The sequence below is a fragment of the Dipodomys merriami genome, unplaced genomic scaffold (genome assembly GCF_024711535.1).
Source record: "Dipodomys merriami isolate MVZ:Mamm:240054 unplaced genomic scaffold, mDipMer1.0.p SCAF_6, whole genome shotgun sequence".
Taxonomy (NCBI): domain Eukaryota; kingdom Metazoa; phylum Chordata; class Mammalia; order Rodentia; family Heteromyidae; genus Dipodomys; species Dipodomys merriami.
In genome coordinates, this window is record NW_027206179.1 from 9,946,410 (window position 1) to 10,018,498 (window position 72,089).

A 72,089-nucleotide genomic window follows, 5' to 3' on the forward strand; every position below is an offset into this window, starting at 1 on the left:
CTCAACCAAATTTTGGCCAATCGATTTCAACAATTCATCCAAAAAATCAAACACCACGATCAAACAGGATTCATTTCAGGGATGCAAAGCTGGTTCAATACGCACAAATCAATTAATATAATTCATCACATCAACAGCAGCAAGGATAAGAACCACATGGTTATCTCAATAGATGCAGAAAAAGCATTTGACATGATCCAACACCCCTTTTTGATGAAGGTTCTGGAAAAATTAGGAATGCAGGGAACATTCCTCAATACAATAATGATTGTCTATGACAAGCCTACAGCCAGCACTATACTTAATGGTGAAAAACTAAAGCCATTTCCTCTTAACTCAGGAACAAGACAAGGATGTCCACTCTCTCCACTTCTCTTCATTCTAGTATTAGAATGCCTAACTACAGCAATAAGACAAGATGCAAACATAAAGGAGATTCAAATAGGAAAAGAACAAGTAAAACTCTCCCTCTTTGCAGATGACATGTTCTTGTATTTAAAGAATCCCACAGACTCTATTCCCAAATTACTCAAGCTGATTCAAAACTTTGGCAAAGTAGCAGGGTAGTCTTATTCAACTACTTTGGAAAGCAGTACGGAGGTTCCTCAAAAGACTCCACATAGAGCTCCCTTATGACCCAGCAATCCCACTTTTGGGCATTTACCCAAATGTTCACAAACAAGACCACACTAAAGCTACCAGCAAGACTATGTTTATTGCAGCCTTATTTACCATTGCTAAGATATGGAACCAATCCAGATGCCCCTCAGTAGATGAATGGATCAAGAAAATGTGGTATATATACACAATGGAATTCTATGCCTCCATCAGAAAGAATGACATTGCCCCATTTGTTAGGAAATGGAAAGGCTTGGAAAAAATATATTAAGTGAAGTAAGCCAGGCCCAAAAAACATAGGTCTCACAGTTTCCCTTATTTGCAATAACTAGTAATGTCTGAGTCAAGCAGAAAACAACAGATAAGTTTATGTTAGGGAAATGAACCCTAAGATATGTATTCAAATTTTTTTTCTTTGATGTAATTGTCTCTAACACATTTATAGATTATTTCTTTGTTACTTTGTATGTCCCTCCCCCATGGTATAATCCCTGCTTTCACTGTATTTGATGTTGGTATAATTTGTGGAGGGGAGAGGAAACACAAATCGCTTCAATAGGGATACAGGTGGATCCATTGCAACAATGAGACGTACAAGTTATTATGTCGAAAAGGAACTTTACCACTTTGGTAGTGGGGGAGGAGGGTTTGGTGGAGGGGCGAGGGGAGGTGAAGATGGGATGGGAAATGGAAACAAAGGAGGAGGCTACAATGTTTGATAAGAAATGTACTCATTATCTTGCTCATGTAATTGTAACGCCTCTGTACAGTATTTTCACAATAAAAAAAAGAAAAATTTTAAAAAATGCATTTGCAGTGACACATGTACAGCCCTGAGGATTAATGAATAGAATAAACAACTAGGAAATTAGTACAAAGAACTATGGCCACGTAAACTTTGATGAGGGAGTAAACAGCACAGGATGAAAGAAAACAGCATCTTCAACAAATGATGTTTGCAGAATTGGCTATACATATGCAGAAAACTGGAGTTAGATTTTTATATATCATCTTGCACCAGAATCAATTTCAAATTATGAAAAAGACCTCAATATGACACCAGATACTCTGACAATATTACTGGAAGGCATAGAGGGAACATTAGGAGTCCTTGGCACAGGTCAAAACTTCTTAAATACAGATCCAAAATCACAACAGAACAAATAAAGACTGGATAAACAGAACTGTATTGAACTGAAGAATTTTGCATGGCAAAGTATAGCTAGCAGGATAAATATAGGGCCCACAGAATGGGAAATGGTCTTTAATAGCTACTAATAACAGAATGCCATCATAACCAAAAGTATACTTGAAGCTTAAAAAGTTAAAACTCCAAAAGGCAAATCCTTGGAAAAATACCAACCGATTAAAAAATGGGCTGAAGACTTAAAGACAGACTTCTCTGAAGACAAAATACCAATGGCCAAATACCCTCTAAGTCAAAAGAGACACACTAAAAACATTACAGGAAGAAATAGGAGAAACTCTAGGGCTCCTTCACACTGAAAGAAATTTTCTACATAAAGACCAGAAAGACAACAAATCAAAGAAAGGTTGGACAAATGGGATTGCATGAAACCGCAGAGCTTCTGGATGGCAAAGGACATAGCTAGCAAGATCAATAGAAAGCCCAAGGATTGGGAGAAGATCTTCACTAGCCATACAATGGACAAGGGTCTCATATCTAAAATATATTTGGAGCTCAAAAAAATAAATCACCCAACAACAAATCTTCAAAGAAACAACTGCATGATAAATAAGTGGCTAAGGACTTAAGAAATTTCTCTGAAGAGGAAATAAGAAAGAACAATGGACATATGAACAAATGTTCAAACTCGATAGTCATAAAAGAAAGGCAAATCAAAACAACATTGAGATTCCACTTCATCCCAGTTAGAATGCCTATAATCAAGAACTCTAATAACAACAGATGCTGGAGGGGATATGGCCCGAAGGGAACCCTACTGCATAGTTGGTGGGAGTGTAAACTTGTCTAACTCTCAATATCATGGGCTTAACTCTCCAATTAAGCGACATAGTTGGCATAAAAGGCAAGATCCTTCTATATGCTGCCTTCAAGAGTCACACCTTGGCCATAAAAAGAAACATATTTTGAAAGTGAAAGGCTGGAATAAAATCTACCACGCAAATGGCCCCCATAAACAGACAGGAGTTGCAATCCTAATATCAGATAAAAGAGAGCTCAAATTAAAATTTCTGAGAAGAGATAAAGAAGGTCACTACATACTAATTAAGGTATCTCTCCTTTAGGAGAATATTACAGTTCTAAATATCTATTCACCAAACAATACAACACCCAAATTTATCCAAGAAATACTACTTTCCCTCAAATCTCACAGAGATCCAAAGACATTAATTGTTGGGGACCTTTAACCCACTGCTATCCCCACTAGATAGATCAACCCGACAAAAACTCAACAGAGAAACCGCAGATCTAACCAATTACATAGATCAACTAGATTTAACAGAGGTCTGCGAAATATTTCACCCAGCAGCCTGAGAATATATGTTCTTCTCAGCAGCACACGGAACATTTTCCAAAACAGACTACATTTTAGGTCACATAGTAAATTTGTCCAAATTCAGAAACATTGAAGTTATGCCCTGAATTCTCTCAGACCACAAGGGAATAAAATTAGAACTTAACAGCAAAAGTCATCAGAACAAGTCTTGTAACACATGGAGGCTGAACAACACTCTGTTGAATAACCAGTGGGTCAAGCAATAGATTAGCGGTGGTTCCAGTAGGGATCGAAGGAGGAAGCAGTGAGCATGAGTCCCGGGCGTGAGCCGCTGGTGGCAGTGCCACTGCTGCGGGAGGGTCGGTGGCGGGAAGGCGATGGCGTGTATCAGCAAACTCAACATCGACAGCATCATCCAACTGCTGCTGGAAGTGAGAGGGTCCAAGCCAGGTAAGAATGTCCAGCTGCAGAAGAATGAAAATAGAGGACTGTGATTGAAGTCCCCCGAGATCTTTGTCAGTTAGCCTATCCTACTAGAACTTGAAGCACCACTCAAAATATGTGGTGACATCCACGGGCAATACTATGATGTGTTTTGACTTTTAGAATGTGGGGAATTCCCATCAGAAAGCAACTATCTCTTTCTGGGGGACTACCTGGACAGGAGGAAGCAGTCCCTGGAGACCACCTGCCTCTTACTGGCCTACAAGATCAAGTACCCCGAGAACGTCTTTCTTCTCAGAGGCAACCAAGAGTGCGCCAGTTTCAATAGAATTTATGGGTTTTATGATGAATGTAAAAGAAGATACACATTAAACTATGGAAGACTTTCACAGACTGTTTTAACTGCTTGCCAATAGCAGCTATCCTAGATGAGAAAATATTCTGCTGTCATGGGGGCTTATCACCAGATCTTTGATTTATGAAGCAGATTCGGCGAATTATGCGACCAACTGATGTGCCTGATCAAGGTCTTCTTTGTGATCTTTTGTGGTCTGACCCCGATAAAGATGTCTTAGGCTGAGGTGAAAATGACAGAGGTGTGTCCATCTGGTTTGGTGCAGAAGTGGTTGCCAAATTCCTCCATAAGCATGATTTGGACCTTATTTGTAGAGCCCATCAGGTGGTTGAAGACAGATATGAATTTTTTGCAAAGAGGCAGTTGGTCACTCTGTTCTCTGCACCAATCTACTGTGGAGAGTTTGACAATGTGGGGTCCATGATGAGCGTGGACTAGACGCTGATGTGTTCCTTCCAGATTTTAAAGCCTGCAGAGAAAAAGAAGCCGAATGCCATGAGATCTGTCACGCCACCCTGCGGTATGGTCACAAAGCAAGCAAAGAAATAGCGTTGCCCTGACTCCCAGTCAGGACTTGTGCCATAGAATTATAGATAGCCTTCATTTTTCAGACCGCACATGCGTGCCGGTCAACCTGCTCAGATAGACCTGTGCTGTGGGCCCTCCCCTCTTCAACTTAAGGATGGCATTTGCTAGTTATAACAGTAAATGAAAGAAAAATCATTTTTTTTAAAATACCCTATTCCTTTTGCAAACAACGTTAATGATGGTGTTAAAGCTGTATACCCAGTACAGTTTATCCTGTCGGAGGAGTAAGTGTACAATTGATTTTTTTTAATTCAGTGCAAACCACGAATAGTGTAAATGCTCATTTTCTTTAGGATATAAAGAGCCCTAGGGTGCTCTGAGGCTGTACATGTTACTGTCATGAAATTCATACTGTTGACATAAACCACTGTGAACATATGTTTTATTTTCAGATTTTGTTTCAAAGAGCTTGCTTTCTCTCCTTCTCTTGTCCTGGGCACCAGAGTTCCCTAACTCTGACAGTAGGACTGTCCTGCACCTCCAGCCCCTCTGCTAGGGTGTGCATTACTAAAAAACAGCCCTCCTGTACTCCTTTTGACACTGAAGCCATTCTTTAAATGCCTGGGATTCTGAAAGCCAAATCCTCCACCCCTCAGCATGGGGCATGCAGGAGGAGGGAGCGCCCACAGCCGCCCCCTGCTAGGGCCCAGGGAAGCTTTGGGTTTTGAATAGCAGTTAGTAATAGAGTACTGTTTAAACTATTAATGATTAAAGTTAAAAACATTTTGTACAATTTCCATATAGTGAATTAATTAAGTAATCTTTTTACAGTTGGATAGGGCCTGAACTCGTCCATTCAGAAAGCTTCAAATTATACAAACAATACTGTTCTATAAGAGTGACCCATTATGCTTTCTTTGGCCTCATTCTTTATCCTTCGGTGAAGTTGAGGCTTGTCAGTCAGAAAAAGTAAATAATTTGCTGTCCACCAGTTTATACAGAACTCACAGTGTCTATAACTTTTTAAAACTAAGATCAGTTAAAAAGAAATGTTTCAACAGATGACCATGTACAATACCATGTGATAAAAATTGAGACTTATTCAAGGCAGTCACCCTGAAAACATTACAGGATGGGGTAGAAGGTATCCTAGCACTCTTTGGCACAGGCCGAAATTTTCTTAATAGAGACCCGGAAACACAAAAAATCAAAGAAAGGTTGGACAAATGGGATTGCATGAAACTGCAGAGCTTCTGTAGGGCAAAGGACATAGCTAGCAAGAGTAACAGAAAGCCCACCAATTGGGAGAAGATCTTCACTAGCCATACAACAGACAAGGGTCTCATATCTAAAATATATCTGCAACACAAAAAAATTAAAATCCCCCAATAACAAATCTTCAAAGAAACAACTGCCCAATAAATAACTGGGCTAAAGACTAAAGAGAAACTTCTCTGAAGAGGAAAGAAGGATGGCCAATAGACACAAGAAGAAATGCTCAATGTCTCTAGCCATAAAAGAAATGCAAATCAAAACAACATTGAGATACCACCTCACCCCAGTTAGAATGGCTAAAATCAAGAACTCTAACAACAACAGATGCTACAGGGGATGTGGACAGAAGGGACCCTTACTGCATTGTTGGGGGGACTGTAGTCTTGTTCAACCACTTTGGAAAGCAGTATGGACGTTCCACTAAAGACTCAACATAGAGCTCCCCTATGACCTAGCAATCCCATTTTTGGGTATTTATCCAAATGTTCACAACCAAAACCGCACTAAAGCTATCAGCACGACTATGTTTATTGCAGCCTTATTTGCCATTGCTAAGTTGTGGAATCAACCCAGATGTCCCTCAGATAAATGGATCAAGAAAATGTGGTACATATACACAATGGAATTCTATGACTCCATCAAAAAGAATGACATTGCCCCATTTGTTAGGAAATGGAAAGACTTGGAAAAAATTATATTAAGTGAAGTATGCCAAGCCCAAAGAAACTTAGGTCTCATGGTTTCCCTTATTTGCAATAACTAGTATATGACTGAGTCAAGCAGAAAAGGTCAGATAAGTTGATGTTAGGGAAATAAACCCTAAGATATGTATTCAGATTCTTTTTCATTCGATTATTTCTAACACATTTATAAGATTATTTCTTTGTTGCTTTGTATGTCCCTCCCCCATGATATAACCCCTGCTTTCACTGTATTTGATGTCGGTATAATTTGTGGAGGGGAAGGGGAAAAACAAATCATTTAAATAGGGAAACAGGTGGACCCATTGCAACAATGAGGTGTAGAGGTTGTTATGTGGAAAATGAACTTTACAACTTTGGTGGGGTGGGGAAGGAGGATTGGGTGGGGGCTGGGGGGAGGCTAGAAGGGATTGGAAGGGGAAACAAAGGAGGAGGCTACAATGCTTGATAAGAAATATACTCATTATTTTGCCCATGTAATTGCAACCCCTCTGTACAATATTTTCACACTAAAAAAATAATAATAATAAGAGATGCTGGTGCACCCATTGCAACAATGAGATATACAAGATATTATGTCGAAAAACAAAATTTAATAAAAAAGTTGGCAAAGGGGGGAAAAGAGGGCAGGGATGGTAAAGGGAAACAAAATGACCAGGCAACAATGCTTGATAACAAAGGGACTCATTGATGAAGGTCTTGGAAGAATTAGGAATCCATGGAAAATTTCTCAATACAATAAAGGCTGTATATGACAAACCTACAGCCAGCATTATACTTAATGGTGAAAATTTAAAGCCATTTCCTCTTAACTCAGGAACAAGACAAGGATGTCCACTTCCTCCACTTATCTTCAATCTAGTATTAGAATGCCTAGCTACAGCAATAAGACAAGATGCAAACATAAAGGGGATCCAAATAGGGAAAGAAGAAGTAAAACTCTCCCTCTTTGCAGATGACATGGTCTTGTATTTAAAGAATTGCATAGACTCCACTCCCAAATTACTCAAACTGATTCAAAACTTTGGCAAAGTAACAGGGTATAAAATTAACACCCCAAAATCAATGGCTTTTCTGTATGCCAACAATGAGAAAAGTGGGGCTGAAATTAGGAAAGCATCTCCATTAGTAAGAGCCCCACAAAAACTAAAATACCTAACTTAACCAAAGAAGTGAAGGACCTCTATGAAGAAAACTTTAAAAACTTGAAAAAGGAAATCAAAACAGAACTTAGAAAGTGGCAAAAACTCCCATGCTCTTGCATTGGAAAGATCAACACCGTGAAAATGGCAATACTTCCCAAGGCTATCTATAAATGCAATGCAATACCCATCAAAATTCCAACCTCATTCTTCAAGGAAATAGAAGAGGCAATCCAAAAATTCATAGGGAACAATAAAAGATCCCGAACAGCAAAAACGATCCTCAACGGAAAGAACACTGCTGGAGGAATATCAATACCAAATTTCAAACTCTACTATAAAGCCATAGTAATCAAAACAGCTTGATACTGGCACAAGAACAGACCTCAGGACCAATGGAATAGAATTGAAAACCCAGAAATGAACCTACAGACCTATAGCCATCTAATCTTTGATAAGGGAGCTAAAAAAATAGAATGGAAGAAAGACAGCCTCTTCAGTAAATGGTGCTGGCAAAATTAGTTAACAACTTGTAGAAAACTAAAGCTAGATCCTTATATATCACGCTATACCAGAATCAACTCCAAATGAATCAAAGCCCTCGGAGTCAAAGGAGACACTCTGAAAACAATACAGAATGGAATAAGAGAAACCCTAGATCTCCTTGGCGCAGGCCGAAATTTTCTTAATAGAGACCCGGAAACACAACAAATCAAAGAAAGGTTGGAGAAATGGGATTGCATGAAGTTGCAGAGCTTCTGCATGGCAAAGGACATAGAAAGCCCACAGATTGAGAGAAGATCTTCACTAGCAATACAAGGGACGAGGGTGTCATATCTAAAATATACTTGGAACTCAAAAATTATCAACAAATCCTCAAAGAAACAACTGCCCAACAAATAAGTGGGCTAATGACTTAAAAAGAAAGTTCTCTGAAGAAGAAAGAAGGATGGCCAATAGAGACATGAAGAAATGCTCAACCTCCCTAGCCATAAAAGAAATGCAAATCAAAACAACATTGAGATACCATCTCACCCCAGTTAGAATGGCTATAATCAAGAACTCTAATAACAACAGATGCCGGAGGGGATGTGGACAGAAGGGAACCTTATTGCATTGTTGGGGGGACTGTAGTCTTGTTCAACCACTTTGGAAAGCAGTATGGAGGTTCCTCAAAAGACTCCACATAGAGTTCCCCTATGGCCCAGCAATCCCACTCTTGGGCATTTACCCAAATGTTTACAAACAAGACCACACTAAAGCTACCAGCAGGACTATGTTTATTGCAGCATTGTTTACTATAGCTAAGATACGGAACCAACCCAGATGTCCCTCAGTAGATGAATGGATCAAGAAAGTGTGGTATATATACACAATGGAATTCTATGACTCCATCAAAAAGAATGACATTGCCCCATTTGTTAGGAAATGGAAAGGCTTGGAAAAAATTATATTAAGTGAAGTAAGCCAGGCCCAAAGAAACATAGGTCCCATGGTTTTCCTTATTTGCAATATCTAGTATATGTCTGAGTCAAGCAGAAAAAGTCTGATAAGATGATGTTAGGGAAATGCACCCTAAGACATGTACTCACATGGTTTTTTTTCTTTCATTCGATTGTTTCTAACACATTTATAAGATTATTTCTTTGTTGCTTTGTATGTCCCTCCCCCACAGTATAACCCCTGCTTTCATTGTATTTGATGTCGGTATAATTTGTGAAGGGGAAGGCGAAAAACTAAATAGAGATACAGGTTGGCCCATTGCAGCAATGAGATGTACAAGCAGTTATGTAGAAAAATGAACTTTACAACTTTGGTGGGGGGGAGGGTAGCAGGGAGGATTGGGTGGGTGGGCGGGGGCAGGATGGGAAGGGATGGGAAGGGGAAACTAAGGATTGAAACAAAGGGGAAACAATGCTTGATAAGAAATGTATTCATTATCTTGCCCATGTATTTGTAACCCTCTGTACAGTATTTTCACAATAAAAAAAAAAAGAAAAAGAAAACGAACTTTACACCTTTGTGTTGGGGAGGAACAGGGTGCATTGGGTGGGGGGATTGGGAGGATGGAGAGGGATGGAAGGGGAAACATAGGAGGAGGCTAACAATGCTTGATAAGAAATGTACTCATTTTCTTGCCCATGTAATTGTAACCCCTCTGTACAATATTTTCACAATTAAAAAAAAAAAAAAGAAATGTACTCATTACCTTGTTCATGTAATTGTAACCCCTCTGTACGGTAACAAAAAGAAAAAAAAAATTTTAAGAGTTCTCAAAAAAAAGAACAAAATTGACAAATCTTATCAGAGAAAAAAAGAACACACACAGCTAAACAAACTCAAAGATGAGAATGGAAACATCGCCATAGAAACAACCATGATTCAGAACATTATAAGGGAATACTTCTCTAACCTTTATGCTAAGAAGTTTGAGAATCTGGAAGAAATGTACGTTTCCTAGCAAATATCGACATTCCAAAACTTAACCAAGATGAGTTAAACAAACATAAAGGCCCATATCAAGCATTGAAATAGAAACAGCAATAAGACACCTCCAATCTAAGAAAAGCCCAGGAACAGATGGATTTACAGCAGAATTCTACAAGGACTTCAAAACAGAACTCACACCAATCCTTCTCCGACTCTTCAATGAAATTGAAATAGAAAGTTTACTATAGAACTCTTTCATGAAGCCATCTTAACCCTCATCCCAAAACCAGGCAGGGACTCACCAAAGAAAGTGGAAATATAGCCCCATTTCTTTGATGAACATCCACGAAAAACTTCTCAACAAAATTTTGGCCAATCGACTTCAACACTTCATTCAAAATATCATAAACCACAATCAAACAGGATTCATTTCAGGGATGCAAAGCAAGTTCAATATATGCAAAACAAATAATATAATTCATCACATCAACAAGTTCAAGGATAAGAACTACATGGTTATCTCAATAGATGCAAAAATGTGCTTGACAAGATCCAACACCTCTTTATGATCAAGGCTCTGGAAAAACTAGGAATCAATGGAATATTACTAAATACCATAAAGGCTGTATTTGACAAACTTACAGCCAGCATTATAATGAATGGCGAAGTGAAGCCATTTGCTCTAAACTGAGGAACGAGACAAGGATGTCCACTCTCTCCACTTCTCTTCAATTTAGTATTAGAATGCCTAGCTACAGCAATAAGACAAGATGAAAACATAAAGGGAATGAAAAAATGAAAGATGAAGTAAAACTCTCCCAATTTGCAGATGATATGATCTTGTATTTAAAGAATCCCACGGACTCCACTCCCAAATTACTCGAGCTGATTTGAAAGTTTGGTATAAAGTTAAGTCTCAAAAACCAATGGCTTTTCTGTATGCCAACAATGAGAAGAGTTTGGCTGAAACCAGGAAAGCAATTCCTTTTGTAATAGCTCCACAAAAAAATAAAATCTTTAGGAATTAACTAAAGAAGTGAAGGACCTCTATGATAAAAATTTTAAATACCTGACAAAAATCAAAACAGAACTTAGGAAGTGGAAAAACCTCTTATTCTCCTGGAATGGGAGGATCAACATCGTGAAAATTGCTATCCTTCCCAAGATTATGTACAAATTCAATGCAATATCTGTCAATATTCCAACCTGATTCTTCAAGGAAATAGAAGAGGCAGTTGAAAAACTCATATGGAACAATAAAAGACCCTGAATTTAAAAAATGCTCCTTAACAGAAAGAACAGTACTGGAGAAATACCAATTCCAAATTTCAAACTCTACTAAAAAGCCATAGCAATTATAACAGCTTAGTCCTGGCACAAGAAAGGACCTCAGGACCAATGGAATAGAATTCAAAACCCAGAAATGAACCCACAGACCTATAACCATCTAATCTTCGATAAGGGACCTAAAAAAAATTGAATGCAAGAAAGACAGACTCTTCAATCAATGGTGCAGGCAAAATTGGTTAATCACTTGTAGAAAACCAAATCTAGACACTGACATATCACACTCAGCAGAACCAACTCTAAATGTATCAAAGTCCTCGAACTCAAAGCACACACTCTAAAACATTACAGAAAAGAATAGGAGAAACCCTAGGTCTCCTAGGCACAGGCCAAATATTCATAATAGAAACCCAGAAACACATCAAATCAAAGAAAGGTTGGACAAATTGGATTGCATGAAATTGCAGAGCTTCTGCATGGCAAAGGATATAGCTAGCAAGAGCAATAGAAAGCCCACAGATTGGGAAAAGATCATCACTGGCCATACAACAGACAAGGGTCTCATATCTAAAATATACCTGGAACTCAACAAATTAAATCCCCCAACAACAAATCCTCAAAGAAACAATTGCCCGATAAATAAGTGAGCTAAAGACTTACAGAGAAACTTCTCTGAAGAGGAAAAAAGGATGGAGAATAGAAACATGAAGAAATGCTGAACCTCTCTAGCCATAAAAAGAAATGCAAGTCAAAACACCTCACCCCAGTTAGAATGGCTATAATCAAGAACTCTATTAACAATAGTTGCTGGAGGGGATGTGGCCAGAAGGGAAGCCTACTGCATTACCAATATCATTCTTCAATGAAATATAATAAGCAATCAAAATTTCATATGTAACAATAAAAGACCCGAATAGCAAATACAATTCTTAGCAGAAATAACATTACGGAAGGAATATCAATACCAAACTACAAACTCCACTACAAAGACATAGTAATCCAAACAGCTTGGTATTGGCTCAAGAACAGACCTGAGGACCAATGAAATTGAACTGAAGACCCAGAAATGAACCCGCAGACCTATAGCCACCTAAGCTTCAATACAAGGGCCAAAAAAAAGTAGGATAGACAGAAGACTGCCTCTTCAAAATTGGTTAGACATCTATAGAGAACTATAGTTAGATCCTGATATATCACCCTGCAACAGAATCAACTCCAAATGGATCAAAGACCTTGAAGGCAAAGCAGACACCCTGAAAACATTACAGGAATGAATAAGAGTAACTCTGAGGCTCCTTAGCACAGGCTGAAATTTTTTATTAATAATGACCCAGAAACACAACAATTCCAAGAAAAGTTGGACAAATGGGATTGCATGAAACTGCAGAACTTCTGCATGGCAAAAGACATAGCTAGCAAGATTTAGAGAAAGCACACAGATTGGAGAATAGCTACAAGAGACAAGGGCCTCATACCTAAAATATACTCAGACCTCAAAATATTAAATCCCCCCAAAAATGCACAAAGAAACAACTGCCCAATTAATAAGTGTGCTAAAAATTAAAGAGAGACTTCTCTGCAGAGGAAATAAGATTGGCCAATAGACACATGAAGAAATGGCCAACTTCTCTGGTCATAAAAGAAATACAAATCAAAACAACACTGAGATTCCACCTAACTCCAGTTACAATTGCTATAATCAAGAAAAATAACAACAGATGCTGGGGGAGGGGATATGGCCAAAATTGAAACAAACTGCACTGTTCGTGGGAGGGTAAATGTTCTACCAATCTGGAAAGCAGTATGGAGGTTCCTCAAAAGAATACATAAAGAGCTCTCCTATAACCCCCAAAATCCCACTTCTGGGCATTTACCCAAATGATCACAAACAAGGCCCTATTAAAGCTCACAGCACAACCATGTTTATCTCAGCATTATTTACCATAGTTTACATATGGAACCAACCCAGTTGCCCTCAGTAGATGAGTGGATGAAGAAAATGGAATATATACACACACACACACACACACACACACACACACACACACACACACACACACGTGTGTGGAGACAGAGAGAGGGAGAAATAGATATATAGAGAGAGAGTGGAATTCTATGCCTTTATCAGTATCAGAATAATACTGTCCCATTTGTTAGGAAATGGAAAGACTTGGCAAAAATTCTACTATGTGAAGAAAGCCAGGCCCAAAGAAACATAGGTCCCATAGTTTCCCTTATTTGCAATTCCTAGTATATGACTAGGACGAGCAGAAAAGGTCAAAAGGTATGTACATATAACCATATAAGGTGATGTTAAGCGAAATGACCACAAGATAGAGACACAAGAGTTTTATTCTCTGTTGCTATTGTTTTAATGTATTTATAGTGTACTATGTGATTATTTTGTTTCCCTTGTATATTTTTCCCCCATGATATAACCCCTGTTTTCGTTGTATTTGATTCCAGTTCCCTGCACTTTGTGTGCAAATTTTGATAATTTGGAGAGGAGAAGGGAAATAACAAAATGCTGAAATAAGGATGCAAGTTGACTCATTGTAACAATAAGATTTACAAGACGCTAAGTTGAAAATGACCTTTACAGTGCTGGCTGAAGGAGTAGAGGAAGTGAGGAGGGAAGAGATGGTAGCGGGAAAACAAAGGAGAAGATAACAATGCTCGATAGAACATGTACTCATTACCTTACTCATGCAACTGTAACCCCTCTGTACAGTATTTTTACAATAAAATTATATATTAAAAAAGAAAATGTGCTGTATTCATACAACAGAATTCTATGCTTCCATCCACCTGTGTTTTTAAAGTACATATGTGATATGTATTTTGATACTTAGTGCATGATTGTGAACAATTGGAACAAAATATGCATCCAGCACTACATCCTTGTGTAGAGTATGTCCACTGCCCTGAAGTAGCTCTGTTCTCCAGGGCCTCTGCATGGAATTTGGGGCTAATATATGTTGTCAACTTGAAAACATAGAGTTGCTTTTGATACTGCTTTAGCTTGTTATACAAAAGAAACTCTTCTACTACCAAGTGTTCTCAACCAAGTGCATCATGGAAATGTCTTCATCTATATTTGCATGTATAAATACAATTACCAATTTGACCACAAAATTTCAGAATGCCAAAGTAGAACTCAATTTTGGCATTGGCTGTGAGTGATTGACATATCATTGGTAGGTCATCAACAACACTGCCTCCTCAGGCAAGAGTAAATGGCTTGTATTTCTGGAGGCCTCTTCACATGGAATTCGTATTGAAAGCTGCTGGCATTAACCACTAAGATTCTATGGCTGTTATTTACATTGTGTGTGGGAATAGACCCTCTGGGTGTGATGTTCTTAAAACTTTAGCTGAAATTTCACAGGCACAGACTTTGGGTGGACATTTCACCAGGCACAGCACATGGCATCCTCTGAGGGAATTCAGCTGCACCATCCCAAATGGCTTTCATGCAAAGTTTCTTGACACAGATGTTGGACAAACTACATCCTGGATAACTCTATCTCTGGGGCCTCACTATCTGTGGTCTTGGATGAAATCATAACTCCTGGGTAAAGAACACAAATGGACAAACATGTTTTCCAACTCATGTTTTTCTCCTGGATGAAGGCCACAGTTATAGAGCTCCAGGGAATACTTTTACACATGACTTCTCGGGACTCACAAGAGGCTTTCATGAAAGGGGAGTTATAGTGTAGATCTCTATCGATAAAAGACACATATGCATATATAAAAACATATATGAATATACATAGCAAACAGGTTGGCTTCACATCCAGACAGAATTTCAGCTTGGCAGAGGCTTCAGGCATGTACCTTTTGACTTTCACATTCTTTCTTCTCCAGCTTCCCCTCCTCGTCAGGTCCTTGGCTGGCAATAGCTGCTTCTCTACTATGAAGCGCCGAGCACACATGGATGGAGATGTGACCATCGCTGGGTTTTTCCCTCTGAACACTTTTGGAATAGACCACAGTAACAGCCATGTTTCCAGTCAAGAAGAGCACACACCGTAAGTAATTCATCATTCTATTCCCATTTGCTGTGTCATTCTGAGGAAAATCTAGGTGCACACATCAATGTTCTCTGTCTTTTCTATGCTGAACTCCATCTCTATTATAACAGGAGCAGCTCAATTTCATTATTTTCTCTTACATCTACTGTTAAGTAATTTTCTGCTTGCTAGTAGGACAGGATTTTATTTCCTTCCATACAGTTCTTCTTTCCAAGCTGGTAAATTCTTCACTTTTCTCCAGCATGCCTATATCTCCTCCATTTCTTCTGTCATTGCAGAAGATGAAGTTATGTTACTACAATCACCCTGAGTCACTGGAATGAGATCTGTACTAAAAGTCTGCAACCACATTTCCTTCATGCTTAGGTCAGTACTGTGAGAACTTTGCTTTAGGAACCCCCATATTTTGAGAACATGGATAAAATTTCTTATCATCAGCTGGTGGCTCAGGCTTGTTAATTTTACTCTTGGTGCTGATATTAAGGATCACTACATGAAGCCAGCGCAGGCAGGAACAACTGGCAGACTTTTATCTCCAATTAACCAACCAAAAGCCTGAAGAGAAGCTGTGGCTCAAGTGACAGAGTGTTAGCCTGGAGGAAAAAAGCTCAAGGACAGTGTCTGGGCACTGATTTCATGCCCTAAGACTGTCTAACACGCGCGCGTGCGCGCACACACACACACACACACACACACACACACACACACTGCCTCTCGGGCTCTCTTTCTCTCTCACTCTTTCACTGGAAAGAAGTAGTTACTGTTTCCCGAAGCCTTGTGTCATTACCTTATGTCAGATATGCTACACAACAAATGCCTTATCAGGCAGGTTAGCATTATAAAGATCACTTCCATAAAAATTTCATCTGCCTGAGTTCTCTTTTACTTATTCTCATGTATGTTTCTTATTTTTGGTCTTGAACACTAATAAAAGGCTATACCAAATAAAAAGAAAAATGACTTGCAGAAGATCAAGAAATTCTAGCAAAGTATTTTATTCCCCCTGCAAGAGAAAATGTCGTATCTATCATTTGCACTTGTTTACAAGGGCTAGTGTTACAAGTAGACACTGAGGTAGCTGCCCACAATTGAGAACAGTGATATCAGGATAGCAATTACTCTCTTCTGAGCTATGAAAGGTATATGGCCTTATCTTATATGTCATTGGTATGTTTATCTTTCTTCCTTTGTGCTGGTCCTTGGAACTTAAGGCCTGGGCACTATCGCTGAACACTTTTGCTTAAGGCCAGTACTCTAGCATTTGAGCCACAGATCCACCTATGGCAATTTTTGGTAGTTAAAGGGAGATAAGAATCTCACCAACATCCCTGCCCAAGCTGGCTTCAAAGCATGATCTGCACCCAGAGAAAGTGAAGACCCAAGGCTATGGGTGTCACCGGGAACCTAAACCCTGCAGTCCCAGGGAGAGCAGAGGTAAGGGTGATTCCCCTGATAAGAACAGTGTCTAGGCAACGAAACACAGACCTCAAGACAAGACATCTTTATTTTTAGGATGACTGGCATCCATCCATCAGAATCCTGAGCTCTGATGTCCAAGTCTGTGCCAATATATTAGGTTAAGCAAGCCAATCATATTAGGTTTAGTAAGCCAGTCCCAAAGAAACAAAGACCAGAGTTTCCCTCATTGGAAATAATTAGTTTGTCCCTTAGATAGTCCTAACAGAGAACCATAACAGCTCAATAGCTATGTACATATTACCTAATCAAATGATACTAATTGAAATAAATATCCAAACATGGAACAACAGGTCTTTTTTTTTGGTTGTGGACCTTGTTGTGACCAATATACTGTATCTGTTTCTTTCTTCTTATTTAATTTAATTTTTATTTTTTCTTTGATTTACCCCTGGCAATCACTGTCTTTGATTCCAGTACCCTATGTTTTTGTGTGTACATTTATCTGATTTGGGCAAGGGGAATAACAAAATGCTGAAACAAGGACAAAGGATGAACCATGCAACAACGATACACACAAGACACTAAGTAGGAAATGAACTTTACAATTTTGGGGGAGGCAAGGAGGAGTAGGGGAGGGAAGGGATAGTGGGAGAAAACAAAGGGGTGGGTAACAATGTTTGACAAGGAATATAATCATTAACTTACTCAGGTACAACATCTTTATAGTAAAATAAAATTTAAAAAAAAGAAATTTTCCTTGAAAACACCTCATTGAAGCAACTAGTAATCAGTTAATTAAATTGAATATTTTTAATTATACTAATTTATTCATTTATGGTTGACAAATATTCATAGCGTTTACATATTCTGTGCATGATTTTATTGTTTTTTGTTGATTTCTGGCCTCACTACAGTGTGATGGGCACGTGTGTCAATAAACACACTTTCAATACCTTTAATATCTGAATGGTTTTATTCAACAGCATAAAGAAAGCAATCGATATGGGGGTGATTTCATACGTGTCGATTTTGCCAAAGTTCTATATCAACTCTACTAGCTGGAGAGAGGAGATTTTTGGAGTCCCTTTAGTACAGTATAATATCTGTTTTATTTCTTGCTTCCCTATTTGGTTCCCCTAAATGTCCTTCTCTTGTTTACTTCTCTTGCTGGAAATTCCGATGCTATGTTGAAGAGGAATGGAGAGAATGGATGTCCTTGTCTTGTTCCTGATTATAGGGAAATGGCTTTACTTGTTCAACATTGAGCATAATACTGGCTGTAGATTTGTCATATACAGCATTTATAATATTGAGAAACATTACAAGGATTCCTAGCTTCTCCAGGGTTTTTATCACAAAGGAGTGTTGGATATTTTTCTGCATTGAGCAGGATGATCATGTTTCTGTTGATGTGCTGTAGTATGCTAACTGACTTATATAGTTTAAACCAAATTTGCTTCCCTGGGACAAATCCAGTTTGACCATGCTATAAAAGTTCTTTCATTAGTTTGGAGTTCATGTACCAGTATTTTGTTGAGAACTGTCTCATCAATGTTCATCAAGGAGATAGACCAGAAGTTCCCTTTCCTCAATATGGCCTTATCTAGTTTGTGGATACCTGTAATGCTTGCATCATAGAATAAATAGTGTTCCCTCACGTTCATTTTCATTGAAGGGTTTTATAATTGATAATTCTCCTTTATCGGTATTTTAGAATTTGCTTGTAAAGGCATCAGGTCCTGGGCTTTTGTTGGAAGTGAGATCTGCTATTGCCAGTTCAATCTCATTGTTTCTAATGGGTCAGTTTGTTCATTTTAATTTATATATTTGGTTTTACTTTTCATTGTTACTATAGAGTTGATCTACAGAAGGCTCACAGTGGCATGTGTTAGGTAATCAATATTGAACACAATTATTTTTGAACCATGTCTCCTCTTCCATCTCTTTCTCCCAGTCTTTCCCTCCAGTCCATACACACAAGATGGCCAGTTCATCTTCCACACAGTGTCTATTCGTTAACACTTGTTCCTCCTTGTTCCAACTTTTATGTGCCCCTGCTTACCCTTCCAAATATAAACAAAAGGAGAAGAGACCAAAATAGAGCCTTTATGGGAAACAAAAATGTCTTTTGTTTCCTTTTCTAAGAGTTGATTTGATAGTATATGATTTTATGTGGCCATATATCATATTATATAGCTATTGAGCCATCATCCCCTATTCCTATGCTTGTCCTCTCTTGGCCTACGTATGTTAATGTCTAGGGTCCTATATAAGTGTGTGTGCACATATATTTATTTACATATTTATATATTTACATATTTGTCAGTGTGTTTACTTGTATATTTCTAGATATATTCCACTTACAGAAAACAAGGGAAAACATGCAACCTCTATTTCTTTGGCTCTGGCTTACATTGCTTAATATAATTTTTTCAAAGTCTTTCCATTACCTTACCAGTGGTAAATTATCATTTTTTCTGACACATAAGTAGAATTCCATTTTGTATATATACCAAATTTTCTTCTATTTCTCCACTGAGGCTCATCTGGGTTGATTTCATACAGTGGCATTGCTGGGACAAAAGGCAGCTCTCTGTTGAGTCTTTTAAGGAACCTCCATACTGCTTTCCAGACTGATTGAACAAGTTTACACTCCCACCAACAGTTTCATAGTATTCCTTTTAGGAGACACCCCTGCCAACATTTGGTATTGTTAGTTTTCCTGATAAAGTCCGCTCTAATTGGAGTGAGGTGGAATCTCAATGTTATTTTGATTTGTGGCCAGAGATGTTGAATACTTGTTCATTTGTGTGTCTATTGGCCATTCTTTTTCTTCCTCAGAGAAGTCTCTCTTTAAGTCAGCCTATTTATTGATTGAGTTGTTGAGTTTGGGGAGGTTTTTGTGAGGATTAAGTTTTTTGAGCCCTGTCTATATTTTAGACATGAGGCATTTGTATCATGTGTACTGAAGATTTTCTCTCATGCTGTGTGTTATTTACCTTGTTAGCTATGTCCCATGCTATACAGAAATTCTTCATTTTCATACAATCTCATTTATCCAGTTATTCTTTAATTTGTTTGATTCTGTATCTTTTAGAAACTCTTGCCCCATTCCAAGAAGGCTTAGGATTTCCCTTACCTTTTCCTGTAATATGTGCATATTATATGGTCTTTAGTCCACTTACACTTGACTCTGGTACTAGGTGATATATGGGTATCTAGCTTCAATTTTCTGCATGTAGCTAACCCAATTTTGCCAGCACCATTTTGTAACCCGATATCTTTCTTCCAAACTGTGTTTTGTGATTCCTTATCAAATATTAAGGGGTTCTATATTTGTGGGAATTTTTCTGCATCTTCTGTTCCATTGTATTTGTCCTCAGGCCTAGCCTTGAGACACTAATAAGCTATTTTTCTTACTATGGTTTTGAAATATGTATGATTCCCAACTTCGGTTAATTCCAAAGTATTGTTTGCTTTTCTGATTTCAGTGTTGTTGGCACACAGGAAAACAACTGATTTTTGTGGGTTGATTTTATACCACATTACTTTGCCAAAGGTTTAAATCAACTCAAATAGCTTAGGTGAGGATTATGTAAGATTCTTTAAATACATGATCATATTGTCTGTAAAGAAGGATAGAATTCCTTTTTCTATTTAGATCCCCTTTATGTGTTCCTCTTCCCTTTTTTCTCTTGGTAGGAATTCTAGCACTATGCTGAAGACTAATGGAGACAGTGGGAACCTTTGTCTTGTTCCTGATTTCAGAGAGATTGGTTTCAACTTTTCCCCATTAAGTACAATGCTGGCCCTAAATCTGGCATATATAGCCTTCATTTTATTGAAGAACTTTCCATGGATTCTGAGTTTGTCCAGAGCTTTCAGAATAAAGAGGTGTTGACTCATGTCAAATGATTCTTTGCATCTATTGAGATGAACATGTGGTTCATATGCTTGCTTCTGTTGATGTGTTGAATTACATTAATTGACTTGCTTATACTGAACCACGTTTGCAATCCTGGAATGAATCCCATTTGATCATAATATATAAATTTTTTGATTACTTGATGAACTCGGTTTGCCAGAATTTTGTTGAGAAGTTATCTATCAACATCCATCAAATTGATGTGTCTATAGTTCTCCTTCTTTCATGGGTTCTTATCTGCTTTTGGAATGACTGTTATGTTGGCTTCATAGAATGAGTTTGGTAGTGATCTTTCTCTTTCTATTTCATTGAAGAGTTTGAGGAGTATGAGACTGAGTTGCCCTTTGAAGACCATATAGACTTCTGCTGTGATTCCATCTGGTCCTGGGCTTTTCTTGAAGAGGAGGTTCCTTATTGCCATTTCAATGGCTTTATTTCTTATGGATCCATTTGGTTGAGATAAATCTTCTTGGTTCATTTTGGGGATATCAATGCTCTCCAGAGATGCTTCCATTTCTCCCAGATTCCTGAATTGACAGTCATAAAGGTTTCTGAAGTATTCCCTAATAATATTATGAATCTTGCCTATTTCTGTTCTGCTGTTCCCATTTTCAAGTCTAATTTTTTTAATTTCGGTGTTTTTTCTTTCATCAGATTTTCTAAGGGGCTATCAATTTTGTTACGTTTTTCAAAGGACCAGCCTTCTGTGTTGTTCATCCTCTAATTTTTTTACCTCTAATTCCTTTCTTTCTGATTTATTTTTTATTATCCACTTTTGTATATATTAATTTTGGATTAGTCTTGTTCTTCTTTTTCTCAGACATTGAGTTGCATCACTAAAATGTTTGTGTTTTCTCCAATTTGTTGATCTCAGAACTATAAATTTTCCCATGTTATGTCTTTAGTATGTCCCAGAGGAGCTGAGGTTTCTTTGTAGCCATTGTTCTTACATTGTGTAATGATTTGGATTTCCCTTCTAATCTCCTCTAGTACCCATTGCTCATTCAATAGTATGTTGTTTTTTCGCTATAAGTTAGATTTTTCTGACAGCTTTTGGGGTTGAGCTCTAATTTTCATCCAGTGTGGTCTGATAGGATTAAAGGGAGTAAGGACAATTTTTTTTAAATTTGCACAGGTTTGCTTTGTGACCTAACATGTGGCCTATTTTGAAGGATTGCCATGTGCTGCTGAGAAGAATATATATTCTAATGCTGTTGGGTAAGAGTCTGTAGATGTGTATTCAATCTACTTGGTCGATTTAGTTTATAGTTCGAAGATTGCTTTGATGAGTTTTACCTAGTTAATATACCCAGAGATAAGAGTGATAAGTAAAAGTCTCCCATTATCAATGTGTTTTGACTATGTGTATATTTAAATCAAGTAGTGTGTGTTTGATGAAGTTGGGTGCTCCAGAGTTTGAAGATATTTTGAATTGTCATATCTTTTGTATAGTTTGTTATTTGTTTAGTTAGTGTAGTACAATCAGTACAATATATACTAAATAATTGCCATATATAGTATATAGTATAAAATTGATATATATCAAAATATAGTATAATTGTATAGTTCTCTTTATTAGTATGTAATGATCTTGTTTCTCTTTCTTTACTGATTTTAATTTGAAGTCTATTTTAGCATATTAGGATATTAGGATTGGTACTCTATCCTCTTTATTCCAAACTTTCAATTGGAGAATGCTCTGTCAGCAAGTTTTGTCTCCTGTAAGCAACAGACGGACATCTCTTGCTTTTGGATCCAAGTAGTCAGTCTAGGTCTTTAATTGGAGAGTTAAGTCCATAAATATTGAGGGTTAGGACTGAGGGGTGTCTGGTAATTCCTGCTGTGCTATTTCCAGCTTTAGGGGTTGTAAGCTTTTCCTGTTCTTAAAAATAAGTAAGAATCTCTGTTCAGTGTGCCAGAGATCAGGGCTATTCTGCATTGCAGTTTCTATGGGAATTGCCTTAGTTGGGACTCCTTTAGAAGCAGAGACTTATTTCCAAATTGTAACTTGACCCTTCTTGATACTGGAGCTATATGCTGCTGGTCCCACCAGAGATGCTGTGTGGGAAATGTAATAGAGGAGGTAATACTTTTTAGCCTTCTTTCCTGTGTAGAGGTGAGTTCTGGTGTTCCCAGGTGCCTCCATGGAGGCATGTGTTCCTTATGTGTGTTGCTGTCTGCTGGTGGGAGTTCTCATCAGAGTTTGGGAGTTGTAGTTTGTTGGCACAGGTGCAGATCATGGAGTTGTTTTCCCAGTTGACTCCCTGGCTACATGTAGCATTGCTATCCCCTGGCAGGAATTTGGGAGATATTTTGGAGTTGTAGTTTCCTGGCAGAGAGGCAGAGCTAAGTCTCAGGGGACTCCCCTAGTAGTGAGTGACAAACAATATGGGGAAAGAGTTTGGTTTCTTGCCCTCTTCAAATATGCTCCCTCCTCCTTTGGCAGGAGATTCAATTAGGGCATTTTGGATAACCACAAGGAGCTGGTCGTCCAGGGAGGGTCCCAGATGAGGATTCACCCATTCTGGAGCCTGTTCTGAGCTGGCAAGAGGAGTCTTGGTGAGGGGCCTCTGTGTTTGAATGTGGCAATCTCAATCTCCTCTTCATCCCCCCACCCCACATACACACACACTGGTGCTGTGATTTCTCTCTCCTCCACTGTGTTATGGCAGCTGCAGCAGCCTCTCAGTAGGGGTCCTCAAAGCTGATTTCACATTGACCTGTGTTTCCTCTTTGTGTTCCTAAGGTTATTGCAGTGTGGTGTGATTTCTTCAGCATTACACTGGTCTTCTGTTTAAGGTGTGGCATTTCAGGCATGTCCTTCTGAGTCTCCCAGGGCTGCCTGGGGAGGCAAGGGGCCTAGGCTGCAGATGCTCAGTCTGCATGCTGTCTTGATGTTTTCTGCTTTTGTGTTTCTGCCAGGAGATTTCTTCTTTATTAGAATGAGTCTCTGTAACCAAGGGACCCATCAGCTGCACTGGACATAGACCAAAATGAACTAAGCAACTCAATGGCAGCGATGGGAAGGAGGGAACAAGTGGGAAAGAGGCAACAGCTGATGCTATACAAAATAAAGAAATGTACATATCACCCAATGTGGAAGAAATAACTGTATCACAAAGATCATAGAACTCATAAATGTTATAGACTGTAATGGACAATTTGCACCAGGAAAGTTAGAATGTGTTTGTGACTTTAACTGAGTATCACAATCCCATAATGCTGTGAAATTTGGGGAATTATGTAACCACTAAATCACAATAAAAATTTGAAGAAAAAAAAAAGAATGAGTCTCAGGCTGGGAAGGTGGCTCAGTGGTAGAACGCTTGCCTTGCACGCTAGAGGCCCTGGGTTCGATTCCTCAGCACCACATAAGCAGGGGGAAAAAAAAGATGGAAGTTGCACTTTGGCTCAAGTGGTAGAGTGCTAGCCTTGAGCTGAAGAGCTGAGGGACAGCACCCAGGCCAAGAGTTCAGGCCCCACGACTGGAGCCAGAAAAAAAACAAACAAACAAACATAGAATGAGTCTCTCTGTAAAGTTTGATTGGAGTGCAGCTCTTAAGGTGACATATGTGCTGGTACCCTAAGTGTCTGTTTCAGCAGAAACACATAGGGAGTTGACTTATGATGATGCCACCTTCTTCCTGAAATTGTCAGGTCTGTCTTTGAAGTGCAATCATTAGTGTATTGACTTGAGATTTTCTGTTGTTGATATAAGCACATGCAGACATGAATTGTCCTGAGAACTGCCTTGTTGTGTGCCACATTTGACATTTTATGTATTCTTTTCCATTGAATCCCAAAAACAATTAAATTTCATTGCTTTTACCTGAAAAACCTACTGAAGAGTATGCAATGAATTCTTCAGTTTCCCGGAGCAAGTATTTTCTGTGATTGGTGTTGCCATTGCACTCAACTTTTATCGAATTCACAGAATACAGGATATACAGCCTTGTATATTTTTATTTTTATTTTGGACTGAAAAACTTACGTTAATATTGCTGGTGGGAAAGGTCTAGTGGAGATACAATCGCTTACCTGTGTTTCTCTGGGAATATCTTTATTCTTCCTTCATTTCTAAGGGTATCTTTGCTAGATAAAATAATTTGGGTGGATAATTATTTTTTAATCCTCTGTACTATAATGATCTCTTGCCATGTTCTCCTGACTTATATGGAATCTGCTGAAGAGTAAGCTCTTAGGAAAATGGGGGCACACCTATATGATATGGGTCCCATTTTTATTATGCTTTTGAGAACCTTCCCTGAATATACATTTCAAGTGTGAGTGCTTCATCATAAGACAGCTTGCTATAGATGTCATAGTCAAAAGTCTGATTATCCTTTCATGTTTAGGTCATTGAATTTTTCTCTACATTGAATTCTTCTCTACATTTTTTTTTTCAAAATACTGTTTTCAACTTTTACCAAACCTTTTCCATACATCTTCATTCTTGCTTTGTTTATTCATAAATATATGTGTGTTAATTATGTTTTTCCTCAAGCTCACTATACTTTCCTGTTTAGAATATTTCACAAAAAATTATAGGCTTTCATTGTGATCATTTCACATATACCTACAGTATATGTTGACTAAGATAATCCTTTCATTAATATTTCAAATGTGCCTTCATTGTTTCCTCTTAAACAATGACAGTTAATTTCACTAATGTCTTTAGGATACATACAAGTGAATGGAGGCACTTGAACATATGAACACACACAGACACACACAAAAGACACACAGAAAAAAGGAAAAGTACTTTGAGCCTATTTATTTTGCTCTTTGGCCTCTTTTCAGTTTTTCACTCTAAGTGTACTGGGAAGACAGTAACGATCACTGCATTTTTACCATGGGGGACTTGGAACTGGGATTTGAATGTAAAGATTGTTTACAATTCTCTCTTCAATGCTCATATTGTGGGTTCTTCTCTCCGTAAATAGTTCCTTAGAATTGGATGCATCTCTTTTGTTTTGTTACATAAATAAAAATAAAAATCCCTCACCAGGTATTAGAGCTCTGGTTCTGCTGGTTATTGCAGTAAGAACTGTTCAATATGCTGGGTATATGAGCACAGCTTGCTACAGGATAGTTCACAAATAACACTTTGCTTCTGAAAGTTGCTCTTAAATTGAACATTGATTGATTAGCCCGACCTGCCATATAAACACATAACATCTGGGTGACAGAAATGAACCCAAAGACATATATCCATTTAATCTTCTATAAGGGAGATAAAAAAAATAGAATGGAAGAAAGACAGCCTCTTCAGTACAAGGTGCTGGCAAAATTAGTTAATCACTTGTAGAAAACTAAAGCTAGATCCTTATCTATCACTCTACACCACAATCAACACCAAATGGATCAAAGACCTTGGAGTCAAAGCAGACTACCTGAAAACATTACAGGATGGAATAGGAGAAACCCTAGGTCTCCTTGGCACAGGCCAAAATTTTCTTAATAGAGTCCCAGAAAGACAACAAATCAAAGAAAGGTCAGACAAATGGGTTTGCATGAAGCTGCAAAACTCCTGCATGACAAAGGACATAGCTAGCAAGATCAATAGAAAGCCCACGGATTGGGAGCATATCTTCACTAGTCATAAAATGGACAGAGGTCTCATATCTAAAATATACTTGGAACTCAAAAAAAATAAATCCCCCAACAACAAATCCTCAAAGAAACAACCACCCAATAAACAACTGGGCTAAAGATTTCAGAGAAACTTCTCTGAAGAGGAAATAAAAATGGCCAATACACACAGGAAGAAATGCTCAACCTCTCTAGCCATAAAAGAAATGAAAGTCAAAACAAAGTTCATTTTTCGACATAGTGTCTTGTACATCTCATTGTTGCAATGGGTCCACTTGTATCCCGACTTAAACAATTTGTTTTTTCCCTTCGCATCCACAAATTATAGCAACATCAAATACAGTGAAAACAGGGGTTATACCGAGGGGAAGGGACATACAGAGCAACCAAGAAATCATCTTATAAATATGTTGGAAACAATCGCAAGAAAGAGAAAACATTTGAGTCCTTATCTTCAGGTTCATTTCGACTAACATCAACTTATCTGACCATTTCTGCTTGTCTCAGACATATATTAGTTATTGCAAATAAGGGAAATCATGAGACCTATGTTTCTTTGGGCCTGGCTTACTTCATTTAGTATAATTTTTTCCAACCCTCTCCATTTCCTAAGAAATGGGGCAATGTCATTCTTTCTGATGGAGGCATAGAATTCCGTTGTGTATATATACCACATTTTCTTGATCCATTCATCAACTCGGGGGCATCTGGGTTGTTTCCATATCTTAGCTATGGTAAATAATGCTGCAATAAACATAGATGTGCTGGTAGCTTTAGTATGGTCTGGTTTGTGATCATTTGTATAAATGCCCAAAAGTGGGATTGCTGGGTCATAGGGGAACTCTATGTAGAGTCTTTTGAGGAACCTCCATACTAATTTCAAAGTGGTTGAAGAAGCTTACACTCCCACCAACAATGCAGTAGGGTTCCCTTCTGTCCACATCCCCTCTAGCATTACATACCACCACAACCTAGTTAGAATGGCTGTACTCAAACATAATAGCAACAGATGCTGGAGGGCATCTGAACAGAAGGGAACCTTACCACATTGTTGGTGGGAATGTAAACTTGTTCAACCACTTTGGAAAGTAGTATGAAGATTCCTCAAAAGATTCCACATAGAGATCCCCTATACTGCAGCAATCCCACTTTTTGACATTTACCCAAATGATCACAAACAAGACCATAATAAAGGTATCAGCACAACATTGTTTATTGGAGCATTGTTTACTATAGCGAAGATATAGAACCAACCCAGATTCCATTCAGTAGATGAATGGATCAAGAAAATGTGGTATATATACACAATGGAATTCTATGCCTCCATCAGAAAGAATGACATTGCCCCATTTGTTAGGAAATGGAAAATATATATATTAATTAAAGTAAGCTAGGCCCAAAGAAATATAGGTCCAATGCTTTCCCTTATTTGCAATAACTAGTATATATCCTCTGAGACAAAAAGAAAAGGTCATATAAGATGATGTTAAGTAAATTAACCACAAGGTAAGGACACAAAAGGTTTTTTATTTCTTGCTATTGCTTCTAACGTATTTATAAGGTACCACGTGGTTTTTTGTTGCTTTGTATGTCCCTCTCCCGTGGTATAACCCCTGTTTTCACTGTATTTGATGATCATACAATTTGTGGAAAGGAAGGGAAAAACAAATTGTTTAAAGAGGGATACAGGTTGACCCACTGCAACAATGAGATGTAGAAGATGCTTACCAAAAAATGAACTTTTCAATTTAGTCGGTGAGAGGGGGGGATTTGTGGAGATGGTAGGGAAGGGATGGTAAGGGGTCAACAAAGGAGGAGACAACAATGCTGTGCTCATGTAACTGTAACTTGTCCTCTGTACAGTATTCTCGCAATAAAAAACATTTAAAAAATAAAGTGGGTGACAAAACCACAAGATTTTTTTTCACACAGGTAGAGCTAGTTGCCCTAAGATAAAGGCAACAGAATATTTCCTGTCTTATAAAAATCTATTCCAACAGATTTTGGCTGTAGTAAAGGTTTGGGGGAGGGGGAAAGCAAGTTCTCTCTCTCTACTTAATTGAGTTTCTGAATCGTATTCATGACAAATGCCCTTCATGTCTTCATCTAATTCTCTGTACAACCATCACACATTACATTCATATTCCATTCCAATTGGGGTAATAATTTAAACAATTATTTGGCAAAGAAGCAAGTATTTACTAGAATAAAGTCATAAGTTTATAATAATCCTCCTGTATGTCTGTGCCAATTATGCAGGTTTGTGTTCAAGAACTATCAGTTTGTGTTGGCTTTGGCTTTTGCTATTGAGGAGATCAACAAAAGCCCTGATTTTTTAAGTAACTGGACTCTGGGATTTGACGTCTATGATGTTCAATTCAGAGATTTCACAATGTTTAAGAATCCCTTCATGTGGCTCTTTGGGAAGTACAAGATTCCAAACTACTCCTGTATGAGAGACAGAAGGTCTATAGCAGTACTTACAGGACCATTAGGATTCACATCTGACAAAATTGGAACATTGCTGGGACTCTACAGATTTCCACAGGTAAGAATGGTGGTGTCAAAAGTTATAACAATGTCTACTTTGATGTCATTTCAGGTGTTAGAAGAGAATGATGGGAGAGACTGGATTTATAAACCTATCAAATCTTGTGGTATCAAAGAATAAGTATATAAAGATATATATATAGATAGATATCCACAGTTTGGAAGGGGATATGGAAAAGTTAGAAAAGACAAATAGATAATTTATTGTTGCAAGCCTATTAATAATCTTCTTTGAAAGAATGACTAAATGTAAAATGAATTGGCAGTGTGAATATATTAAGCCTAGTACTACTGGTACACACCAGTAATTCTAGCAATTCAGGAAACTTGTATCTAGAATTAACCAGCACCAAGCTGGTATACCAACAAGTTGGCTCAAGTGGTAGGCCAGTCTTGAGAGAAAAATCCAACAAAGTGCATGAGGACATGAGTTTGTGCCCCTCTACTGGCATGTATGTGTACAATCATACACACACATAAACACACACACACAAGCAAACACATACACAAGATATTATGTTGAATGAAATAAGTTAGGCTCAGATAGAGATAGGGAATGTGTCCTCTCATATAGGAGAGCTAGATCTAAAATATAAATATGTATCACACACATAGCTTCTTAGTGTGTATGTGTGTGTGTGTAACCAACCTGACTAAAGCATGGAATATACACAGGTGGAACTCAATGCTATGACGTTTCATATCTACTGAAAGTACAAAAATAAACACCATAAACCTGAAGCATAACTGAGAAGGGTAAGTGTTGAGGGAAAACATGAGAGGAATAGGGAATAGATGAGAAGGAATACACAGAACACTCAATGTACAAATGTGAAAATGGAATTACAGAGTGGGTGGGGTTGACATAGATGGGAGGAGTTTAAGGAAACAGTGACAAAGATCAAGAGACATTTTACAATTTATATGTTGTACAACTCCTCAAAAACAATTAAAACATTTTTTCAAAACCTAAAATGAAATCTACCTTCCACCTACTTGAACTGCTTCTTCACATACATCAAGGCTCAAATTTTGATGGATGGCAATGCTCTAATTCATAATGCATCCAATTTCCTTTCCCTTTAGCTTTCCTTTGGGCCTTTTTCTCATGCCCTGAGTGACCATCACAAGTTTCCTGCTCTCTATCAGATGGCTCCAAAGGACACATCGATAGCGAAAGCCATGGTCTCCTTACTGCTTCACTTCAGCTGGAACTGGGTGGGACTATTGAACTTGGAGGATGAGAATGGTTTGTGGTTTCTTGCTGAATTGAAGGAAGAGATGGCCAAGAACAGAGTTTGTATAGCCTATGAGCTAATGATCTCAAGCCAATCAATATCACATGTATTCCAATCCATGGCAGTTTATAATGACATAAATAAATCTTCAACAAATGTCTACATCATACATGGTGATAATGGTTCACTAATACTTTTAATTGTGTGCATTGAACAACTTTCAATAAAAGGCAAAGTTTGTATCATGAACTCACAGTGGGATTTCACCATGAAAAGGAAATATTTCATGGTAGGCTCATTGCATGTACCTCTCAATTTTTTACACCATCATGAAGATGTTTCTGGATTCACAGATTTTGTCAAGGCAGTTAATCCTTCCAAATACCCAGAAGACATTTTCCTTGCTAGGCTGTGGTTTCTGTCATTTAATTGCTCAGATTCTAAGTCTGACTGTGTAACATGGGACAACTGTCCCCATGACGCCTCTTTGGATTGGTTGCCTGGGCGTGTTTTTGGCATGACTATGTCTGGACACAGTTACAATATATACAATGCTGTGTATGCTGTGGCCAAGGCTCTCCATGAGATGCTTCTTCATCAGACAGAAGTTCAAATAATGGGAAATAGAAAAGGGACACTGCCTTCCCCTGCACAGGTAATGTCATCTATGTGGATGGCACATACTATGAGGAGTGGCACTTCCTACAAGGTGTGTCATTCTCTGAAATTGAATGTTTCAGGTATTTGTGCAAGTCTCAAACTTTTAAGCCTAGTCTGGTTTAAATTGTCCTCCTCATATCTCAGCCTCCTGAGTAACTGGGATGACAGGTGTGAGTAACCAGTAATCAGCTTATAAATTCATTTACTTATAAATAACCACAACATGCCCATAGCTAATCTTTTGAAAACTAAATTAGGATTTTCCTATACATTTCTTCAGGAATACTAAAGGATGACATGCTGAACAGAATTTTCCATAATTTTTAAATATGGGATCTAGTTTCCCTCAAATTTGGTAATAAAAATTGAACATTCTCAAACTATAGACATGAATAAAAATAGTTTCTGATCAACTCTAGCTATGCAACTGAGAATTGTCTCATTCGTGGCTATATAGTATAGGTTTCTCTTGAACAAAAGCTTGTAATCTTTTCTAAGTGACCAGGATTCAGAAAATTATTTTTATTCCTCCTTAGATTGTTTAGACAGATACTTCAATCATTCTCAGTGCTATTCTTGAATTCAGAATTGCCTTTAGGCAATGAGTAGCATTTCTTAATTCACATTTTGTGTTTTACCTTTGGGATTTACATCACCATAATATGATGTCTCTCTACAGTTGCTCCATTTTCTGAAGAACATCCAATTTCACAATTCTGTTGGACATCAAGTGATTTTGGATGAGAAAAGGAAATTGGAGCCAGACTATGACATTCTGAACATTTGGAATTTTCCAGAAGGTCTTGAACTTGAGGTGAGAGTCGGAAAGTTTTCTCCCAATGCTCTACATGGTAATCAACTATTTTTATCTGAAGATATGGTAGAGTGGGCCATTGGAAATACGGAGGTGAGTTGGGTCTAATCCTAATAATTTTTTGATATGCAAATAAACAAAAGTCACCCTTGATAATTACACTTGCCTGGGTGTCAGCAACTTTCTCCCATAAGCCTACCTACTCAAATCCTTGAGATCTGAATATCATGATTTTAAAGTCAGCCTGAACAAGAAGGTCTGTGAGACTGTTATCTTCAGTTAACCAGCTGTGACTGAGTAATGCAATAATAATTTTGAGCAAAAAATTCTCAAGGCCAGTGCCTAGACATTGGGTTCAAGCCCAGGATGGGAACTAAAAATATTACATGTGCTCCTAATGTTTGATTCAGAATATTGTCAGGTTATAGTTTCCTATTTCCTACACTGGGATAAAGTACCTGACACATAAATTTATGGGCTCCGAACCCTTATTGGGTTCTATTATGTAGAGTTTTCAGTCAATGGTTTATTGACCTGCCTTTTAGGCATCCTTGGTGAAAGGAATGACTGAATATGCCATTATGAAGATTCATTCTTCATCACCACTGGAAACCTAAGAGGAAAATATGATGGACCTATAAAAGGGAGGTCATCCACCAGGCTTTTCCCCTTGTCGCAGATAAGTAGGAGACAACATATAATGACATGAGTTTAAGAAAATTCTGTAGGGTTATAAATGAGGACTCATTTCCTCACCACAGGGTTCACCCTTTCAAAGATCCCATACTGTTCTATAGTTCTACAGGCTAGCACAAAAGTCTTTAGAGATCATGGGATATGGAGTCTATAACACAATTCAATTTATCGATTGCACTTAGCCACATAGCAACATTATACTGAATAACCAATTCTTTCCAACAATGGGTTTTTGGAGTTTTAGCTATGAAAGTTTGAAGAGTTATGGACAGATACCTGATTTTCCTCAGACTCCTCGCTCTGTCTGCAGTGAGCCTTGTGGTCCTGGATTTAGGAAATCTCCTCAGGAAGGAAAGGCTGCCTGTTGCTTTAATTGTACCCCTTGCCCACAGAATGAGATTGCTAATATGACAGGTAAGTCTGAGACTCTCCTCAGTTTTCCTCAACCAAACAAGTCAATGCAAAACTTGTACATTGTGATTGCAGACCCCTTTTTCCTTTTCTCTGTTAATAATTTAATTTTGAGGGCCTGGGAAGGTGGCTAGGTGGTTGAGTGCTTGATTTGCATGCATGAGGCCCTGGGTTTGATTCCTCAGCACCACATGAGCAGAACAAAAGCCAGAAGTGGTGCTGTGGCTCAAGTGATATAGAACTAGCCTTGAGCTGAAGAGCTGAGGGACAGTGCCCAGGCCCAGTGGTCAGACCACACAACTGGCCAAAAATAGTAATAATAATAATAATAACAATAATAATAATAATAATAATAATTTGACAAGTGGTGAAATGTTAGGTGAAATGTGATAGTTCATGAGCTTGAATTGCATATATCAGTAATATTTTCTACTGTATTGCAGCAGGCAAACTTAGCTCCAGAAATCCCACTTATCACTCAGAGTTAAGACAAGTATAAACCCTAAGATGAAAGTAAACATGTCTTATTGGACAGTGCTCACCTTTTTACTCAAACAGGAAATATAGATCTTGCACATCTTTGTTTCTCTCTGCCCAGCAATGTTAATGGCACAGAGAAAGTACTCAGAAAGGTGAATTGATTTTAAAAAGTGAGCATGACTATAAAGGGCCCAAGAAGAGCCCTTCACAGATGAGTTAGAGAGAAAAATAGGATGAGATGAATTCAAGGATGTGCAACCGGGATAAAATTAATGTTTTACAAAGACATGTAATTAATGCAACACACAGTATTTATTGTGGATTGCATGTACAGTTAATAAATGTTAAGAAAAAAATTGTTAGGACATGAGAAATGACCCAAAGTGCACATTATAAATACATATTATAATGACTGAAAGAAAAAGGAGTTGAATGAAAAAGTCTGAATAAACAAGTAGATGGAAATGGGAGGAGGTTATGATTTAGAAAAGATACAAATATGCATTAATATTTACTAATGACATGTTATCCTTACATCTAAGGGAATAGTTTCCTAATTTCTTTGAAGTAAAAGAAGTTCAAAATAAGAACTAATGATAGCTTACACTCTTTATCAGAGATGGAGCACTGTGTGAAATGTGCAGATCATCAGTATGCCAACACACAGAGAAATCAGTGCCTCCTGAGAGATGAAAGTTTCCTGGCTTTTGGAGATCCTTTGGGCATGGCTCTGGCCTGCATGGCTCTCGGCTTCTCTATGATAACTACTGCTGTTTTGGGAATATTTGTGAAACACCAAGACACTGCCATTGTCAAGGCCAATAACCGGACTCTCAGCTACATCTTGCTCATCTCCCTCATCTTCTGTTTCCTCTGTTCCTTGCTCTTCATTGGCCGTCCCAACACAGTCACCTGCATCCTGCAGCAGATCACATTTGGACTTGTCTTCACTGTGGCTGTTTCCACAGTGTTGGCCAAAACAGTGATTGTGGTCCTGGCCTTCAAGTCCATTTCTCCAGGGAGAACAATGAGGGGGTTGCTGGTATCAGGGGCTCCTAACCTCATCATCCCCATCTGTACTCTCATCCAGGTGACCCTCTGTGGACTCTGGCTCAGAACCTCTCCTCCCTTTGTGGACACAGATGCACACTCTGAACATGGCCACATCATCATCCTATGTAACAAGGGCTCCCTTACCACCTTCTACTGTGCCCTGGGATACCTGGGCTCCCTGGCCCTGGCCAGCTTCACTGTGGCTTTTCTGGCCAGGAAACTGCCTGACACCTTCAACGAAGCTAAATTCCTAACCTTCAGCATGCTGGTGTTCTGCAGTGTGTGGCTCACCTTCCTGCCTGTCTACCACAGTGCCAAGGGGAAGGTCATGGTGGCTGTGGAGATTTTCTCCATCTTGGCCTCTGGTGCAGGGCTCCTAGGCTGCATTTTTGTCCCCAAATGTTACAATATATTGTTAATGCCCAATAGAAATTCTCTGCATGGCTTTAGGGAAAAACGTCAACATAGTAGGAAAAATTAGCTTTCTTATGAAGAATCTCCTGTGTTTGATTACGATACAGAAGGTGTGATCTAAATCCAGAGTCATTTTGCATTGTTTTATTACATTGTAATGTGAATTTTAACTTCAATGAATAAGGATCTTTTGCTCATTTGTCTTTTTTAAATTTCTATTGCACAGAGGGGTTAAAGTTAAATGAATAGCGTAATGAACACATTTCATAGCAAGTGTTGTTACCGCCTCCTTTATTTTCCCCCTACCAAAACTTCCCGCCCTGCTTCCACAACTCGTCCCGCCAAACCCTCCCTGACATTGTAATATTCGTTTTCAATATAGGGTCCTGTACATCTCTTCCCCACAATGGGCCAGCCTGCATCCCCATTTAAGCCTGCTGCAATATCTCTTCCACTCCCCAAATTACAAAAATATATATACATGGTGCAGAATACCAGCAACAAATCCAGTGAAAACACAGGTAATACCATAGAGGGAAAACATACAAGAAATAGAAAGAAAAGGATCACATAGTGCATTGTAACTACATTAAACACATTAGCACCTACGAAAAAAAACCTCTCTGTCCCTGTCTTGGGGTATATTTTGCTTAACATTATCTCATGTGGTTGTATGTACATACTTTTGACTTTCTCTGCTTGTCCTAGACATATACTAGTCACTGTAAACAAGGGAAACCAGGTGACCTATGTTTCTTTGGGCTTGGCTTCCTTCACTTAATATAATTTTTTCCAAGTCTTTCCATTTCCAAACAAAAGAGGCAATATCATTCTTTCTGATGGAGGCATAGAATTCATATTTTTTTCTTGAGCCATTCATCTACTGTGCCCATATGGATTGGGTCCATATCTTAGCTATGGTAATATTGCTGCAATAAATATGCTTGTGCTGATAGCTTTGGTATGACTTTCTTTACAATTTTTTTGGTAAATGCCCAAAAGTGGGAATTCTAGATCATGTGGAATCTTTTGAGGAACCTCCTTACTGCTTTCCAAAGTCATTGAACAAGTTCACCCTCCCACCAACAATGCAGTAGGGTTCCCTTTTGGCCACATCCCCTCTAGCAACTGTTGTTACAGGATTTCTTGAATATAGCCATTCTAGCTGGGGTGAGGTGGAATCTCAATGTTATCTTGATTTGCATTTCTATTATGGCTAGAGAGGTTGAGCATTTCTTCATTTGTCTATTGGTCATTCTCATTTCCTCCTCATAGAAGTCTCTCTTTAGTCTTTATCCCATTTGTTAATCGTGCCGTTGTTTCTTTGAGGATTTGTTGTTAGGAAATTGAGTTTTTGGAATTCTAAGTATATTTTAGATATGAGACCCTTGTCTGTTTTATGGCTACTAAAGATCTTCTCCAAGTCTGGGGGCTTTCTGTTGATCTTGCTAGCTATGTCCTTTGTCATGCAAAACCTCTGCAGTTTCATGCATTCTCATTGGTCCAAACTTTCTTTGATTGGTTCTCCTTCTGGGTCTCTATTAAGAAAATTTATTTTTTTTTTAGGCCTGTGCAAAGGAGCCCTATTCCTTCCTGTAATATTTCATGGAGTCTGCTTTTATTTTGAGGTCTTTCATCCATTTGGAGTTGATTCGGGGTAAGATGATATATACGGATCCAGTTTGAGTTTTCTACAAGTGTTTAACCAATTTTGCCAGCACCATTTACTGAAAAGACTGTCTTTCTTCTATTCTATTTCTTTAGCTCTCTTGTCAAAGATTAGGTGGCTATAGGTCTGTGGGTTCATTTCTGGGTTCAGTCCTATGCCATTGTCCCTAGGGTCTGTTCTTGTGTCAGTACCAAACTGTTTTGATTACTAGAGCTTTGTAGTAGAGTTTGAAATTTGGAATTGATATTCCTCCAGCACTATTCTTTTTAGTAAAGATTGTTTTTGCTATCCGTGGTTTTATTGTTCCATATGAATTTGTGGATTGCTTCTTCTATTTCATTACATAATGAGGTTGGAATACTGATAGATATCACATTGAATTTGTAGATAGCCATTGGCAGTATTGCCATTTTCTCAGTGTTAATCTTCCCAATCAGGGAGCATGGGGGAGAGGGCTGTTTCCACGTGCTTAGGTCTGTTTTAATTTCCTTTGTCAGATTTTTAAAGTTTTCATCATACAGGTCCTTCATCTCTTTTGTTAAGTTAACTGCTAATTTTTTTTTTGTGGGGCTTTCTAATTTCAGCCGCACTCTTCTCATTATTGGCATACAGGAAAGCCATTGAGTTTTGAGGGTTAATTTTATCCCGTGCTTTGCCAAAGTTTCTGATCAGCTCAAGTAACTTGGGAGTGGAGTCCATGGTGTTCTTTAAATACAAGATCGTGTCATCTGAAAGAGGGAGAGTTTTACTTCATCCTTTCCTATTTGGATTCCCTTTATGTCTGTATCATGTCTTAATGCTGTAGCTAGGCATTCTAATACTAGGTTGAGGAGGAGCTAGGAGAGTGGACACCCTTGTCTCATTCCTGAATTTAGATGAAATGGCTTTAACTTTTCATCATTAAGTATAATTCTTGCTGTAGGTTTGTCATATACAGCCTTTATTGTATTGAGGAATGTTCCATGGATTCTTAGATTTTCCAAAACCTTCATCATAAAGGGGTATTGGATCTTGTGTGTGGTTCTTATCCTTGCTCTTGTTGGTGTGATGAATTATATTATTTGTTTTGCGTTTATTGAACCAGCTTTGTATCCCTAAAATGAATCCTGTTTGATCGTGGTGTACGATTCTTTTGATGAGTTGTTGAAGTCGATTGGCCAACATTTTTTTGAGAAGTTTTGAAAGATTTTGAACAAAAAATGTGTCTATGGTTCACGTTCTTTAATGAGTCACTCCCTCGTTTTGGGATGAGGGTTATGCTGGTTTTATACAAAGAATGTGGTAGTGAATTTTTGCTATCCTTTTATTAAAAAGAAGGAGGAGTATTGTTGTAAATTCTGCTTTAAACACCTTGTAGAATTCAGCTATACATCCATTAGTTCATGGACTTTTGTTGGCTGGGAGCTCTTTTATTTCTGCTTCTATTTTGATGCTTAATACAGGTCTGTTGTTTTAAATCATCTTACTTTAGGGAATGTCAATATTTGCTACAAATTTATCCATATCTTTCAAATTCTCATAAATGTTTGAGAGTGTCCCCTTATTATATTCTCAATCTTGGTTGTTTCTGTAGTGATGTTTCCACTGTCATCTCTGAGTTTCCTCATTTGGGTGTGTTCTCTTCTTTTTCTGGTAAGATTTGCTAAGGGTCTGTCAATTTTATTCATTTTACAAAGAACGAACTCTTTGTCTTTTTCATTTTATCTCTTGGTTTTGGTACTTTAATTGATTTACTTTGGATTTAATTTTAATTATTGGTGTCCATCTAGTGGATTGGGGTATAATTTATTGTTTTTTTTTCTTTTTTGGTGGCCAGTCATGGGGCCTGGACACTATCCCTCAGCTCTTCAGCTCAAGGATAGCGCTCTACCTCTTGAGCCACAGTGCCACTTCTGGCTTTTTTCTTTTTGCTTCTGTGGTGCTGAGGAGTCGAACCCAGGGCTTCATGCAGGCAAGGCATGCGCTCTACCACTGAGCCACCTGCCCAGCCCTTGTTGTTCTTTTTCAAGGAGCTATAGGAGCTTCATTAAATTGTTGGTTTCAGGTCTTTCCAATTTGTTGATATAGGAACTCAGAGCTATAAACCTGCCTCTGAGTACTGCCTTTGCTGTGTCCCAGAGGAGCGGGAAATTTGTGTGATCATTTGTTGAATATCATGACAATATGAATTTCCTTTCTAATCTTCCATATCCCACTTGAGATTCAACAGTGGATTGTTAAGCTTCCATGTGTTACAAGATTTCCTTTGGGGGCTTCTGGTGTTGAATTCTAATTTAATTCCCTTGTGGTTTGGGAGAATTCCGGGTATAATGAAGGAATTTTTATGAGGGCCTGCTGTTTAACAAATGAACATGTAAGTATACTATATTTCCAACTTCTTCCCTATGGTAATCCAGATATGATCAAAATACTTTTTTGTCTAGCTTTTGTCTAGCTTTCTTACTTTACAATTTCATTATTAGATTTGATTTTATATTACTGTGTAAAATACTGAATCCTCATTGTGTTATATGAAGTGGATGGGAAAATATTTGATTTTAGTGTTTGGCATAGTTTTGTGTAATTCCTGCTAACTTCGTCATAGTAGAGATTTCAGTAAATTCACACAACCCTCTTTTCCCTAAAATGAAGGAATGAAGAGAATGCTACATGGATGGTCTGATGTGTTGAAGCAAGTTTTTATAGAAGCCATGCATGGAGAAAGCCAATGGCACATAAAAGAGTAGTTTGAATAAAAATAGGACAGAAATAGGAGGAATCGAATGAGGAAAACATATCTACATGAAATTAGATTTCTTTTGTGCCCCAAGAAAACTTTATTCATAAAAAGTAGGCTAGATTTGACCCGTGAGATATGATTTGCCTATCTTGGTTTTGTGTGGGACAGGGTGTAATTAGGGGTCAAATGCTATATGAAAATTTTTATCTGATTTTCTGTACCTTTCAAAAGCTTTAGATATATTCTATGAAAACATGAGGGATTTTACATGCATGAATAAGATAAAATGCTGCAGGCCATTAGGATCATTTAAAATAGCAGAGGAACAAAACTTAATGGATAAAGCCATATGAGATCCAAAGAATTTGTGAGTCCATATAAAATTATTGCAATGAAATCCATTTTTACCCTATATCCTAGAAACTTTTAAGTAATACAAATATTACGTTTAAAAATCAATCTATTTGGAATTGGAAAAATAAGCTCTCTTATCTGTTTGAAACAAACTTAATTTTTAACACATTAAATAAAAGTAACTTAACTCAAAATCACAATTGATTTCATATATACCTTCAAATATTGGCTATAAAAAAAACCTAGCATTCAAAACCTCAGAAAAGACCTGAAAAAGACCTATACGCTAAAATCAATGCTTTGAAGCAAGAGAGACTCATCAAATAAAGAGATTATATACCTATTTCATTGATGAACAGCAAAAGAGTCTCAATAAAATTTGGGCCAACTAAAATTAACAAATAAGCAAAAGAACCATACACAATGATCAAACAGGACTCATTAAAAGAATACAAAGCTGGTTCAATATATGCAAGGCAATTAATGTAATTCAAACAACAACAGAAACAAGGACAAAAACTACATGATCACCTCAATAGATAACAAAAACAGCATTAGATAAGACCCACTAGCCCTTTATGGTAAAAGATAGGCAAAAGCTAGGACACCATGGAACATTCCTCAGTATAATAAAGCTTGTATAGGACAAATGGACAGAATGATAATTTACAGTGAAAAGTTAAAACTATTTCCACCAAAATCAAGACTGAGACAGGGAACACTACTTTCTCCACTCCTCTTTAATATAATATTGAAATTCCTACCTAACTCTAGGAAAGGGAAGAGACAAACATAAAGGGTATCCAAATATGAAAAGAAGTGAAAATCTCCCTCTTCCCAGATGGCATGATCCTTTATTTAAAGAAAACCACAGACTCCTGTCCCAAGTTACTTGAGCTCATCTGAAACTATGACAAGGAAGAAGGGTCTGATATTAACCAACAAAAATCAGCAGCTTTTCTTCTTTTTTAATATCTTTATTATCACATGATGAACAGGGGGTTTACAAATACATAAGAAAGGTAATAATTACATTTCTTTTTAAACACTGTCACCCCTCCCTCATTTTCTCCTGATTACCCCCTCCATATTGCCTTCCCCCCAAGTTGTATACATCATTTCCAACATAGTGTCAAGTGAGTACCACTGTGGTATTTAATCATCCTTTCTCCTTATTTTTCTATAATTCACTTTCCTTTCCACAGAGCACATAAACTCATATGCAAGTCAAAGAGAATAGAAAACTGAAACAAAAAAAAAAAAAGAAATGACTATATACAGGGCATTTCAAGAAGAACAACTTGTTTTCAATTCTTGGAGTTCATGCTGATATACTTCATTACATATGTTCCTAAGAACTTAGCAATTGGGCTATTGAGATTCCCTCTTAAGTATATCATAGACATATTCTAGTTAGTACAAACTAGGGAAGCCATGCAACCTTCAGTGGCTTTTATGAATGCCAACAATGAGAATAGCAAAGCTGAAATCAGGAAAGCATCTACTTTTGCAGTAGCCTAAAAAAAAATTAGCAATTAACTTAACCAAGGATGTGTACAACTTCTATGGAGAAAACTTTACAAACATAAACAAAAGGAAATCTAAGAAAATTTTAAAAAGTGGAAAAACTGGGCTAGGAAGGTGGCTAAGGGGTAGAGTGCTTGCCTTTTATGTATGAGGCCATGGGTTCAATTTCTCTGCACTGCATAAACAGAAAAAGCCAGAAGTGGTCCTGTGGTTCAAGGGGTAGAACACTAGTCTTATGCTGAAGAGCTGAGGGACACTACCCAATCCCACAGAGCAGGCTCAACAGCCAGCAAAAAAAAGTGGAAAAGCCTTCCATGTTCCTGGATTGGGAAGATTCATACCATGAAATGACAATACTGCCCAAAGCTCTCTCCAAACTCAATGCAATGCCCATCAAAATCCCAACAACATTCCTCATTGAAATACAAAACACAATACCAAAATCCCTGTGGAATAATAGAAGACTCCAAATAGCAAAAACAATCCTTACCAGAAAGAACAGTGCTGGAACAATGTCAATACAAAACTTCAAACTCTATTATGAAACTGCATTTGTAAAAATATATTAGCACTGGCACATGAACACACCTCAGGATTAATGAGTAGAATTAAGGTCCAAGAAATAAATACAAAGAACTTCGGCCACCTAAACTGTGATAAGGGAACAAAGAACACGGGATTGAAGAAAGCATATTCAACAAATGGTGCTGGAAGAATTGGCTATACAAGACCCAGAAACACAACAAATCAAAGAAAGGTTTGAAAAATGGGACTGCTGAAGCTGCAGAGCTTCTGCATGACAAAGGACATAGCTAGCAAGATCGATAGAAAGCCCAAGGATTGGAAGAAAATCTTCACTACCATACAACGGACAAGGGTCTCATGTCTCAAATATACCTGGAACTCAAAAAATTAAATCCCCCCCAGCAACAAATCTTCAAAGAAACAACTGCCCAATAAATAACTGGGCTAAGGACTTAAACAGAAACTTCTCTGAAGAGGAAAGAAGGATGGCCAATAGACACATGAAGAAATGCTCAACCTCCCTAGCCATAAAAGAAATCCAAATCAAAACAACATTGAGATACCACCTCACCCCAGTTAGAATGGCTATAATCAAGAACTCTAATAACAACAGATGCTGGAGTGGATGTGGACAGAAGGGAACCTTACTGCATTGTTGCTAGGAGTGTAAACTTGTTCAACCAATTTAGAAAGCCATATGGAGGTTCCTCAATAGACTCCACATAGACTCCCCTATGACCCAGCAATCCTACTTTTGGGCTTTAACCAAAACAAGACCACAATAAAACTACCCACAAGACTATGTTTATTGCAGCATTATTTGCCATAGCTAAGATCTGGAACCAACCCAGATGCCCCTCAGTAGATGAATGGATCAAGAAAATGTGGTATATATACACAATGGAATTCTATGCCTCCATCAGAAAGAATGACATTGCATCATTTGTTAGGAAATGGAAAGGCTTGGAAAATATTATATTGAGTGAACTAAGCGAGGCCTAAAGAACCATAGGACCCATGGTTTCCCTTATTTTCAATAACTAGTACATGTCTGAGTCAAGCAGAAAAAGTCAGATAAAGTGAAGTTAGGGAAATGAACCCTAAGATATGTATTCAAATGTTTTTTTTTCTTTCATGCGATTGTCTCTAACACATTTATAAGATTATTTCTTTTTTGCTTTGTATGTCCCTCCCCCAAGATATAACCCCTGCTTTCACTGTATTTGATGTTGGTATATTTTATGGAGGCAAATGGCAAAAAACAAATAGTTTAAATAGGGATACAGGTGGAGCCATTGGAACAATGAGATGTACATGTTGTTATGTCGAAAATTAGCTTTACAACTTTCTGGGGAGGAGGGCAGGGAAGAATGGGAAGGGTTGGGAAGGGGAAACAAAGGAGGAGGCTACAATGCTTGGTAAGAAATGTACTCATTATCTTGCCCATGTAATTGTAACGCCTCTGTACAGTATTTTCACAATAAAAAAAAAAAGAAAAAAAAGGAATTCTTTCTATTGTCTGCTTTCCTAATTTCTTACTTTAAAGCTTTAAATTTCACTGTAGAAATCTTTTACAGATCCTACATTAGGTTTTAAATCCTAGATTTTTTTTGTAAAGCTGACATTTCAAGATATATATAGGATCAATTATGAGGTTCTGTTTAGCTTACCTTAATGGATTAAAAATTAAGTTTATCTCTGCAAGGGGCTCATGCCTGTAATCCTATCTACTCAGGAGGCTGAGATATGAGGGTCAGGTTTCAAAGCCAGCCCAGAAAGAAAGTGCATGAGACTCTTATCTCCAATAAACCACCAGAAAACTACATGTGGCACTGTGGCTCAAGTGGTAGAGTGCTTGCCTTGAGCTGAAGAGCTGAGCTACAGTACCCAGGTCCACAGTTCAAATCCCATCACCGACTACAAAAAAAATTAAGTTTAGGCAAACAGGCCAAAGAGAAGTTATTTTTCCAACTGTAAGTGGACTGTCTTTTAAATTTAATTTTTGGATTACTTTAAATTTTCTAGTATATATGGTACAAATGGTTTTCATTATGATAGTATTATAGGGCACATGAAGTCTGTTTATCTGATGCCTCTTTATCCATTACTTTTTATTTCCTCTAAAACATTAAAGTACCCTAATTGCCTGCTGTATTTTGTTTTTATTCATGCATAGTCCCTAATGTTTCCACAGTATATATCTAAACCTTTGAAAACAACAACAAATCAGATACAATTTTCATTTGACATTTCATTCGCAATACCACTTGACACAGACACAGACACAGACATAAAGACATACAGACATATGCACATACACATGTGCATACACATACACACACACACACACACACACACACACACACACACACACACACACACACACATGCACTCACAAAACAAAGATAGGGAAACCTTGACGCAGAGGCCAAATCCAGCCTTCCTTTTATGAATAAAGTTTTATTATAACACAAAAGAAAAAAAATATTTTTTGAGTCCATTGGTAAGGCCTGAACTCTTCAGCTCAAGGCTAGCGCTCTACCACTTGAGCCACAGTGCCACTTCCGGTTTTTTTCTTTTTGCTTATGTGGTGCTGAGGAATCGAACCAAGGGCCTCAGGCATGCAAGGCAAGCACTCTACCATTGAGCCAACTTCCCAGCCCCAAGAAAAATAATTTTCTATGGCTACATTTTCCTTGTTCCATTTTTTTCTATTTCTGTGTTTCTATTTATCTGTCAGATTCTCTATTATGTGCCATTACTCTCTCCCTGGCTGCCACCCATTGGGTGGGTGGAGGGAGAGAGGAAGATTGAGTGGCAGGGCAGGGGGAAGGATGGGAAGGGATAGGAAGGAGAAACAAAAGAGGAGGCTACAATGCTTGATAAGAAATGTATTCATTATCTTGCCCATGTAATTGTTACCCTCTGTACAGTATTTTCACAATTAAAAAAAAAAGTTTTATATATATATATATGGAGAGAGAGAGAGAGAGAGAGAGAGAGAGAGAGAGAGAGAGAGAGAGAGAGGGAGAGGGAGAGAGAGAGAGAGAGAGAGAGAGAGAGAGAGAGAGAGAGAGAGAGAGGAATTCTAAGCCTTTATCAGAAAAAATGATACTGTCGCATTTGTAAGGATATGGAAAGACTTAGAAAAAATTATATTAAGTGAAGTAAGCCAGGCCCAAAGAAACATAGGTCCCACAGTTTCCCTTATTTGTAATAACTAGTATATGAATAGGACAAGCAGAAAAGGTCAAAAGGTATATACATATAACCATATAAGTTAATGTTAAGCAAAATGACCACAAGATAGAGACACAAGAGGATTTATCTTCGGTTGCTATAGTTTTAATGTATTCATAGTGTACTATGTGATTATTTTGTTTCCCTTGTATATTCTTCCCCCATAACATAACCCTGTTTTCACTGTATTTGATTCCAGAGTCCTACATCTTACATACATATTTTGATAATTTGGAGAGAAGAAGGGAAATAATGAAATGCTGAAATATGGATACAGTTTGACCCATTGTAATAATAATAAGATGTACAAGACACTATGTTGAAAATGAACTGTACAATGCTGGGGGAAGGAGTAGGAGCAGTGGGGAGGGAAGGGATGGTAGGGTATAAACAAAGGAGAGGATAACAATGCCTGATAGAAAATGTACTCATTACCTTACTCATGTAACTGTTAACTGTACAGTACTTTTACAATAAACATATATTAAAAAAGAAAATGTGCTATACTCATACAACAGAATTCTATGCATCTATCCACCTGTGTTTTAAAAGTACATATGTGGTATGCATTTTGATACCCAGTGCATGATTGTGAACAAGTGGAACAAAATATGTCCACTACCCTGAGGTAGTTCTGTTCTCCAGAGCCTCTGAAGTCTCTGCATGGAATATGGGTGTAACACATGTTGTCAATTTGAAAACATAGAGTTGCTTTTGATACTGCTTTAGCATTGTGATACAGAAGAATTTCCTTTCCTGCCACTTATTCTCAACCCAGTGGCGCATGGAAATATCTTCATCTATATTTGCATGTATAAATTCAATTACCAATTTGACGGCAACATTTCAGAATGTCAAAGTAGAAATCACTTTCGACGTTGGTTGTGAGTGATTGGCAAATCATTGGTGGGTTCATAAGCAATACTGCTTCCTCAGGCAATAGTAAATGGCTGTATTTCTAGAGGCCTTTTCATATGGAATTCGTATGAAAGCTGCTGGTATCAACCGCTAAGATTCTATGGCTATTATTTACATTGTGTGTGTTAATTGAATTTCTGGGTGTGATGTTCTCAAAATGTTAGCTGATTCCTCACAGGCATAGATTTTGTGTGGACATTTCACCATGCACAGGGCATAGCATCCTCTGAGGGAAATCAGGTGCACCATCCCAAATGACTTTCATGCAAATGGTTTTGTGACAGAGATGCTGGACAAACTACATCCTGGAAAACTCTATCTCTGGGGCCTCACTATCTGTTGTCTTTGATGAAATCATAACTACTGGGTGAAGAACACAAATGGACAAACATGTTTTCCTACTCATGTTTTTCTCCTGGATGAAAGCCACAGATGTAGAGCTCCAGGGAATACTTATACACATGACTTCTGGGGACTCACAAGAGGCTTTGATGAAAGGAGAGCTATAGTGTAGATCTCTATCAATAAAAGGACACATATGCACTTATAAAAACATATATGAATATGTATGCCTAACATGTGGCTTCACATCCAGACAGAATTTCAGCTTGGCAGAGGCTTAAGGCATGTACCTTTTGACTTTCAAACTCCTTCTTCTCCAGCTTCCCCTCCTCTTCAGGTCCTTGGCTGGCAATAGCTGCTTCTCTACTATGAAGCGCCGAGCACACATGGATGGAGATGTGACCATCACTGGGTTTTTCCCTCTGAACACTTTTGTAATAGACCACAGTAACAGCCATGTTTCCAGTCAAGAAGAGCACACACCGTAAGTAATTCATCATTCTATTCCCATTTGCTGTTTCATTCTGAGGATGGGCAAAGACTAAGGAAAATCTAGGTGCACACATCAATGTTCTCTGTCTTTTCTATGATGAACTCCATCTCTATTGTACCAGGAGCAGCTCAATTTCATTATTTATCTTACATCTACTGTTAAGCAATTTTCTGCTTGCTAGTAGGACAGGATTTTATTTTCCTTCCATACAGCTTCATCTTTCCAAGATGGTAAATTCTTCACTTTTCTCCAGCATGCCTGTATCTCCTCCATTTCATCTATCATTGCAATAGATGAAGTGATGTTACTACAATCACCCTGAGTCACTGCAGTGAGATCTGTACTAAAAGTCTGCAACCACATTTCCTTCATGCATAGGTCAGTACTGTGAGAGCTTTGCTTTAGGAACCCCTATATTTTGAGAACATGGATAAAATTTCTTATCATCAGCTGGTGGCTCAGGCTTGTTAATTTTACTCTTGGTGCTGATATTAAGGATCAGTACTTGAAGCCAGCCCATGCAGGAACATCTGGGAGACTTTTATCTATAATTAATCAACGAAAAGCTGGAAATGAAGTTGTTGCTCAAGTGACAGTGTTAGACTGGAGGAAAAAAGCTCAAGGACAGTGTCTGGGCACTGATTTCATTACCTAGATCTGTCTAACACACACACACACACACACACACACACACACACACACACACACACACACACACACACACTGCCTCTCTCTCTCTCTGTTTCTCTTTCATTCTCACTGGAGAGAAGTAGTTACTGTTTCCCTAAGCCTTGTGTCATTACTTTATGTCAGATATGCTACACAACAAATGCCTTACCAGGCAGGTTAGCATTATAAAGATGACTTACAGAAAAATTTATCTGCCCAAGTTCTATTTTACTTGTGCTCATGTATGTTGCTTGATTTTGCTCTTGAACAGAGAGACTCACTAATAAAAGGCTATCCCAAAAAAAAAAAAAGAAAAATGACTTGAAGATCATCAAGAAATTCTAGCAAACTATTTGATTCCTATTGCAAAAGAAAATGTCATTGTGTATATCATTTGTACTTGTTTACAAGGGCTGGTGTGACAATTAGACACTGAGGTAGCTGCCCATGATCGAGAGCAGTGATACAAGGATAGCAATTACTCTCTTCTGAGCTATGAAATAGATATGGCCTTATCTTATATGTCATTGGTATGTTTATCTGTCTTCATTTGTGCTGGTCCTTGGAACTCAAGGCCTGGGCACTATCGCTGAACACTTTTGCTTAAGGCCAGTACTCTAGCATTTGAGCCACAGATCCACCTATGGCAATTTTTGGTAGTTAAAGGGAGATAAGAATCTCACCAACATGCCTGCCCAACCTGGCTTCAAAGCATGATCCACACCCAGAGAAAGTGAAGACTCAAGGCTAGGATTGTCACCGGGGACCTAACCCCCCCAGTCCCAGGGAAAGCAGAGGAAATGGTAATTCCCCTGATAAGAACAGTGCCTGGGCAACCAAACACAGACCTGAAGACAAGACATCTTTATTTTTAGGATGACTGGCATCCATGCATCAGAACCCTGAGCTCTGATGTCCAAATCTGTACCAATATATTAGGTTAATTAAGCCAATTATATTAGGTTTAGTAAGCCAGTCCCAAAGAAACAGAGGCTCTATAGTTTCCCTCATTGGAAATAATTAGTTTGTCCCTTAGATAGTCCTGACAGAGAACCATAATATATCAATAGCTATGTACATATGTACATATGTACATATATAATTAACACCCAGACCTGGAACAACAGGTCTTTTTTTTGGTTGTTGACCTTGTTGTTGCCCATATGCTGTATCTGGTTCTTTCTTCTTATTAATTTAATTTTTATTTTTTCTTTGGTTTACCGCTGGCAATCACTGTCTTTGATTCCAGTATCCTATGTTTTTGTGTGTACATTTATCTGATTTGGGCCAGGGGAATAACAAAATGCTGAAACAAGGACAAAGGATGAACCATGCAAGAGATACATACAAGACACTAAGTAGGAAATGAACTTTACAACTTTGGGGGAGGCAAGGAAGAGTAGGGGATGGAAGGGATAGTGGGAGAAAAACAAAGGGGTGGGTAACAATGTTTGACAAGGAATATAATCATTACCTTACTCAGGTACTAACATCTTTATAAAAAAATAAAACTTTTAAAAAAGAAATTTTCCTTGAAAACACCTCATTTAAGCAATTAGTAATCAGTTAATTAAATTGAATATTTTTAATTATACTAAGTTATTCATTTATGGTTGACAAATAATTCATAGAGTTTCCATATTCTGTGCATGTCTTTACTGCTTTCTTTGTTGATTTCTGGCCTCACTACAGTGTGATGGGCAAGTGTGTCAATAAACACACTTTTAATACCTTTAATATCTGACTGGTTTTATTCAATAGCCTAAAGAAAGCAGTCGATATGGGGTTGATTTCATACCTGCCAATTTTGCCAAAGTTCTATATCAACTCTAGTAGCTTGAGAGAGGAGATATTTGGAGGCCTTTTAGTACAGTATAATATCTGTTTTACTTCTTGCTTCCCTATTTGGTTCCCCTAAATGTCTTTCTCTTGCTTACTACTCTTGCTGGCAATTCCAATGCTATGTTGAAGAGGAATGGAGAGAATGGATGTCCTTGTTGTTTAAATGGTTGTTTAAAGCTTGGGGCTTTAGTGTCGTCTGATTTGTGGTTGGATATATGCCTAGGAGTAGAATTGCTGGGCCAAACGGAAGCTCTATGTTTAGTTTTTTCAGGAACCTGCATACTGCTTTCCAGATTGGTTGAAAAAGTTTACACTCCCACCACGTTTGTAAATTAATTTTGGATTATCCTTGGTCCTGTTTTTCTCAGACATTGAGTTGCATCACTAAAATGTTCATTTGTGTTTTCTCCAATATGTTGATCTCAGAACTATAAATTTTCCCGTGTTCTGTCTTTAGTATGACCCAGAGGAGCTGGGGTTTCTTTGTAGTCATTGTTCTTACATTGTGTAATGATTTGGATTTCCCTTCTAATCTCCTCGAGTATCCATTGCTCAATCAATAATATGTTGTTTATTTGTCTATAAGTCAGATTATCTCTGACAGATTTTGAGGTTCAGCTCTAATTTTCATCCAGTGTGGTCTGATAGGATTAAAGGGAGTAAGGACAATTTTTTTTTAATTTGCACAGGTTTGCTTTGTGACCTACCATGTGGCCTATTTTGAAGCATTGCCAGGGCAACTGAGAAGAATGTATATTCTAATGCTGTTGGGTAAGAGTCTGTAGATGTGTATTCAATCTACTTGGTCGATTTAGTTTATACTTCTGAGGTTGCTTTGGTGAGTCTTGCCTAGCTAATATACCCAGAGATAAGAGTGATAAGTTGAAGTGTCCAATTATCAATGTGTTTTGATCTATGTGTATTTTTAAATCAAGTAGTATGTGTTTTATGAAGTTGGGTGCTCCAGAGTTTGAAGATATTTAGAATTGTCATATCTTTTGTATAGTTTGTTATTTGTTTAGTTCATGTAGTATAATCAGTATATAGTATATACAGTATAATTGCAATATATAGTATATACTATAACATTCATATATATATCAAAATATAGTATAATTGTATAGTTTCTTCATTAGTATGTAATGATCTTGTTTCTCTTTCTTTACTGATTTTAATTTGAAGTCTATTTTAGCATATTAGGATATTAGGATTGGTACTCTATCCTCTTTATTCCAAACTTTCAATTGGAGAATGCTCTGTCAGCAAGTTTTGTCTTGTGTAAGCAACAGATGGACAGCTCTTGCTTTTGGATCCAAGTAGTCAGTCTATGTCTTTAATTGGAGAGTTAAGTCCATAAATATTGAGGGTTAGGACTGAGGGGTGTCTGGTAATTCCTGCTGGGATATTTCCAGCTTTAGGGGTTATGAGCTTTTCCTGTTCTTAAAAATAAGTAAGGATCTCTGTTCAGTGTGCCAGAGATCAGGGCTATTCTGCATTGCAGTTTCTATGGGAATTGCCTAAGTTAGGACTCCTTTAGAAGCAGAGACTTATTTCCAAATTGTAACTTGACCCTTCTTGATACTGGAGCTATATGCAGCTGCTACCAGCAGTGATGCTGTGTGGGAATTGTAATAGGGGAGGTAATAGTTTTTAGCCTTCTTTCCTGTGTAGAGGTGAGTTCTGGTGTTCCCAGGTGCCTCCATGGAGGTATGTGTTCCCTATGTGTGTTGCTGTCTGCTGGTGGGAGTTCTCATCAGAGTTTGGGAGTTGTATTTTGTTGGCACAGGTGCAGATCATGGAGTTGTTTTCCCAGTTGATTCCCTGGCTACATGTAGCATTGCTATCCCCTGGCAGGAGTTTAGGAGAAGTTTTGGAGTTGTAGTTTCCTGGCAGAGAGGCAGAGCTAAGTCTCAGGGGACTCCCCTAGTAGTGAGTGACAAATAGTATGGGAAAAGAGTTTGGTTTCTTGCCCTCTTCAAATATGCTCCCTCCTCCTTAGGCAGGGGTTTCAGTCAGGGCAGTTTGGATAACCACAAGGAGCTGATCCTCAGGGAGGGTCCCAGATGAGGATTCACCGATTCTGGAGCCTGTTCTGAGCTGGCAAGAGGAGTCTTGGTGAGGGGCCTCTGTGTCTGAATGTGGCAATCTCAATCTCCTCTTCATTATCTCTCCTCCTCCCCCCCACCACACACACTGATTCTCTGGTTTGTGGCAGCTGCTGCAGAAGCCTCTCAATAGAGGTCCTCAAAGCTGATTTCAGATCTGACCTGTTTTTCCTCTTTGTGTTCCTAGGGTTACTGCAGTGTGGTTTGATTTCTTCAGCATTACACTAGTCTTCTGTTTAAGGTGTGGCATTTCAGGCATGTCCTTCTGAGTCTCCCAGGGCTGCCTGGGGAGGCAAGGGGCCTAGGCTGCAGATGCTCAGCAGGAGTCTGCATGCTGAATTGATGTTTTCTGCTTTTGTGTTTCTGCCAGATTTCTTCTTTATTAGAATGAGTCTCTGTAACAGAGGAACCCATCAGCTGCACTGGACATTGACCAAAATGAACTAAGCAACTCAATGGCAGCGATGGGAAGGAGGGAAGAAGTGGGAAAGAGGCAACAGCTGATGCTATACAAAACAAAGAAATGTACATATCACCCAATGTGGAAGAAATAACTGTATCGCAAAGATCATAGAACTCATAAATGTTATAGACCGTGATAGACAATTTACACCAGGAAAGTTAGAATGTGTTTGTGACTTTAACTGAGTATCACAATCCCATAATACTGTGAAATTTGGGGAATTATGTAACCACTAAATCACAATAAAAAATTTGAAAAAAAAAAAAAAAGAATGAGTCTCAGGCTGGGAAGGTGGCTCAGTGGTAGAGCACTTGCCTTGCACTCTAGAGCCCCTGGGTTCAATTCCTCAGCACCACATAAGCAGGAGAAAAGAAGATGGAAGTGGTGCTTTGGCTCAAGTGGTAGAGTGCTAGCCTTGAGCTGAAGAGCTGAGGGACAGCATTCAGGCCCAGAGTTCAGGCCCCAGGACCAGAGTAAAATATATATAGAGAGAGAGAGAATGAGTCTCTGTGTAAAGTTTGATTGGTGTGCAGCACTTAAGGTGACATATGTGCTGGTACGCTAAGTGTCTGTTTCAGCAGATACATAGGGCGTTAACTTGTGACGATGCCACATTCTTCCCGAAATTGTCAGGTCTGTCTTTGAAGTGCAATGATTAGGTTATTGACTTGCGATTTTCTCTTGTTGATATAAGCACGTACACACATGAATTGTCCTGAGAACTGCCTTGTTGTGTGCCACATTTGACATTTTATGTATTCTTTTCCATTGAATCCAAAAAACAATGAAATTTCATTTCTTTTACCTGAAAAACCTACTGAAGACTATGCAATGAATTCTTCAGTTTCCATGAGCAAGTATTTTCTGTGATTGGTGTTGCTGTTGCATTCAATATCAAATAGAGTGAAAACAGGGGTTATACCGTGGGGAAGGGACATACAGAGCAACCAAGAAATCATCTTATAAATATGTTGGAAACAATCGCAAGAAAGAGAAAATATTTGAGTCCTCATCTTGGGGTTCATTTCGCCTAACATCAATTTATCTGACCGTTTCTGCTTGTCTCAGACATAGACTAGTTATTGCAAATAATGGAAACCATGGGACCTATGTTTCTTTGGGCCTGGCTTACTTCAATCGGTATAATTTTTTCCAACTCTCTCCATTTCCTAACAAATGGGGCAATGTCATTCTTTCTGATAGAGGCATAGAATTCCATTGTGTAAATATACCACATTTTCTTGATCCGTTCATCTACTGAGGGACATCTGGGCTGTTTCCATATCTTAGCTATGGTAAATAATGCTGCAATAATCATAGTAGTGCTGGTAACTTTAGTATGGTCTGGTTTGTGATAATTTGTATAAATGACCAAAAGTGGGATTGTTGGGTCAGAGCGGAACTCTATGTGGAGCCTTTTGAGGAACCTCCATACTAATTTCAAAGTGGTTGAAGAAGAATACACTCCCACCAACAATGCAGTAGGGTTCCCTTCTGTCCACATCCCCTCCAGCATTGACATACCACCTCAACCTAATTAGAATGGCTGTAATTAAAAATAATAACAACAGATGCTGGAGGGCATCTGGACAATAGGCAACCTTACTTCATTATTGGTGGGAATGTAAACTTGTTCAACCACTTTGGAAAGCAGTATGGAGATTCCCCAAAAGACTCCACATAGTGCTCCCCTATGCCCCAGCAATCCTACTTTTTGGCATTTATCCAAATGCTCACAAACAAGACCATAATAAAACTACCAGCACAACTATGTTTATTGGAGCATTGTTTACCATAGTGAAGATGTAGAACCAACCCAGATGTCCCTCAGTAGATGAATGGATTAAGAAAATGTGGTATATATATACACAATGGAATTCTATGCCTCCATTAGAAAGGGTGACATTTCCCCATTTGTTAGGAAATGGAAAGACTTGGAAAAAATTATATTAATTAAAGTAAGCTAGGCCCAAAGAAATATAGATCCATTGCTTTAAGTTATTAACAATAACTGGTACATATTCTCTGAGACAAACAGAAAAGGTCATATAAGATGATGTTAAGTAAATTAACCACAAGGTAAGAACACAAGAGGTTTTTCATTTCTTGCTATTGCTTCTAACGTATTTATAAGGTACCATGTGGTTTTTTTGTTGCTTTCTATGTCCCTTCCCCATGGTATAACCTCTGTTTTCACTGTATTTGATGATCATATAATTTGTGGAAAGGAAGGGAAAAACGAATTGTTTAAAGAGGGATACAGGTTGACCCACTGCAACAATGAGATGTAGAAGATGCTTACCAAAAACGGAAGATTTCAGTTTAGTCAGGGAGTGGGGGGGGAATTGTGGAGATGATATGGAAAGGATGGTAAGGAGAAAACAAAGGAGGAGACAACAATGCTTGAAGAGTAGTGAACTCATTATAGTACTCATGTAACTGTAACTTGTCCTCAGTACAATATTCTCACAATGAAAAACAATTAAAAAATAAAGTGGGTGACAAAACCACAAGATTTATTTTCACACAGGTATAGCTACTTGCCCTAAGATAAAGGCAACAGAATATTTCCTGTCTCATAAAAATCTATTCCAACAGATTTTGGCTGTAGTGAAGGTTTGGTGGTGATGGGGAAGCAAGCTTTCTCTCTCTACTTAACTGAGTTTCTGAATCGTATTCATGACAAATGCCCTTCATGTCTTCATCTAATTCTCTATACAACCATAACACATTACATTCATATTCCATTCCAATTGGGGTAATAATTTAAACAATTATTTGGCAAAGAAGCAAGTATGTACTATACTAAGTCATAAGTTTTTAATAATCCTCCTATATGTCTATGCCAATTATGCAGGTTTGTGTTCAAGAACTATCAGTTTGTGTTGGCTTTGGCTTTTGCTATTGAAGAGATCAACAAAAACCCTGATTTTTTAAGTAACTGGACCCTGGGATTTGATGTCTATGATGTTCAATTCAGAGATTGGACAATGCTTAAAAATCCCTTCATTTGGTTCTATGGGAAGTACAAGATTCCAAACTACTCCTGTATGAGAGACAGCAGGTCTATAGCAGTACTTACAGGACCATTAGGATTCACATCTCAGAAAATTGGAACATTGCTGGGACTCTACAGATTTCCACAGGTAAGAATGGTGGTGTCAAAAGTTATGAAACCGTCTAGTTTGATGTCTTTTTGGTGTTAGGAGAGAATGATAGGAGAGACTGGATTTATTAACCTATCAAATTTTGTGGTATCAAAGAATAAGTATATAAACATACATATACATATATATCCACTGTTTGGAAAAGGATATGGAAAGTTAGAAAAGACAAATAGATAATCTATTGTTGCAAGCCTATCAATAATCTCCATTAAAAGAAGAAGTAAATGTAAAATGAATTAGCAGTGTGAATATATTAAGCAGAGTACTAATGGTCTACACCAGTAATTCTAGCAATTCAGGAAACTTGTATCTAGAATTACCCAACAACAAGCTGGTAGACCAAAAAGTTGGCTCAAGTGGTAGGCCACTCTTGAGAGAAAAATCCAACAAAGTGCATGAGGACATGAGTTTGTGCCCCTCTACTGGCATGTATGTGCACAATCATACACACGCACAAACACACACATAAAAGATATTATGTTGAATGAAGTAAGTTAGACTCAGATTGAGATGGGTAATATGTTCTCACGTATGGGACAGCTAGACCTAAAATATGAACATGTATCACACACATAGCTTCGTGTGAGTGTGTGTGTGTCTGTGTGTGTGTGTGTGTGTGTGTGTGTGTGTGTGTCTCTGTGTGTATAACCAACTTCATTAAAGCATGGTATATACACAGGTGGAACTCAATGCTATGACTTTTCTTATCTACTGACAGTACAAAAATAAACACCATAAACCTGAAGCATAACTGAGAAGGGTAAGTGTTGAGGGAAAACATGACAGGAATAAGGAATCGATGGGATGGAATACACAGAATACTCAATGTACATATGTGAAAATGGAATTACAGAGTGGGTGGGGTTGATATAGATGGGAAGAGTTTATGAAAATAGTGACAAAGATCAAGAGACATTTTACAATTTTTATGTTATACACCTCCTCAAAAACAATTAAAACATTTTTTCAAAACCTAAAATAAAATCTACCTTCCACCTACTTCACCTGCTTCTTCACATACATCAAGACTCAAATTTTGATGGATGGCAATGCTCTAATTCATAATGCATCCAATTTCCTTTCCCTTTAGCTTTCCTTTGGGCCTTTTTCTCATGCTCTGAGTGACCATCACAAGTTTCCTGCTCTCTATCAGATGGCTCCAAAGGACACATCGATAGCGAAAGCCATGGTCTCCTTACTGCTTCACTTCAACTGGAACTGGGTGGGACTATTGAACTTAGAGGATGAGAATGGTTTGTGGTCTCTTGCTGAATTGAAAGAAGAGATGGCCAAGAACAGAGTTTGTGTAGCCTATGAGCTAGAAATCTCAAGCCAATCAATATCACATGTACTCCAATCCATGGCAGTTTATAATGATATAAATAAATCTTCAGCAAATGTCCACCTCATACATGGTGATAATGATTCACTAATACCTTTAATCGTGTTCATTGAGCAACTTTTAATAAAAGGCAAAGTTTGTATCATGAACTCACAGTGGGATTTCACCATGAAAAGGAAATATTTCATGGTAGGCTCATTGCATATACCTCTCATTTTTTTACACCATCATAAAGATGTTTCTGGATTCTCAGATTTTGTCAAGGCAGTTAATCCTTCCAAATACCCAGAAGACATTTTTCTTGCTAGGATATGGTTTCTGTCTTTTAATTGCTCAAATCCTCAGTCTGACTGTGTGACATGGGACAACTGTCCTCATGACGCCTCTTTGGGTTGGTTGCCTGGGCGTGTTTTTGACATGACTATGTCTGGACACAGTTACAATATATACAATGCTGTGTATGCTGTGGCCAAGGCTCTCCATGAGATGCTTCTTCATCAGACAGAACTTCAAATAATGGGAAATAGAAAAGGGACAACGCTTTCCCCTGCACAGGTAATGTCATCTATGTGGATGGCACATACTATGAACAGAGGCACTTCCTAGAAGGTGTGTTCTTTTCTGAAGTTGAATGTTTCAACTATTTTTGCAAGTCTCAAGCTCTTAAGCCCAGTCTGGTTTAAATTGTCATCCTCATATCTCAGCCTCCTGAGTAACTGGGATGACAGGTGTGAGTAACCAGTAGTCAGTTATAAATTCATTTACTTGTAAATAACCACAATGTGCCCATAGCTAATCTTGTAAAAACTAAATTAGGATTTTCCCTATACATTTCTTCAGGAATACCAAAAGATGACATGCTGAACAGAGTTTTCTATATTTTTCATATGGGATCTAGTTTCCCTCAACGTTGGTAATAAAAATGGAACATTCTCGAACTATAGACATTAATAAACATAGAGTTTCTGATAAACTCTAGTTGTGCAACGGAGAATTGTCTCATTCGTGGCTATATAGTATAGGTTTCTCTTGAACAAAGGCTTGTATTCTTTTCTGAGTGACCAGGATTCAGAAAATTATTTTTATTCCTCCTTATATTGTTTAGACAGATACTTCAATCATTCTCAGTGCTATTCTTGAATTCAGAATTGCCGTTAGGTAATGAGTAGCATTTCTTAATTCACATTTTGTGTCTTACTTTGGGATGTACTTCACCATAATATTGTGTCCCTCTACAGTTGCTCCATTTTCTGAAGAACATCCAATTTCACAATTCTGTTGGACAACATGTGATTTTGGATGAGAAAAAGAAATTGGAGCCAGACTATGACATTCTGAACATTTGGAATTTTCCAGAAGGTCTTGAACTTGAGGTGAGAGTAGGAAAGTTTTCTCCCAATGCTCTACATGGGAATCAACTGTTTTTATCTGAAGATATGGTAGAGTGGGCCATTGGAAATTCAGAGGTGAGTTGGGTCTAATCCTAATAATTTTATCAACACACAAATAAACAAAGGTCACCTTTGTATTTACACTTTCCTGAGTGTCAGCAACTTTCTCCCATAAGCCTACCAACTCAGATACTTGAGATCTGAATATCATGATTTAAAAGTGAGCCCTAAAAGAAGGTCTGTGAGACTGTTATGGCCAATTAACCAACAAAAATCTGGAAGTTGAACTGTGACAGAGTAATGCAGTCATAACTTTGAGCAAAAAATTCACAAGGCCAGTGCCTAGACATTGGGTTCAAGACCAGGATGGGAATTAATAATATTACATGTATTCCTAATTTTTGATTCAGAATATTGTCAGGTTATACTTTCCTATTTCCTACACTGGGATAAAGTACCTGACACATAAATTTATGGGCTCAGAAGCTTTATTGGGTTCCATTATGTAGAGATTTCAGTCAATGGTTTGATGACCTGCCTTTTAGGCATCCTTGGTGAAAGGAATGACTGAATATGCCATTATGAAGATTCATTCTTCATCACCACTGTAAACCTAAGAGGAAAATATGATAGGCCTATAAAAGGGAGGTCATCCACCAGGCTTTTCCCCTTGTCGCAGATAAGTAGGAGACAACATATAATGACATGAGTTTAAGAAAATTCTGTAGGGTTATGAAGAGGACTCATTTTCTCACCACAGAGTTCACCCTTTCAAAGATCCCATACTGTTCTCTAGTTCAACAGGCTAGCACAAAAGTCTTTAGAAATCATAGGATATGGAGTCTATAACACAATTCAATTTATCGATTGCACTTAGCCACATAGCAACATTATGCTGAATAACCAATTCTTTCCAACAATGGGTTTTTGGGAGTTTTAGCTATGATAGTTTTAGAGTTATGGACAGATACCTGATTTTCCTCAGACTCCTCGCTCTGTCTGCAGTGAGCCTTGTGGTCCTGGATTTAGGAAATCTCCTCAGGAAGGAAAGGCTGCCTGTTGCTTTAATTGTACCCCTTGCCCACAGAATGAGATTGCTAATATGACAGGTAAGTCTGAGACTCTCCTCAGTTTTCCTCAACCAAACAAGTCAATGCAAAACTTGTACATTGTGATTGCAGACCCCTTTTTCCTTTTCTCTGTTAATAATTTAATTTTGAGGGACTGAGAAGATGGCTCAGTGGTAGATTGCTTGATTTGCATGCATGAGGCCCTGGGTTTGATTCCTCAGCACCACATGAGCACAACAAAAGCCAGAAATGGTGCTGTGGCTCAAGTGATAGAGCACTAGCCTTGAGCTGAAGAGCTGAGGGACAGCGCACAGGCCCAGATTTCAGACCACACAACTGGCCACAAATAATAATAATTATGATGATGATGATGATAATAATAATAATAATAATAATAATAATTTGACAAGTGGTGGTACTGTTAGGTGAAATGTGATAGGCCATGTGCTTGAATTGCATATTTCAGTAATATTTTATACTCTATTGCAGCAGGCAAACTTAGCTCCAGAAATCCCACTTATCACTCAAAGTTAAGACAAGTATAAACCCTAAGATGAAAGTAAACATGTCTTATTGGACAGTGCTCACCTTTTTATTCACACAGGAAACATTGATCTTACACATCTTTATTTCTCTCTGCCCAGACTGTTCATGGCACAGAGAAAGTACTCAGAAACGTGGATTGACTTTAAGAAGTGAACATGACTATAAAGGGCCCAAGAAGGTTTTCTCTCTTCCTATTGCTTCACAGATGAGTTGGAGAGAAAAATAGGATGAGATGAATTCAAGAAGGTGCAATTGGGATAAAATTAATGTTTTACAAAGACATGTAATTAAGTGTAATCCATAGTATTTATTGTGGATTGCACAAACAGTTAATAAATGTTAAGACATGTAGGAAATTGTTGTTAGGACATGAGAATGACCCAAAGTGCTCATTATCACGACATATGATAATGACTGAAAGAAGAAGGAGTTGAATGAAAAAGTCTGAAGAAACAAGTCGATGGAAATGGGAGGAGGTTATGATTTAGAAAAAATATACATTTTACTAATGACATGTTATCCTTACATCTAAGGGAATAGTTTCCTAATTTCTTTGAAGTAAAAGAAGTTCAAAATAAGAACTAATGATAGCTTACACTCTTTATCAGAGATGGAGCACTGTGTGAAATGTGCAGATCATCAGTATGCCAACACACAGAGAAATCAGTGCCTCCTGAGAGATGAAAGTTTCCTGGCTTTTGGAGATCCTTTGGGCATGGCTCTGACCTGCATGGCTCTCTGCTTCTCTGTGCTAACTGCTGTTGTTCTGGGAATATTTGTGAAACACCAAGACACTGCCATTGTCAAGGCCAATAACCGGACTCTCAGCTACATCTTGCTCATCTCCCTCATCTTCTGTTTCCTCTGTTCCTTGCTCTTCATTGGCCGTCCCAACACAGTCACCTGCATCCTGCAGCAGATCACATTTGGACTTGTCTTCACTGTGGCTGTTTCCACAGTGTTGGCCAAAACAGTGATTGTGGTCCTGGCCTTCAAGTCCATTTCTCCAGGGAGAACAATGAGGGGGTTGCTGGTATCAGGGGCTCCTAACCTCATCATCCCCATCTGTACTCTCATCCAGGTGACCCTCTGTGGACTCTGGCTCAGAACCTCTCCTCCCTTTGTGGACACAGATGCACACTCTGAACATGGCCACATCATCATCCTGTGCAACAAGGGCTCCCTCACTGCATTCTATTGTGTCCTGGGATACCTGGGCTCCCTGGCCCTGGTCAGCTTCACTGTAGCTTTTCTGGCCAGAAACCTGCCTGACACCTTCAACGAAGCTAAATTCCTGACCTTCAGCATGCTGGTGTTCTGCAGTGTGTGGCTCACCTTCCTGCCTGTCTACCACAGTGCCAAAGGGAAAGTCATGGTGGCTGTGGAGGTCTTCTCCATTTTGGCCTCTGGTGCAGGGCTCCTAGGCTGCATTTTTGTCCCCAAATGTTACAATATATTGTTAATGCCCAATAGAAATTCTCTGCATGGCTTTAGGGAAAAACGTCAACATAGTAGGAAAAATTAGCTTTCTTACGAAGAATCTCCTATGTTTGATTATGATACAGAAGTTGTGATCTAAATCTAGAGTCATTTTCCATTGTTTTATTGCATTGTAATGTGGATTTTAACTTCAATGAATAAGGGTATTTTGCTCATTTTTCTTTTTTTCATTTTTTATTGCACGTAGGGGTTAAAGTTAAATGAATAGCGTTATGAACAAATTTCATAGCAAGTGTTGTTACCTCCTCCTTTATTTTCCCCCTACCAATACTTCCCTCCCTGCTTCGACAACTCATCTTGCCACCCCCCACACCGACATTGTAACATTAATTTTCAATATAGGGTCCTGTACAACTTGTCCTCACAATGGGTCTGCCTGCATCCCCATTTAAGCATTCTGCAATATCTCTTCCACTCCCCAAATTACAAAAATGTATATACAAGGTGCAGAATACCAGCAGTAAATCCAGTGAAAACATGGGTTATACTATAGGGGGAAAACATACAATAAATAGAAAGAAAAGGATCACATAGTGCATTGTAACTACATTAAACACACTAGCACGTAAGGGGAAAAAAAACCTCTTCTGTTGCTGTCTTGGGGTTTATTTTGCTTAACAATATCTCATGTGGTTGTATGTACATACTTTTGACTTTCTCTGCTTGTCCTAGACATGTACTAGTCACTGTAAACAAGGGAATCCAGGTGACGTATGTTTCTTTGGGCTTGGCTTACTTCACTGAATATAATTTTTTCCAAGTCTTTCCATTTCCTAACAAAAGAGGCAATATCGTTCTTTCTGATGGAGGCATAGAATTCATTTTTTTTTCTTGATCCAATCATCTACTAAGCCCATATGGATTGGGTCCATATCTTAGCTATGATAAATAATGCTGCAATGAGTATGCTTGTGCTGGTAGCTTTGGTATGACTTTTTTTTACAATTTTTTGGGTAAATGCCCAAAAGTGTGATATGTAGGTCATGTGGAATCTTTTGAGGAACCTTCCTCATACTGCTTTCCAAATTCATTCAACAAGTTTACACTCCCACAAACAATGCAGTAGGGTTCCCTTTTGGCCACATCAACTATAGCATCTGTTGTTACAGGATTTCTTGACTATAGCCATTCTAGCTGGGGTGAGGTGGAATCACAACGTTATCTTGATTTGCATTTCTATTATGGCCAGAGAGTTCGACCATTTCTCATTTGTCTATTGGTCATTCTCATTTCCTCCTCATACAAGTCTCTCTTTAATGTTTAGCCCATGTGTGAATTGTGCAGTTGTTTCTTTGAGTTTTTTGAATTCTAAGTATATTTTAGATATGAGACAATTTTTTGTTTTATGGCTACTAAAGATCTTCTCCAAGTCTGTGGGCTTTCTGTTGATCTTTCTAGCTATGTCCTTTGTCATGCAGAAGCTCTGCGGTTTCATGCAGTCCCATTTGTCCAACCTTTCTTTGATTGGTTCTCCTTCTGGGTCTCTATTAAGAAAATTTTGGCCTGTGCCAAGGAGCCCTAGAGTTTCTCCTATTCCTTCCTGTAATGTTTTCATGGAGTCTGCTTTTATTTCAAGGTCTGTCATCCATTTGGAGTTGATTCTGGGTAAGGTGATATATACAGATCCAGTTTTAGTTTTCTACAAGTGTTTAATCAATTTTGCCAGCACCAGGGGCTGGGAAGGTGGCTCAGTGGTAGAGCGCTTGCCTTGCAACCCCGAGGCCCTGGGTTCAATTCCTCAGCACCACATAAGCAAAAACCCCGAAGTGGCTCTGTGGCTCAAGTGGTAGAGCGCTAGCCTTAAGCTGAAGAGCTGAGGGACAGTGCCCAGGCCCAGAGTTCAGGCCCCACGACTAGACCAAAAAAAAAAAAAAAAAAAAAAACAATTTTGCCAGCACCATTTACTGAAAAGACTGTCTTTCTTCTATTCTATTTCTTTAGCTCTCTTGTCAAAGATTAGGTGGCTATAGGTCTGTGGGTTCATTTCTGGGTCTTCACTCCTATGCCATTGGCCCTCAGGTCTGTTCTTGTGTCAGTACCAAGCTGTTTTGATTACTAGGGCTTTGTAGTAGAGCTTGAAATTTGGAATTGATATTCCTCCAGCACTATTCTTTTTAGTAAAGATTGTTTTTGCTATCTGTGGTTTTATTGTTCCATATGAATTTGGAATACTGATAGGTATCACACTGAATTTGTAAATAGCCATTGGCAGTATTGCCATTTTCTCAAAGTTAATCTTTCCAATTTGGGAGCATGGGGGAGAGGGGTGTTTCCACATGCTTAGTTCTGTTTTAATTTCCTTTGTCAGATTTTTTATGTTTCATCATACAGATCCTTCATCTCTTTTGTTGTTAACTGCTAAGTATTTTATTTTTTGTTGGGCTATTACAAAAGGGGTTGCTTTCTAATTTCAGCCGCACTCTTCTCATTATTGGCATACAGGAAATCCATTGAGTTTTGAGGGTTAATTTTATCCCATGCTACTTTGCCAAAGTTTCTGATCAGCTCAAGTAACTTGGGAGTGGAGTCCATGGTGTTCTTTAATTACAAGATCGTGTCATCTGCAAAGAGGGAGAGTTTTACTTCATCCTTTCCTATTTGGATTCCCTTTATGTCTGCATCTTGTCTTATTGCTGTAGCTAGGCATTCTAATACTAGGTTGAAGAGGAGCTGGCAGAGTGGACACTCTCATCTCATTCCTGAACTTAGATGAAATGGCTTTAACTTTTCATCATTAGGTATAATTCTGGCTGTAGGTTTGTCATATACAGCCTTCATTGTATAGAGGAATGTTTCATGGATTCCTAGATTTTCCAAAACCTTCATCATAAAGGGGTATTTGATCTTGTGAAATGCTGTTTCTACATCTATTGAGATAACTCTGTGATTCTTATCCTAGCTCTTGTTGGTGTGATGAATTATATTATTTGTTTTGCGTAGATTGAACCAGCTTTGCATCCTTGAAATGAATCCTGTTTGATCGTGATGTACGATTCTTTTGATGAGTTGTTGAAGTTGATTGGCCAACATTTTTTGAGAAGTTTTGAAAGATATTGAACAAAAAAAAATGTGTCTATGGTTCACGTACTTCAATGAGTCCCTCCCTTGTTTTGGGATGAGGGTTATGCTGGTTTTATAAAAAGAATGTGGTAGTGGATTTTTGCTTTCCTTTTTATTAAAGAGAAGGAGGAGTATTGTTGTAAGTTCTGCTTTAAACACCTTGTAGAATTCAGCTCTACATCGATTAGCTCATGGAATTTTGTTGGCTGGGAACTCTTTTATTTCTGCTTCTATTTTGATGCTTGATATGGGTCTGTTGTTTTAAATCATCTTAGTTTAAGGCATGTCAATATTTGCTAAAAATTTATCCATATCTTTCAGATTCTCAAATTTATTATCATAAATGTTTGAGAAATATCCCCTTATTATATTCTGAATCTTGGTTGTTTCTGCAGTGATGTTTCCACTGTCATCTCTGAGTTTCGTCATTTGGGTGTGTTCTCTTCTTTTTCTGATAAGATTTGCTAAGGGTCTGTCAATTTTATTCATTTTACAAAGAAGGAACTCTTTGTCTTGTTCATTTTTTCTATAGGTTTTTGTACTCTAATTGATTTACTTTAGATTTAATTTTAATTATTGGTGTCTGTCTAGTGGATTGGGGTTTAACTTGTTGTTTTTTTTTCTTTTTTGGTGGTGCAGGGGCCAGTCGTGGGCCCTGGGCACTGTACCTCAGCTCTTCAGCTCAAGGATAGTGTTCTACCACTTGAGCCACAGTGCCACTTTTGGCTTTTTTCTTTTTGCTTATGTGGTGCTGAGGAATCGAACCCAGGGCCTCATGCATGCAAGGCAAGCGCTCTACCTGTGAGTCACCTTCCAAGCCTTGTTGTTCTTTTTCAAGGAGCTTTAGGTGCTTCATTAAATTGTTCATTTCAGGTCTTTCCAATTTGTGGATATGGCAACTCAGAGCTATAACCCTGCCTCTGAGTAGTGCCTTTGCTGTGTCCCAGAGGAGTTGGAAATTTGTGTGATCATTTTGTTGAATATCATGAACTTATGAATTTCCCTTCTAATCTCTTCCATGCCCCACTCGAGATTCCGAGATTCAACAGTGGGTTGTTAAGCTTCCATGTGTTACAAGATTTCCTTTGGGGGCTTCTGGTGTTGAATTCTAATTTAATTTGCCGAGGACCGGGTTCTGTTGGGACGACGGAGGACACCTAAGGGAGGAACCTGGAATAGGATGGGGAGATGGCAAACAGACAACTCACACACATTAGGAGTGGATGCTGAGTGCTGAGTGCGATTTAATGCAGAGGATAGCAACCTTTTATAACAGAAGTCTTCATGAGAAAGGGCAAAAGGTTACACAATCTTGCTGCATGGCTTCATTCTTGGGTGGTCACCAGCTGGGCACCTGATAGGCATTTGTCTCCGGCTTATCTCTAAGGAATACAATGGGTTTGGGTTTCGATGTTTGTCACCAATTAACCATTACCTATTTTTATAGAGGCCTTAACTTTCCCATAAGATCTTTCCTGTCTCTTCTTTAATAGTAAACTTTAAGGAGAACTAGCAATTCTCTTAGTAAATAGCAGGAAATTCTCTCTCCTAAATAATTATCTCAGCAATTGCCATACATTCTTTCTGTTTTAGCTGAGCCTACTGCTTCTTGTAAGTCCCTTACAAACAATTCCTTCTGCTGAAGTGACTTTGTGAAACCCCCAATACTTTTATATTTATTTATAACTTGTCTACTAGCCTTCAAAAGAGGGGTTTCAGGGTAGCACTTAACTATGGTGAGTTAGTCATATTTTTAAGACACTCATCAGATATTGGAGTCGTCAACACTCTTAAGAAAGAGCTTTGAATACGGGAACGTTGACAATGAGCAAGTACATAAAGCAGTAGAAACAGTAAAAGATTAACAGGCACTCTTATGAGGAAAAGAAAGACAGAAACACATCTTTTCCCAGGGGTTTGCTAGCCTTTTCAGGAGTAGGCCTCTTAGAAGTCCTATTCTCCGAGGTAGACTTTGGTGAAGTCCCAATACTCGGAGATAGGTTTTTGAAGCCCCATTCTCAGGTTTGATAGATGGTTTCCCATGCTAAGCAGACTCTACTGGAGTCAGCGTGGCATTAATTCCCTTGTGGTTTGGGAGAATGCAGGGTATAATGAAGGAATTTTTATGAGGGCCTGCTGTTGAACAAATGAACATGTAAGTATACTATATTTCCAACTTCCTCCCTATGGTAATCCAGATATGATCAAAATACATTGTCAGTTCCTAGAGTTTTGTCTAGCTTTCTTACTTTACAATTTCAGTATCAGATTTGATTTTATATTACTGTGTAAAATACTGAATCCTCATTGTGTTACATGAAGTGGATGGGAAAATATTTGATTTTAGTGTTTGGCATAGTTTTGTGTAATTCCTGCTAATTTCGTCATAGTTGAGATTTCAGTAAATTCACACAACCCTCTTTTCTCTTCAATGAAGGAATGAAAACAATGTGTACATGGATGGTTTGATGTGTTGAAGCAAGTTTTTATACAAGCCATGCAGGGAAAAAGCCAATGGCACATAAAAGAGAAGTTCAAATATAAATAGGACAGAATGGCATGAGTAAAACAGATCTACATGAAATTAGATTTCTTTTGTGCCCCAAGAAAACTTTATTCATAAAAAGCAGGCTGGATTTGACCCATGAGATATGATTTGCCTATCTTGATTTTGTTGAGGACAGGGCATAATTAGGGGTCAAATGCTATATGAAAATTTTTATCTGATTTTCTGTACCTTTCAAAAGCTTTAGATATATTCTATGAAAACATGAGGGATTTTAACATGCATGAATAAAATAAAATGCTGCAGGCCATTAGGATCATTTAAAATAGCAGAGGAACAAAACTTAATGGATAAAGCCATATGAGATCCAAATAATTTGTGAGTCCATATAAAATTATTGCAATGAAATCCATTTTTACCCTATATCCTAGAAACTTTTAAGTAATACAAATATTACGTTTAAAAATCAATCTATTTGGAATTGGAAAAATAAGCTCTCTTATCTGTTTGAAACAAACGTAATTTTTAACACATTAAATAAAAGTAACTTAACTCAAAATCACAATTGATTTCATATATACCTTCAAATATTGGCTATAAAAAATACCTAGCATTCAAAACCTAAGAAAAGACCTGAAAAAGACCTATACGCTAAAATCAATGCTTTGAAGCAAGAGGGACTCATCAAAGAAAGAGAATTATATACCTATTTCATTGATGAACATCAAAGGCTTCTCAATAAAATTCTGGCCAACTGAATTTAACAACTAATCAAAAGAATCATACACGATGATCAAACAGGACTCATTCCAAGAATGCAAAGCTGGTTCAATATATGCAAGGCAATTAATATAATTCAACACAACAATAGAAACAAGGACAAAAACTACATGATCACCTCAATAGATAAAAAAAAAAAAAGCATTAGATAAGACCCACTAGCCCTTTATGGTAAAAGGTACGGAGAAGCTAGGAAACCATGGAACATTCTTCCATAAAATAAAGATTGTATAGGACAAACAGACAGAATGATAATTTACAGTGAATAGTTAAAACTATTTCCACCAAAATCAAGAATGAGATAGGGAACACTACTTTCTCCACTCCTCTTTAATATAATATTGAAATTCCTACCTAACTCTAGGGAAGGGAAGAGACAAACATAAAGGGGATCCAAATATGAAAAGAAGTGAAACTTTCCCTCTTCCCAGATGGCATGATCCTGTATTTAAAGAAACCCACAGACTCCTCTCCCAAGTTACTTAAGCTCATCTGAAGCTATGGCAAGGAAGAAGGGTCTGATATTAACCAACAAAAATCAGCAGCTGTTCTTCTTTTTTAATAGCTTTATTATCACGTGAGGAACAGGGGGGTTACAAATACAAAAGTAAGGTAATAATTACATTTGTTCTTAAAGACTGTCACCCCCAGGCTGAGAAGGTAGCTCAGTGGTAGAGCACTTGCCTTCAATGCTCGAGGCCCTGGGTTCGATTCCTCAGAAGTACATAAGAAAAGAGAAGCAAGTGGTGCTGTGGCTCAAGTGGTAGAGCACTAGCCTTGAGCTGAAGAGCTGAGGGACAGTGCCCAGGCCCAGAGTTCAGGCCCCACAACCAGACCCCAAAAAAAAACTATCACCCCCCGTCATTTTCTCCTGCTTACCCCTCCATATTACATTCCCCCCAATTGTATACTTCATTTCCAACATAGTGTCAAGTGAGTATCATTGTTGTATTTGATCATACTTTCTCCTTATTTTTCTATGATTCACTTTCCTTTCCACAGATCACATAAACTCGTATACAAGACAAAGAGAACAGAAAACTAAAACAAAAAAAAAATGACTATACATAGGGCATTTCAAGAAGAACAACTTGTTTTCAATTCTTGGAGTTCATGCTGATATACTTCATTTCATAAGTTCCTATACACTTAGCAATTGGTCTATTGAGATTCTGTCTTAAGAATATCATAGATATATTCTAGTTAGTACAAATTAGGGAAGCCATGCAACCTTCAGTAGCTTTGATGAATGCCAACAATGAGAATAGCAAAACTGAAATCAGGAAAGCATCTACTTTTGCAGTAACATCAAAAAAAATTAGCAATTAACTTAACCAAAGATGTGAAGAACTTCTATGGAGAAAACTTTACAAACATGAACAAAAAGAAATCTAAGAAAATTTGAAAAAATGGAAAAACTGGGCTAGGAAGGTGGCTACAGGTTAGAGTGCTTGTCTTTTATGCATGAGGCCATGGGTTCAATTTCTCTGCACCACATAAGCATAAAAAGCCAGAAGTGGACCTGTGGTTCAAGAGGTAGAATGCTAGCCGTACTCTGAAGAGCTGAGCGACAGTGCCCAAGCCCAGAGTGCAGGCTCAACAGCCAGCAAAAAAACGTGGGAATGCCTCTCATGTTCCTGGATTGGGAAGATTCATACCATGAAATGACAATAATGCCCAATGCTCTCTACAAACTCAATGCAATACCCATCAAAATCCCAACAATATTCCTCATTGAAATACAAAACACAATCCCAAAATCCCTGTGGAATAATAGAAGACTCTAAATACCAAAAACAATCCTTACCAGAAAGAACAGTGCTGGAACAATGTCAATACAAAACTTCAAACTCTATTATGAAACTGCATTTATAAAAATACATTAGCACTGGCACATGAACACACCTCAGGATTAATGAGTAGAATAAAGTCCAAGAAATGAATACAAAGAAATTTGGCCACCTAAACTGTGATAAGGGAACAAACAACAAGGATGGAAGAAAGCATATTCAACAAATGGTGCTGGAAGAATTGGCTATACAAGTGCACAAAACTGAAGCTAAACATTTATATTTCACCTTGCACCAGAATTCATCTCAAAATATGTATGAAACACCTCAATGTAACACCAAATACTCTGACAATATTACTAAAAGCATAGGGGAAATATGAGGGCACTTTGGCACAGGTCAAAACTACCTAAATAATGATCGAAAGCCACAACAAATCAAATAAAGGCTGAAATCAGAAAGCAATTCCATTCGTAATACCCCCCAAAAAATAAAATATCTAGGAATTAACTTAAAGAAATGAAGTACCTCTATGATGAAATCCTGAAAAAGGAAATCAAAGCCAAACTTAGAAAGTGGAAAAACTCCCATACTCCTGGATTAGAAGGATCAACACCATGAAAATAGCCACACTTCCCAAGGTTACCTACAAATTGAATGTGATGCCTATCAATATCCCAACCTCATCCTTCAATGAAATAGAAAAGGGAATCCAAAAATTCATATAGAACAATAAAAGACCACGAATAACAAAAATGATCCTTAACAGAAAGAACAGTCCTGGAGATATATCAATTCTAAATTTCAAACTCTACTACAAAGCCATAGTAATCAAAACAGCTTGGTAAAGGCACAAGAAGAGACCTCAGGACCAATGGAATACAACCAAAAACACAGAAATGAATCCACAAACCTTCAGCCACGTAATCCTTGATAAGAGAGATTAAAAAAATAGAATGGAAGAAAGACAGCTTCTTCAGTATATGGTGCTGGCAAAATTGGTTAATCACATGTAGAAAACTAAAGCTAGATCCTTATATATCACCCTGCACCAGAATCACCTCCAAATTGATCAAAGACATGGGAATCACAGCAGACACTCTGAAAACATTAAAGGATGCAATAGGAAAAACCCTAGGTCTCTTTGGCACAGGCAGAAATTTTCTTAATAGAGACCCAGAAACACAACAAATCAAAGAAAGATTTGAAAAATGGGATTGCATGAAGCTGCAGAGCTTCTGCATGACAAAGGGCATAGCTAGCAAGATCAATAGAAAGCCCATGGATTGGGAGAAAATCTTCACTACCATACAATAGACAAGGGTCTCATGTCTCAAATATACCTGGATCTCAAAAAATTAAATCCCCCAGCAACAAATCTTCAAAGAAACAACTGCCCAATAAATAAGTGGGCTTACAGAGAAAGTTCTCTGAAGAAGAAAGAAGGGTGACCACTATTGGCATGAAGAAATGCTCAACTTCCCTAGCCATAAAAGAAATGCAAATCAAAATAACAGAGATACCACCTCAGCACAGTTAGAATGGCTGTAATCAAAAACTCTAATAACAACAGATGCTGGAGGATATCTAGACAGAAGGGAACCCTACTTAATTGATGGAGGGAGAGTAAACTTGTTCAAGCACATTGGAAATTGCTATGGAGTTTCCTCAAAAGACAACACAGCAATCCCGCTTTGGGGCATTTACCCAAATGATCACAAACAAGACCATACAAAAGCTACCAGCACAACTATGATTGTTGCAGCTTTATTTACCATAGTTAAGATATGGAACCAACCCAGATGCCCCTCAGTAGATGAATGGTTCAAGAAAATGTGGTATATATACACAATGGTATTCTATGCATCCGTCAGTAAGAATGACATTGCCCCATTTGTTAGGAAATGGAAAGACTTGGAAAAAATTATTTTAAGTGAAGTAAGCCAGGTCCCATGCCTTCCCTTATTTTCAAAAACTACTGCATGTCTGAGACAAGCACAAATGGTCAGATAAGTTGATGTTGGGCAAAATGAACGCCAAGATAAGGACTGAAATGCTTTTTCTTGCTTGCTATTGTTTCTAACATATTTATAAGATGATTTCTTTGTTGCATTGTATGTCCCTCCCCCATGGTATACCCCTGTTTTCACTGTATTTGATGTTGGTATAATTTTAGGAGGGGAAGGGAAAAAACAAATTGTTTAAATAGGGATGGTTTGCAACAATGAGATGTACAAGAGACTGTTGACAAACAAAAGTTACAATTTTTGTGCGCGAGTGTGGGGGAAGCTGGTTCAATATATGCAAATCAATTAATATTATTCATCACATCAACAGGAGCAAGGATAAGAACCATATGGTTATCTCAATAGATAAAGGAAAAGCATTTGACAAGACCCAAGAACCCCTTATGATGAAGGTTCTGGAAAAATTAGGAATCCATGGAACATTCCTCAATACAATAACCTATAGCCAGCATTGTACTTAATGGTGAAAAACTAAAGACATTTCCTCTTAACTCAGGAATGAGACAAAGATGTCTGCTCTCTCCACGTCTCTTCAATCTAGTGTTAGAATGCCTAGTTACAGCAATAAGACAAGATGCAAACATAAAGGCGATCCAAATAGCGAAGGAAGAAGTAAAACTCTCCCTCTTTGCAGATGACATGATATTGTATCTAAGGAATCTCACGGACTCCACTCCCCAATTACTCAAGCTGAGTCAAAACTTTGGCAAAGTAGCACAGTATAAAATTAACCTTCAAAAATAAATGGCTTTTCTGTATACCACAAGGAGAAAAGTGTGGCTGAAATTAGGAAAGCAACTCCATTCATAATAGCCCCACAAAAAATAAAACACCTAGGAATTAACTTAACAAAAGAAGTGAAGGACCTCTATGAAGAAAACTTTCAAAACTTGAAAAAGGAAATCAAAACAGAACTTAGAAAGTGGCAAAAATTCCCATGCTCCTGTGTCAACGTCTAGTGCGTTGGGGTCCCTTGGTAAGAGTCATGAAATCACCAGGACACAGGGGATGCAGAGTGCATACAGCAATTGCCACTGCATCCTGTGCTTTATTGTTAGTGGGTATTTAAAGACAAGCAAGCATAATCTTTGCCAAGATTTGGTCAGAAGACATTCACACAAATATTAAAACAGATACATTTTTACTTGACCTATGAGACAATGTCTAGGTATATTATTATCTAAACTATTTTAGAGCAAGCTCAAACTACTTCTCCAATCTCAGGAAAATGCTAGACCAGCTGTTCATCTATGCTTAAGCAAGCACCAGAGCCACTTCCTCAGCTCTCAGGAGTCTGTGACATGTGTTTTGAGATAGGGAGAGAGAATGTTTTCCCTCTCTAGCCTGGCATTGCAATAGCTTTCATAATCCCAAACACAGTTCTCAGATAATCCTGAGGCTGGAGCCTGAATCATTCTGCCCCCTAAACACTCCTGGATTGGAAAGATCAACATCGTGAAAATGGCTATGTTTCCCAAGGCTATCTACAAAT

At 38.1% G+C, this 72,089-nt stretch overlaps 2 protein-coding genes and 1 pseudogene across 2 annotated transcripts; all 3 read left to right on the forward strand.

Annotated features, from left to right (window-relative positions):
* Nucleotides 1–3,478: 3,478 nt before the first annotated feature.
* On the forward strand, nt 3,479–5,324 carry LOC138813460 (serine/threonine-protein phosphatase PP1-gamma catalytic subunit-like; annotated as a pseudogene).
* Nucleotides 5,325–16,686: 11,362 nt separating this feature from the next.
* Nucleotides 16,687–34,619, forward strand: LOC138814287 (vomeronasal type-2 receptor 116-like). Its single transcript, XM_070003292.1, has 7 exons — nt 16,687–16,734; nt 23,391–23,443; nt 28,496–28,784; nt 29,873–30,679; nt 31,364–31,591; nt 32,485–32,608; nt 33,703–34,619. Exons 1-7 carry the CDS (start codon nt 16,687–16,689, stop codon nt 34,617–34,619), a joined length of 2,466 nt encoding a protein of 821 aa, XP_069859393.1.
* A 339-nt stretch (nt 34,620–34,958) lies between these two features.
* LOC138814288 (vomeronasal type-2 receptor 116-like) lies at nt 34,959–60,459 on the forward strand. Its single transcript, XM_070003293.1, has 8 exons — nt 34,959–35,073; nt 44,087–44,133; nt 46,167–46,330; nt 54,276–54,564; nt 55,676–56,482; nt 57,166–57,393; nt 58,304–58,427; nt 59,543–60,459. Exons 1-8 carry the CDS (start codon nt 34,959–34,961, stop codon nt 60,457–60,459), a joined length of 2,691 nt encoding a protein of 896 aa, XP_069859394.1.
* Nucleotides 60,460–72,089: the final 11,630 nt, after the last annotated feature.

Bases quoted from the DNA above. Each gene is read 5' to 3' on its own strand.
- LOC138814287 (XM_070003292.1), top strand. From the start codon at position 16,687: ATGGGTGTCACCGGGAACCTAAACCCTGCAGTCCCAGGGAGAGCAGAG. The intron at 23,444-28,495 runs GTGTGGCATTTC...CCAATTATGCAG, and splicing joins ACACTGGTCTTCTGTTTAAG to GTTTGTGTTCAAGAACTATC. The intron at 31,592-32,484 runs GTGAGTTGGGTC...GATTTTCCTCAG, and splicing joins GGGCCATTGGAAATACGGAG to ACTCCTCGCTCTGTCTGCAG.
- LOC138814288 (XM_070003293.1), top strand. From the start codon at position 34,959: ATGGGCCAGCCTGCATCCCCATTTAAGCCTGCTGCAATATCTCTTCCA. The intron at 44,134-46,166 runs GTGGGTGGAGGG...CTTCTTCTCCAG, and splicing joins CCCTGGCTGCCACCCATTGG to CTTCCCCTCCTCTTCAGGTC. The intron at 46,331-54,275 runs GTAAGTAATTCA...CCAATTATGCAG, and splicing joins AGTCAAGAAGAGCACACACC to GTTTGTGTTCAAGAACTATC.